We start from the raw sequence: 60,948 nt of genomic DNA on the forward strand, positions 1-60,948 counted from the left end.
CCACTCTCCTTCTTCTCAGAGAAGGGAGGTCCCCAAGGGCTGACAACCCATGCAGGCATCTCAAGTCACAGCAGGACTAAGCATACCCTCTCCATGAATAGGCTTCCTTCTATTCCATGCTTGGATTAAATTCTGTAATACAGCTCAAAACAGCGCCTCATTTCATGCACCGAAAACAAAAAAAGGTTACCTATTTAAATGCACATATTGAGAATTATTTGGATTTTTATCTTCCACTTGGAAACTCTTACAGCTGATAAATTCTTTCAGGAAAGTAGCAAGATACAAAATTAACTCAGAAAAATCAGTAGCCTTCCTATATGCAAATCGCAAATAAATCAGGGAAACAGTAACTTTCACAAGCCTCAAATAATATAAAATATATTGGAGTAACTCTAACCAACCAGGGGAAAGGCACATGATTGAAAAAGTCAAGACATTGAAGAAGGAAACTGAAGATAGCAGAAGATGGAATGATCTCCCATAATCATGGATTGGTAGAACTTTATATAGTAAAAAGGCCATCCTACCAAAAGCAATCTACTGACCAATACAATCCTCCTCAAATTCCAACCCTTTCATTACAGAACTTAAAAGGACAATTTTCAGCTTCATATGAACACACACATACACACATACACACACATACACACACACACACATACACACACACACACACACACACACACACACACACACACACGATAATCCTGAAAAATAAAAGAACAGAAGGAGGTATTTTCATCCCTGATTTCAAATTGTACTAGAGAACAATAATAATAAAAACAGCATCATATTGGCAAAAAAACAAAAAAAAACAAAAAAACAAAAACCAAAAAAACAAAAAAACAAAATAGACACACTGATCAGTGGAATAGAATTGAAGACAGAAACATAAGTCAACATACCTATGAACACCTGACTTTTATAGAAAAGCCAGAAATACACAGTGGAAAAAAAGACAGCATCTTCAACAAATATTGCTGGTCAAAATGGATGGCTGCCTGTAGAAGAAGACAAATAGATCCATACCTATCACCATGCACAAAAAACAAAACCAAACAACAACAAAAAAACTTCAACAGAAGCAAAGACCTCCATAAAAGGCCAAATACACTGCATCAGATAAAAGAGAAAGTGAGAATAGTCTTGAGTTCAATGGCACAGGGAAAGACTTTCTGAAGAGAACACCATTAACACAGACACTAAGGTCACAATTAATAGTGTACCTCATGAAACTGATAAGCTTCTATATGGCAAAAGACATCATCATTTGGACAAAGCAGGTTACAGATTGGCAAAATATTTTACTAAATATATTTGATATACCAAAATATGTCAGAGAGCAAGCTAATATCCAACATATATAAAGAGCTCACAAAATTAGATAGCAAACAAATAAAAAATAAAAACACTTAAAATATAGTATAGACCTAAATAGATGGTCTTAAAAGAGGAAACTCAAGCACTTAAAGAAATGTTCAATATCCATATCCAACAGTGAAATGCAATCAAAACTACTGTGAGACTTCATCACAATCAGAATTGACATCTCATACCGGCAAGGATGTGGAGTAAGGAGAACAACCATCCATTGCTGGTGGGAGTGCAAGCTTGTGCATCTCTATGGAAACCAGCTGTGGCGATGCTTCAGTAGCATGGAAATCAATCTTCCTCTAGATCTAGCTATACCACTGTTGGGTACATAAAGGAAGCTTAATCCTACCACGGAAACACTTGCTAAAACATGTTATAATAGCTGCTTTATTCATAATAGTTAAAAATTGAAAGCAACCTAGATGCCCGTCAATGGATGAATGGATAAAGGACATATGGTACATTTACATGGTGGAATATAACTCATTTGCTAAAAAATGAAATCAGGAAATTCATGGCCAAATGTATAGAAAGAGGGGAAAGATATTAACCTGAGAAGGGTAACGCAAACCCAGAAAGACAGATAGCATATGAATTTGCTTATATGTGGATATTAAGTCATTGGCAAGAAAGCTACAATCCACAAAACCACAGATGTTAATTGGAGAATAAGGGGAGGGTGGATGAAACTTCCTGGGAAGGCTAAATAAAATAAACAATTATGGGTGAACAAGAATGGGGAACACTGGAATTGGAGGATCAAAGAAGGCAGAAGAAGACAGAGGAGAGCAAGGAAGGAAATACAGGGAGGAACAGTGAAGAATAAGGGCCATTTGAGGAGGTGAACAGAAACATAGTACAGTAGGATCCTCCATATATATATATGAATATAATCTAAGTGAAATTGCAATGTGATGGGAGAGACAGAGCTCCAACTGGAGATCACCCACCACCAAAGGGAGCTTCCAATATGGTGAGTCGGCTATATGTAATGGAGTTGCTGGCAAAAGGAACCTCATGGGAATCTCAAAACAGCTGTTATCCCCAAGGCTATTGGTGGGTCCCCAGAAACTGACAGTAGGGTTCTATTGCTGAATAAAACACCTACACACTTCACTGGACATGGAGAAATAGAGATTTGCCTACCTAGATCTTTCACCTCTATGGACTACAAACATTCATGGCACTCTGCCCACACTACCAATGTAAAAAAGTAAACAGCAGCCTAGCTACAAACTGGTCAGTTTACATAAGTGTCTGCCTGCAAGAGATGCCCATGCAGCACTGGCAGAAAGCTTGTGGAAGCTACCAAGCAATATCTTGTTTGAGTTAAGGTCCACTCCATGAGATGGAACCCTTATCCAACTCTGCTTGGGTGGCCAAGAACCAGACACAAGATAGGCCAGAGACCTAGGATAGCACCAAAGGCTACTCCTCTGCTAAAGGAATGCAGCAACAATGTGACTCCTAATGACATTCTCTGCTCACAGCTCAGTTTCTTGCTAACCTGTCACCAGAGAAGTTTCCTTCAGAAGCAGATAGGAACAAATACAGAGGCCCACAGACAGTCAATATGTATGACTGAGAGTCCTTGGAACACCCATCTCTAAACAGACCTGTCTCCATCAAATCTCTCCCAGTGGCTGGTTTGCCACATTTGAAGCTGTCTCCATAAGGAGGTTCATTGATGCTCATCATCTTCTTGAGGTAGGTTGGGTGTTGCCAGAGGTTAACCTGTCTTGTTGTCAAAGAATCTTTAAAGTATTAAAAGTGCCTTTAAATGCCATATTCTGTAGCTCTCTGAGGCTTTGAAGACCTTATCTATTTTACCTTATCTATCTATAGGATCATATCTATCTATTAAACCTAGGAAGTATATTCTTGTGATAAAAATCAACTGGTAGTTGACATGACCATGATTTGATCAACTAACAATTAGTTTGTATTACTTAATTATCCCAACAGCCTGCAATAGCACTTTCAAGGTATTTGTTTCTGCCATAGATAGAATTCTGCCTAGAAATGGGCAAGCTTGGATGCTGGCAGAGTCAACAGACAAACTCTGCCATGACAGGGTAAGCAAGTCTTTAATAGTTCCTGCTTCACAAATATGTCTGATAGATATACTGGGCCAGAAGGCTGAAGATGATGCTCCAACATATAGAAAGTTTTGAGTGACCTTTCAGGTAACAAGGTGCCTCTGTCATTTTTTTTCTCATATTGGAAGCTGCTAACCTCCACTTCCAATTCATTCAAGTAATTAAGTTTCATTCCTTCTTAAGTCTCTGATAAGGTTGAAGAGCAGATAGTTCAGTCTTATAATTAACCTTAGTTGTTTAGGAGTTAGATATTTTTAGGTCTAGATAGATGTTTTAAGTTGACAGAGATGACATATGGTAGATATTGATTCTCATTCAGAATTTTAGAATTACCAAGATAGGAAAGATGTTTTCTACAAGGTTGCTAAATACAATTAGCCAAAACACCATGAATGTAACAGTCATATAATCTCTGATTGTTTTGTAGTTCTTCTTGCTGCATGTAATTTTTATTTAAGTGTAATAATATAAATTTATATGCAAATAAAATAAAATAAAATTTTAGAAGGATAAAAAGTCTTTCCCTTCAGGGCTTAGAGAATCTCCAGAAGAGGAGGTGGAAATAATGGAAGGGCCAGAGCTGATGGAGGACACCAAGAAGACACGGTCTTCTAGATACAAAAGGCCTGTCACATATATGAAGTCACACAGACTGTGGCAGGAGACACTGGGGCTAAAAGGACATGTACCAAATGTGGTCATAGAACTGAAAAAAAAATGTAGACACAAGCTGCATCCCCAACGAGATGCTATCTCCAATTGATAGGCAAATAAAAGAAAATAGTTTTCTCTAAGGGAGAAACAAACTGTTCTTAAAAGTAGTTGGTCCAGAAGTAGATAGCCAACACACACACACACACACACACACACACACACACACACACACACACACAAACCAACAAAATATTTACAGGTTTTGTCTCATAATTTTAAGTCAGAGTTTTTTCTCTTTTGTCTTACACATCCATGTCATAGGTCCCACTGTATATGTTATGGCATCTGGTTTGGGGTCTTTGGGATTCCTGTGTGTGAGAATGTGTATGTGTCAGTGTCCATATGTGTTTCCTTTGCTCTTTCCTTGGCTTTTTTCTTGTCTGATTATTTTACCATATTCCAAGTTATTTGATTATTTATTGTCTTGTATTACATTTTATTTTATTATCATTCCTTAGATGCCTGTTTGTTTTCTGGCTAGAGACAGAAAAGGAATTGATTTGGATCGGTGGGGAGGAGTTGGAGGAGTAGAGGGAGGGGAAGGGTAATCAGAATATATTGTGGGAAAAATCTATTTTACATTTTCAACCTTCATAAAAATATAACAAAATAAAATATAATAAGATAAAACAAAATTTATCAAATTGAAGCTGAACAAGAAAAATCAACAAAAGACAAAGAGTCCATGAGAAAGCATAATAATTCATAGATCCCAAGAGAAAGCATAAGAACTCATGAATTCTATAACAACACTAAACTGGAAACGATAATATATATGCTAAGGACCTGGCACAAACCTGTGCAGGCCCTGTGCATGCTCTAGTATGGAAATATAATACAGTAGAAACTTCATAAAATATATACACATATTAAAGTGATCTAAATGAAATTGCCAAATAATAGAGAGACAGAATCCCAACAAGCCACCTCTTGTCACTCACCAAACCAATCTTCCAGTATGGAGACTTACATACATCTAATTGAGTTGTCAGCCAAAGGGGTCCCATGAGAATCTCCAAGCAACCTAGGCTGTTGCCAGATTTGTTGCTCTCCACAAACTGATAACAAGCCCACTTTGCTGAAGGCAACAGCTACACAATAAATTGAGCATGGAGAAGTAATTCAAACTGATGCCTACATTGAGCCTTCACCCCTACATTCTAGCATCTTTGGCACAGGAAGGCTCTCTTCCAACTGCAAAAAGAGAAACATGGCCACCAAAACAGCCACCAACTCTTTGGTGGTGTCCTGACTGCAAGATATGCTAATGCAACAATGGCACAAAGCTTGTGGAACTTCTAACCAATATCTGATTGGAATAAAAACCATTCCATGAGCTAGAACACTGCTTAGGTGACCAAGAACCAGAGCCTAGATAGCCCATGGGCCTAGAATAATAACAAATATTACTGGTCTTAAATCAAATAGTTAAAAAAAAAGTATTTCCAATTAAAAATTAAAATGATTCAAAATATCATTATTTTTCAGACAACATGAGTCTCTCTTTAAAAGACCTTAAAGACCTCAACAGAAATCTCCTAGAGCTGATATTTTCAGCAAATAGAAGGATACAACGTTAACACACAAAAATCAGTAGAGTTCCTATATAAACATGACAAATATGTCAAAAAATAAAATTAAGCAAATAATCCTACTAAAAATATCCCCCCAAAATACAGTATCTTGGAATGAAAGTAACCAAGGAAGGGAAAGATTTGTACAACAAAGACTTTGAAATAATGGAAGAACTCAGAGAAGACAGAAGGCTTCCCTACCTCACAGATTGACAGCTACGGAGGGCCACAAGAGCTGTATGGAAGAGTGAGAGGATGGAAGGACCCGTAGGGGTCAGGAGCTCCACAGGGGGACCATCAAGGCAGGCTGATCTGGACACAGGCGGGCCTGCTCAAGCTGATGCACCAACCAAGGACAATGCATGCATAGAACCTTGAACCCTGTTCAGATGGATGTAGGGAGCCACATTTTTGCACTGTGACTCAGCGAGTGCAAAAGTGGCCTTCTGCTAGCCTTTGAGTTGCCAGCACCTATTGGGAAAGTCCTTTGTGTTATCTTTGTTGTTGGGAGAGTCTTGTGTGTTGCTGCTGAAGCTGAATGTATGGATTACTTACCACTGGGAGAGACTCTAAGGAACCCTACAGACAGGGGGCTTATCAAGAGAATGCTTTCTTTACTGGCTGCCCAGAGGGCCAGAGCAGGATGGAGTCTGTGCAGGATGCTCTGTGATTCTATCATATGTACCTCACCTTGTGTTTAATAAAGGGGGCCTTGATCGGCTATTCGTCTTGGCCTCGCCTCTGCGTGCCTCCGTCCTATTTCTCTCCATTCACATCCTCTCTTTCAGGTGAAACCCTGGTTTGATATGTTCCGCAGGACGGGACAGATGTAGCCAATGGACAGCTAATTCCCAATGGAGTGGGGGGTGGGGTGGGGGAGGAGGGACTGCCTCTGAACCTCTGACATGCACCCTGGTGCCCCTGATTTGATCACTTCCCCCTGGCAGGAGACCATGAGGGCACACAAAGGAAGGAGATGCAGGCTATCCTGATGAGAACTGCTAGGCAGTGGGCCAGATGGTGGGGGAGGAAGCACACTCCCTGTCAGAGGTCTAGGGAAGAAATTGTTCAGAAGAGGGAGGGAGGGAGGGAGGGAGGGAAGAAGGGGGGTGGGAACTGGATGATGATAGCAAGGGGATAACAATCCGGATGTAATGTGAATAAATTGAAATAAAGACAAACTTTTTTTGAGGGAAAAAAAAACTTCCAAACAGCATCACTTGGAAAACCAGCATTGATGATTTCTATCCAGGCAAATCAATGACCCCTGCCAGATGAGTAATGGCATCCATGGCATATTAATTCTAAAGCTCTCATACTAGCATCCACTCATGGTGTCATTTGTCCCATGTGTCAACATAACAATAGTCCAGACACATTCACTATCTGTCACAGGAAAAAATCAGTCAGGCAATGGTTGTTTTAAGCTCTGAAATTGTCAGACCTTTTCCAAGAGTTTTCAAGGCTTCAACCGCTGTCACTGATAGAGCATGATTTGCTGCTTTTCCCCCTAAAGCTTGCCTATGGCCATTATCTTAATCACTTAAAGAGGACAGTTAAGTTATAGTACAGAGGGCAGTTAGAGCCAAATTACTCTCTGTTTGTCTGAGGTTGGAGTTACATGTTTCCTCTAACACTATGCTCTGGAAAGCTATGTCCTGGGAACCATTAAGAAAAGAATGAATGCTTAAGCCAAAAGTGACTCGTCACAGATAGTTCCCTAGCCAGGAAATAGCAAGCAAGCACAAAGAAAACCAGACTGACAAGTTTGCCTCTGACTTCCTCCAAGAAAAGAAGGGGGTGATTGTTATATTTAAAAATTAAAGGAAGGAAGATATGAGGTGATAATGTACAAGGTACCAGGCAGCAGATATTATGTTGTAGAGGAGTGTATTAAATGAGCATGGGGGGGAGAAGGAAAGGTGGAAGGGGTACTCCAGAGAGAGACAGAGACAGGGACAGTAAGAAGAAGAAAGTAGAAAGAGGGGAGAGAGACAGAGACAGAGAGACAGAGACAGAGACAGAGAGAGACAGAGAGACAGAGAGAGAGACAGAGACAGAGACAGAGAGAGACAGAGACAGAGACAGAGACAGAGAGAGACAGAGAGACAGAGAGAGACACAGAGAGAGAGACAGAGACAGAGAGAGACAGAGAGACAGAGAGAGAGACAGAGACAAAGAGAGAGACAGACACAGAGACAGAGAGACAGAGAGAGAGACAGAGACAGAGACAGACACAGAGACAGACACAGAGAGAGAGAGAGAGGGTAGAGCAGGAGGAGGGAGTAAATTGAGACACCACAAGGAGGGTCTACCTTGTATATGGCCCTGGGCAGGGCCACACCCCTGTGGCAGGTAAGCAATGACATTATAAGTAGGCTGCCTGAAGCAGAATGCAAACAGCGATGACTTTTATCCTTTTATCTCTGCGATTTCAATCACAAAGATTTCAATCTTCATTCGAATGAATGTATGACTCCTAGTGCCCCACGTGTCAGACTGTTGGATATAAAAGACTCAGTGTTGGAATTTATACCTATATATTTGTAAGAAAAATAACTGAGTGAAGTGAGGCTCGGTTTTTGTAGGGCTTTACTTTTTTTCTAGAAGCTACATCAGAAACAGGAAATAAAGAGTTCTATTTTAAGAGCTGGTGAAATCGAAAGCTATGAGCACTGCTGGGAGGAGTCTTATTTCATCACATCTCTCCCCACAGAGACAGGAAGGGGTAAGACATCCAGCACTGCTCAAGTTAGGACCTTACTTTAACCAAGTCCTTTGTCTTCCCTGTTACTTTGTAAACGCTACATTTTCTCAGCATTTAGTGCTATTGCAAGACCCTCCTGCGTACTTTTTGAGAGATTTATCTTCCCGCTCAAAATAGACGAGCCCCACTTCCTGTCTTGCTGAAGAGCTATAATCTGGACAGTACTGAGAAACTTCCAGAAAGGTAAGTCTTGTTACTGTTATATAAAGTGTAGCTAGCGCTTTGAAACACACGAAAACCACAAGTGATCAGAAGTGGTTCTTCCAGTGGAGAAGGTGGGGAAGCAGGGATAGCTCAGCAGCCCTCAGCACAGTGACCCTGCTGCGGCTTGGTCCTTTTGGCTGATTGAGGAAGGTGGCAGACATATTTGTTCCTCCATATCTGGGCCTTCAGCCAGAAAAGATACATTTTATTGTTGCAGATTATAAAATAAGCTTCCTAAGTATAAGTATCAATAAATGGAAAATGAGAGGAAGGTTTTATTTGCTTTGGCTGGAGGGTGCACAGCAACCTCGTGGCTGTGAAGTGAAGGAGAAGTTAGTGATATGAAAAATTACCGTGAAGTAAAATTGAGTGGAAAGTGATCTGGACATGGAGCTGCATTATCTAGTAATATCTTAATAATATACAACATGAGAGCCAGTGAACATGTGTAATAAATTTTTTCTAAGATTCACAAATGCAGTTATTAAATATATCTTGCTTTAATAAGTATATTTACCACTTCCTTTTGCTCACTATCACTAACGGTAGTAAGAATAGATTTTAGTCACTGGGAGAAATTGTCACCTTGAAAGTTATTCGTTTTGGTTGGTTATATTTTATTTGTTATTATTTTTACTTTCTGGTTATGAGATGCAGGGAATATAAAGGAGAGTTAAATAGAAATTTACTGCTGCCCATTTTTAGAATATTTTAAAGGCTTTCTGTGCTCCCTGGCACAGTACTCCATGTGTACTTGAACTTAACGATTTAAATGTCATTTTCAGAGTTGTATCCAAATTAGACTAATCTTGCTAAGTTTATCCTTTACGTTGCTCAACCTTCTAAAAGTTGTCACCTTACTTATTTAGCAATTGACACACTGTTGTATTGAACATAAAACTGTGGGTTCTACTTTTGATTTTTTTCAAATTCAAAGATATGTGTCCTCTTGCAGATATTTCACGTATGTGTGTGTGTGTGTCTGTGCATGTGTATTTTATGAAAATGTATTCTGTGATTTAAAGAGAGCTGTGAAAAATAAACCAAAATAATAATGAATAGCATGCACTACTCTTAGTAGCTAAATCCATAGTTAAAATTATTATCTTCTTCTAGGATGGGAAGGTTTATCATACTGTGGCATATAATATTTGTTTTTACCTTCAGTTCTATAAAAGCTCTTCTAATATGGACAAAAAGGGTTGTCCTAAGCTTCTAATTAATTTTAGAATGTTAGGGAATATTTTATTAAAAACCTTTAGTTATGTTTCTTAAATAACATTTGGCAGAAATTGTCATTGCACTGGTTAGGTCCTTTGTCATAGGCTGGTAACCAGCAGATTTTTTTTGTTTGCTTCAGCATCACCTAAAATGTCTCTGTCTTACATCAACAAACTGTATGTCCTATTTCATCTATTCCTCAACCTTGTCGATGAACTTCCTGTTTCACCTTTCTTTTTTTATGAGATCTTTATTTGTAAGCATAGGTGCACTTAATCGAGTTTGCATTTTTCATTTTAGAAGAACTACATTATCTTTCTTTCTCAGTACAGTTTTTTAGCTATTTGAGAATTTCACACAGTGTATTTGACTCCTATTCACCCCCTTCCAATAAATGCTTCCTTTGCTGCCCACCCAACTTTGTGCCTCCCTTTATTTTTAAAATCCTTCAAGTACAGTTTGTGCTCAACCAAGCAGGTGTCATTGCTTTAATAAGAAAGGTTCTCCCTCTCCCAGCAGCTGCCAGGCATCAAAAGCTCTTTGATGGCATGGGACTTCGTATCAATCACCCTGCACACCCCACACTTCCTGTTGGGATTTTGTCCAAAGTAAACGTGCACAAGTCATAGCAGCCTTGAGTACCAACCAATGTGCTGCTGCTCAGCCGAGTTCATCAAACACTATGTCCCTGTCATCATCCACTACCTCTGGCTCTTACATTTTTTTTTCCCTCCCTCTCTTTGCCAGGGATTCCTGAGTAGTAAAATCGTGTGATTCCATTTCTCTGCTAATAGTATGCACGGCATCTTCCAGTAGTATAGAAGCTGGCCAGTGGGAATGTAGCTTCCAGGTCAGTACCTGCTGATTTCCCCATGTTCTAGTAGGACTAGACTCAAGAATGTGGTGTCTTTATCAGGTTCTTGAATGCTATTAAGAGCATTGGCAATAACTTTTAATGTTTTAGTGATATATATGCATTATATATATATATATACATATATATATGAAGCTTCTACAGTAGTAGATTTTGATATTAATTTTTTGAAATGAAATTGATGTTACTTACTCTGCTCTCTGTTCCTTCCATTACCCTACCCTGCACTCTCCACCCCACTTAACTTTTATGTTTTCAAAGTTTATGAAAGTAGACATAGAAAGAAATGGGCAAGTGGCTTTCCAGGCAATGAAAAAGAAATGAGCTGAATCATCAATCTTGATACTGGAAGGAGTGTTGTGTATTTTGAAGTGCGGGTTCCTTTCTCTGGGAAGCAGGGCTGAGAATCTGGTCACAGAGTTTTCTTCAGCCTTCTGGAGGCTAGCAGAGGAAGGCTCTGTCCAGAGAACCAGTCACAAAGAAGGCCTCCCGGGCGGGGTGGGAGCTTTCTGGCCAGATCCCCTAGGTGGAAGGAATGCAGGGTGACCATGCAGTTAGCCAGGGTTGAGACAATAGGAGTCCTTGTCTCTTCCAGTGGGGGAAGGGAGCCTCAGAATTCTAAAAGGCCAGGTAACCAACCTCACTTGGTTAAAATAAAAACAGTTAAGAGTCAAAGAGCTAGATCTTAATTCATTAAACTTGATGATAAAAGACAAAGACAAGGAGCTACGGAGGGAAAAACTGGGAGTGACTCCCAGCCCCCCAACCTCTGGAGTTTTTTTTGTTTTGTTTTGTTTTTTGTTTTTGTTTTTGATTTCTCAAGAGAGGTTTTCTCTGTTGAGGCCTGGCTGTCCTAGACCCACTTTGTAGACCAGGCTGGCCTCGAACTCACAGTGATCTTCCTGCCTCTGCCTCCAGAGTACTGGGATTAAAGGTGTGCGCCACCACGCCCGGCAACCTCTGGGTTTTTAAACCAAGGGTGTCTGAATTGCAGGTGTCAGGCCCAGGACACCTCCTGGCTTGCCTCCAGGGCAACTTTCATATGTACTTCTTCAAAGAGTATCTTTTGAAACCTTTTGTGCTGTTTGCTTTGGAAGTGTCCCTGCAAGGAACTAAACACCTTTTGGGGTCTGGTGGGTTGTTGCCAGCAGGGTGTATGCTCACCTATTTCTGAGCATAACGCTTACTTGGAAGGAGCATACCCTCCACCTACAGAGAAAGGCCCACATTGTGCTATGCCCAGATCGTGAGACCCCCAAAAAATCACCAGGACTCGATACCGATGCAATGTACATGAGGACCTTTAATCGACTCAGAGCCGGGCTCTGACCGGACACCAACACAGTGATATCCAGAAAGAGCCCTGATCTCTGGGCTGAGGGTAAATTTATAGGTTCCTATCCCTCCCAGCGCCCCAAAGCAGGGGAGCTCCAACCTGGCAAGCAGCTATTGGATGAGTAACATAAAGAGGTCTAATGTCTAAAGTGACAAGCTATAGGAAAAGGCTACAAGATGACCCATGGCTTGGCTTTCTTTGTTCACTACCTTGTCCAGGGAAGTGACAGGTTTCTTATTAACCCTTTCTCGGGTGAGCAGGAAGGAATGTGGCCATAAAACTGGGTGTCTTATCAACTCTATCTCCGGTGGGACCCTTAGGGTCAGTCACTAGGCAATGCTATCTCTGGCCAGATTATCTCCTGTAGGCCTGTTTCTTGCCCCAGTAAGCCTGAAATCCAATTTTAGTTCTTAATGCTATCTCAATTGAAGCATGACCTCACAAATAAAAATAAACACACATGCAGATTGTCAAGGACTTCTAGTATATTTTAGAAGGGAGAATATTTTTAATAAATTAGGAAACAGAGAATTTTGAGAAAATTTAAGCATGACTTGTAGGGAAAATATTGCTTATGAATGAATAAGACTCACTAAGTCAAGCCTGAGAGAATGAAATTAGGAACCTATTGACATAATTTTGTCCAATAAATTCTACGGTGCTACTATGAAAAGAGTGTTGTGAATTTGACAGTAATGTGAACACAAAGGATCCAGAGAGGACAATCCAAGCCTGGGGAGACAGAATTCTAATGAGAGGTGCTTAAGGAACAGCCAAGTGGACAAGGGTCAGTGCTTTAGCATGGGCCATGTCCCTTTAGCCATTGTTCATCTAGGTGCACTGTAATAGGGTGCAGGCCATTTTAAAGGAGATCAGGATAGATGTGGGGACTTCCTATTGGAACTCTAGGTGAAGGAAATATGGGAGAATTGGGAAATAGAAGGATCCAGAGGGTCCTAGAAACCCAAAAGAAGAACGTCATGACGGGCAGATCTGGACCCAGAAGTTCTGCTCAAACTACTACATCAACCAAGGGCAATATATGCAGTAAACATTGGACCCCTACTCGGACCTTGCCAATGGACAGGACATTCTCCACAGTTGTGTGAGAGTGGGGACTGACTCACATGGACTCTGGTGCCCCATATTTGATCGCTTCCCCTTGGTGGGGAGGTCTGGTGGCACTCAGAGAAAGGATAAGCAGGCTACCAGGATGAGACTTGATAGGCTGTGACCATATGGTGGGGAAAGAGGTACCCTCCTGTCACAGACCTAGGGGAGGGGACTAGGGTGAAAGAGGGAAGGAAGGAGGAACGGGAGGATAGAAGAAAAGGGATAACAATTGAGATGTAATCTGAATAATTTAAATAAATGAATGAATAAATAAATAAATAAAAACGGCAACAAAAATGCCATTTTAGAATGGGAAGACTCAGAAACCCAGAGGCAAATATTCAGTGAGAGGCTTCAGCACAAAAAAAGAATGGGACAAGGACTTAGTACTCACAGCCCATACTCAAAACACTGCAGCACTGCTGGTTCAATCCTTTTCTTCCACCACAACTGTCCCTGACCTACTTTGGATAGGGGGGAAGATTTTCCTAGACTTGTTTATAAAAGAGAAGTTCTACATATATGTTATACAGTGGTACATTTTGGATTTAATTGTCTATGTATCACACATATTATGGACAACATCATCAAGTAGGGTCATTTGCTGACAAGAGAATATACTGTTTTTGAAAATGTGTGTGTATGTATGTAGTCCTGTGTCCATTTTTATCTTCTAGGCACCTCCATAATTTGAGAGATGGCAAGTGAATACAAAAAAATTGTCCTTCTAAAAGGATTTCAGAACATGGAAGACTACCAGTTTAGGACAATCAAGTCCTTACTGAGAGCAGAACTAAAGCTAACTAAGAAAATGCAAGATGAGTATGACAGGATTCAGATGGCTGACCTGATGGAGGACAAGTTCCCAAAAGATGCTGGACTGGATAAGCTGATAGACGTGTGCAAAGACATTGAAGAACTTGAAGACCTTGCAGAAAACCTTAAAACAGAGAAGGCAAAAGGTAACAGAGGAGGGAGAACCCTGGACTCTTACCCTTTCTCCATCCTTCCCGGACTTGTTAGCTCACTGCAGTTATCAGAGTGGATATGCCCCTTTTTCCATTGTGTGCCTTAGAAATTATAGGGGTTGAAGCATTTTGGAAATCAACACGTTGATGATTTGGATCATGTCTCCCTGGCAAGATGGCCATGCCAGGCTACAGAGGAAGAGGTTACAGCTAATACACAGATAAGACTTGATAGGCTGATGTCAGATATTAGGGGAAGAGGGCTCCCGTGTCTGAGCACTAACAGAGGGAAGGAGAGGGCATGAGGGAGGGAGGGGGGATCGGGAGGGAATGAGGGGGGGGGCTACAATCAGGATGTGAAGAATTTAAACTGCAGACCAAGCAGGTAATTTATATTGCTAATCCCACCATATGGGACTAGCTCTGAGACTGGCTGAAACATGAATGTCTAGGCATAGATAATGACTCTTGTTAACTAAAGAACACCTATGAGACATCCTTTCTTAGAAAGAAATTTGGTATATTTTAGGGTAGACATCTTTTGTGTTTGAGGTAAATAAAATAAGAAGCAGTTGTTGAGACAGCTTAGATCATCCAACGTGGTAGAAAAACTAAAAAATAAAGTAAAAGTTGAAAATGCTATTTAAAACATCTAAATAGAGTACATGTAATAATTAACTGTCTTATCCATTCATTAAGATCTTTTCTGGTAAAAATATGATCTAATATTTAAGGAGAAGTATGAATCTTAGAGATGTGAAGAGGTTCCTTTTTATAAAGTCACTGAGTTTATTATAATGGATATGTTGGTTTACAACTTTACACCCTGCCAGTTAGCATAAGAATGCTCTACAGGGAGACCTGCATATTGAGAACACCCTAAGTTATACAGAAAAATGTATCCTCAGTACAGAGATAAGAAGGCCAAATCCAATGTTACTACGTTGCTTTTTTTCTTGCATCAAAAAATCAAATCATAATTTCTTTCTTTCTATGATTTAGAATGATTCTCTTTATAAGGTAACCTACTGTTTTTATTTTTAAAAATTTCAGGTTCTCAAAGTAAGTCTGTGGGATAAGAGGGTTGGGACAGGGTTGGACTGATATAAACAGAAGTCCCCAAGATGAAGAATCTGTGTCTACTACACATGGGAAGGGCAAAGACACCCTAAGGCAAGGCCTGTGCCTGACTAGGTACTGTGGGCTGCCTTCCCTGCAGCATAAGAAAGTAATCACATAGACACAGAGAGAGACAAAACAGTTCTTAAAATTGTCTTTCTGGTTGTGAGTCCCTCAGGAACTGTCATAGGAGAGGGGAATAAGGGGAAAATGGGAGGGAGGGAAGAATGGGAGGAGACAAGGGATGGGATAACCATTGAGATGTAACAAGAACAAATTAATAAAATAATATATATCTTGGAAAAAAATTGTCTTTCTGTAAAACCATCAATGAACATGAAATGAACTAGCAATTTCATTTTTAAAGAGAAGGAAAATAATAATTCTGAATGAACTTCAGCCATCTTAACTATATCCTTGGCTTTACTGTGTTTTCTTTATTCCTACAGTGAAAAAGCAAAAGAAAGGAGGAAAACAAGGTGAACCCAACAGTTCCCAATCTATGCCCACCAACAATGAATCAAACAAGAGTAAACCCTCTTCAACGGTAAAGTGACAAATCTCCTACAGAATAGTTGCTACTCAGGTTTTCCCCTTCGTTGGTTCTTTAAGAACATTTAGCACACTATCTGGTCCAAGGCTCTAGTGAGAATGGGGTTCTAAGTCGATAAATGTATAGTGACCTGTCACTCATTTTGTTTCATATTTACTGTGTGCTCTAACTTGAGCCCCAATGATGCAAACATGAAATCACTACATGGCTTAAAGATACTACTGAAAAGTGGTTGCATTGGGATGTGGTGCTTAAAACGACTAAACCTAAGGTAGACTTTGTAAATCTACATCTGATGCTCTTCTGCCACTCCTGGCATAAGTAGAGTGACATGAATGCAGTGTTTCTGCTCCTCTGTGAGGCAATCCTACATGTCTACTATGTCAGGGTTTCTATTGCAGGAAAGAGACACCATGACTAGGGCAACTCTTATAAAAGAAAGCAAATATAATTAAAATCCAATAATAAAACAAAGATTCTTGTAATCTTGAAAATATTGTGCTTTATTTAATATTAAAGACATCACTAAGTGCTGGGGATAAAAACTGTAAAGAAGAGCACAACTTACTGTATATAAGGCCTGGGGTTCAATTTCCAGCACATGAGAGAATCAAGAGTGAAAGCTGAATGATGTTCTTTCAGACGAAGAGAAAACAACCCACAAAAGCTGAAGGTGGGAAGAAAAGGATGCTTACCCAGGAACAGACTGGGCTTCCAGAGCCTTCAAGAACCAACACACAAAATGATGAAAGTTGTCTCCAGACTCCTCATAAGCCTCCACCAACACCATCCACCAGTTCCTCAAAGAAGGTACCACTTTTCCATGCTCAATGCTTACCCTTTCCTAGAACATATCACTGGGCTCACCACAACCTTGGAAAAACTTCTCATCAATCTCTTACTGCACAGATTTTTCTCATATAATTAAATATCTCATTAAATTATGTAATTATGTATGTAAGTATATTATGGTGCATGTTTTTTTCTCCTGGACAAAAGCTCCTGGAATGATGACTCATCAGATTTAACATATATTTACAGATACCTAGACCATAGAGCTAGGCTCTTCTCTGACAAGTCCATAACTTAAAATAATCCACTTATACTAATCTACACTCTGTCACTTGGCTGGCTACCTCTGTTCAGGTACCATGGGTCTGGCCTTCTCATATATTCCTAGGTGAATTTACTGCACTTGGTTCTATCCTAGAGTCATTTCTGCATGTCATATGCCTTGCCTTCTATTTTACCCTTACTTATAGGCCAGAGCATTTTTAATTGACAGGAAATGTATCTATAAAATAAGCAAGATATTCTCTTTACATATATGTATCTATGACATGATTTCTAATGCTGTCAACCAATTCTCTGCTTGGCGTTCAGAAAAATTTATAGGGGAGATAGACAGAGACACAAGAGTATACCAATCTGCCATTCCCTAGTTTCTTCTCAGACCCTTTTCTTTTGCTAGTGACCTAACTTCTAAGGTTATTGTCACCATTCTATGCTCTTCTCAGCAGGTGTTTTGAGGCATGATGATTCCCTGTTTGGGAAAGCTTTATCCCCATCCATTCACTGATCAGATGCTGTATAACTGTAATAGTCACTTTGGCTGAGAGTCAGCTTCAGGGCCCCGCCAGGCATATACCAAACACCCCCAGCTATTCCTCATCAAAGGGAATGGCTTCCTGTTACCATTCTGATGAGTTCTTAATATAATTACAGTGACTAGAACTTCTCATCTGATCTCCTAATAATGCAGTTATTTAATGTTATCATCTTTCCTCAGGTGTATTTTGAGACCCTGACTACAATTTACACCAGTCTCCTTATTCTGCTACATGGCACAATTGTACTGAACACTTTGTGTGACCAACATTTCATCCTTTTAAATAATAGATCCTGTTATTTAGCATGGGAAATCCTTAGGAACATCTAATTATCCATCTTCATGAATGCTGACAGCAATAGGATTGGAAATATATACAATCCTGGAAAACGGGTAACTATCAGTGACACATTTGGCTTGAATGGCATCCATTTCATAGCAATGGTTACATTTGAGAAGACTTGTATCTTGAAGGGTCAAAACCATACAAAGAAACCAGTAAATATGGCCATTACAATTACATGGGAAGTATTTGCATACTAACTTAACTTCATTTTTAATCAAGCTCTACAATTTTAATATCTTATACTTCTTCTAAGATTAAAAAGTGTAGTGAAGACCCTAGCTAAACCTGTTGCCTGAAGTACAAGTGTTTCTCACATACGTAGCAGTTTTATTTAACTTGAATTATTTTCATTTTAAAGATCTAAACAAAGGTTTAAATGACTTTGGATGAGCTTCAGGCATTCTGGTCCAGCACTCTGTCAAATGAGCTACATCTCCTTTCACCAGAATTCATGTATATGAATTATTTTTAGCCTTTTAAAAATTCACTCTACAGCCTAATTGCAGTCCTCTCCCTCCTTTCCTCTCAGTCCCACTCTCAATTTCCCCATTCCCTTATCCTAAGAGAAAGGAAGCCCCACATGGGTACCAGCCACACAGGTAAGTCAAGCTGCATCAGAACTAGGTGCATCCTCTCCCACTGAGGCCAGACAAGGCAGCCCATCTATGTGAAAGGGTTTCTAAGACAAGAAACAGAGTCAGAGAACCTCTGCTCTAATTGTTAGGGGACCCAGATGAAAAACGAAATACACATTTTGCTACATATGTGTGAGGGCTCTAGGTCCAGCTCATGCCTGCTGCATGCTCTTTGGATGGTGGTTCAGTCTCTGGGAGACCCCATGGCCCCAATTAGTTGATTCTGTAGATCTTCTTGTGGTATCTTTGACACTTCTGGCAGCTCCCTCTATCCTTCCTCCCACTCTTCCACAAAACTATCTAGTTTGGCTGTGGGTCTCTGCATCTGTTTCTCTCAGCTGCTAGATTAAGTCTCCTAGAAGAGTCCAGTCTACAAGCATAGATATTATCATTTATAGTGTCCAAGGTTGGCTTTCGTGCATGGAGCGGGTCTCATGGAGTGGGCCAGTCATTGGTTAGCCATTCGCTTGATCATCCCTGAAGTACCTGTAGGCAGAAAAAAAACTTTGCATAGAAAGTGTTGTGGATGGGTGTTGACCCCTCCTTCCCTTGGAAGTCCTTCCTGGCTACAGGAGGTGGCAACTTCAGGCGCCATATCTCATGCTGCTAGGAGTCTCAGTGAGAGTCACCCCCACAGACTTCTGGAAATGCCACCCCCACTGCTTTCTGTTCTCTATTTGAACCATTCTCCCTCTCCATTACTGATCTCTACCCTTATTTCCTTCCCTACCCCTCTACCACCCAGTTCCCTCTCTCCATCTACTTCAGATATCTGTTTTATTTCCCCTTCTGAGTGACATTCAAGCATTCTCTATTGGGCCTTCCTTGGTATTTGGCAGCATTGGGTCTCTGGATAGTAGCCTGATTATCATGTTCTTTAAGGCTAATAGTCACTTATAAGTGAGAACATACCGTGCGTATTTTTCTGGCTATGGGTTATGTCACTCAAGATGATCTTTTTCTAGTTCCATCCAATTGCCTGCAAATTTCAAGATGTCCTTGTTTGTACTATCTGAATAGTATTCTATTGTATAAATGTACCACATTTTCCTTTTATTTTTTTGAAATCTCACTTTTTAAAAACTTTACATCTTGGTCATAGCCCCATCTTTCTTCTCCTCCCAGTCCTACCCTGCATCACTCTCTCCCTCTCCCTTCCTCTGTTCCTCAGAAAAGAGGATACTCCCTTCCCATCCCAGCTCATCAAGTCACATCAGGATTGTACACGTGTTCAGTCCTGCTGGGGTGTAGGTGGGGTGATCAAAAAGCTGGCATCAGAATACATATCAAAGATAGCCCCTGTTCCCCTCAACAAGAGGATCCACACGAAGCCTGAGCTGCTCATTGGCTACATCTGTGTAGGGGCCTGAGGTCCAGTCCACACATGGTCTTCGGTTGGTGCTTCAGTCTCAAGAAGCCCTTCTGGCTCCTGGCAGTTTTTTCTGTTGGTCCTTCTTGTGGCGGCCAGATCCTTTGCTCCTTCCCCCAACTTTGCCATAAGACTTCCTAGACATCGCCCCATGCTTGACTGTGAGTCTCAGGATCTATTTTGTAGTACTGCTGGGTAGAGCCTCTCAGAGGACAGCTCTGCTAGGATCCTTTCTGCAAGCAGAGCAGAGTATCTTTAATAGTGTTAGGGGTTGGCTCTCTTCCATGGGGTTGGGTCTGGGGTTGGGCTAGGCATTGGTTGGACATTCCCTCAATCTCTACTCTGTCTGCTCTATCTTTATCCCTGCACATCTTATAGATAGGGTAAATTTTGAGTCGAGATTTTTGTGGGTTTGTTGGTGTTCTCTTCCCTTACTAGGAGTCTTGTACAGTTAAAGGGTGTCCGCTCCAGACACTATAAATGCTGCTACTAGGAGTCTGTGCCAAAGTCCTCCTCATACTCTTCCAGGGACCTACACTCACTTAGATCTCCAGCTTGTCACAGAGATGCCACCACCCACCGTTTCTTTTCCTTCAGATCTCCAGAATCTGGATATCTCCAGATCTCCAGCCTCATATCTCTTTGCACATCCTCTCCTACCTTGTTCCTCCTCTCCTACCACTAACTCTGTCTTTTCATTTTCCCCTTCTGAGCGATATTTTAGCATCCTCCCTTGGATCCTCCTTGTTACTTATCTTCTTTGGGTCTGTTCATTGTAGTATGTTTATCATGCATTATATGGCAAACGCCCACTTATAAGTGAGTATATACCATGTGTGACTTTCTGGGTCTGGGTTACCTCACTCAGGATGATCTTTTCTAGCTCCATCCATTTGCCTGCAAATTTCATGATTTCTTTGTTTTTAATAGCTGAGTACTATTCCATTATGTAAATGTAGCATAGGTTTTTAAAAATCCATTCTTTGGTTGAGGGGCATCTAAATTATTTCCAGATTCTGGCCATTGCAAATAAAGCTGCTATGAACATAGTTGAGCAAATGTACTTGTACGGTGAGACATCTTTTGGGTATATGCCCAAGTGGTATAGCTGGGTCTTGAGGTCGAACTATTCCTAAATTTCTGAAAAAGCACCAGATTGATTTCAAACTGGTTGTACAAGTTTGCTCTTCTACCAGCAATGGAGGAGTGTTCCCATTTCTCTACATCCTTGCCAGCACGTGCTGTCAGTTGAGTTCTTGATCTTAGTCATCCTGAAAGATGTAAGATGGACTCTCAGAGTCATTTTGATTTGCATTTCCCTGATGACTAAGGACACTGAGCATTTCTTTTTGTGCTTCTTGGAGATTTGAGATTCCTGTTGAGAATTCTCTGTTTAGCTCTGCTCACCATTCTTTAAGTGGATTGTTTGTTTGTTGGTGTTTTAATGGTTTGAGTTCTTTAAATATTTTGGTTATTAGCCCTTTGTTGAATGTAGAATTGTAGTGGATATAAACGTGTTTTTGTTTTGATTCCAAGTGTGGGATGTGAAACAGACTTGTGTGACACTGTGCAGTGTTTTTCCACTGAAAACAAAGTTGTGAGAGAACAGATGATGTTTGTCCACTGGAAGAGGAATCATTTCTTGTGGGGGCATGGTCTTTGCCAACTGATAAAATCCTAGTACGGACTCTGAGAGGAGATATATACATACATACACATACAGATATAATATCCCAAAACAAGAAGCAGGGTTTTTTGGTCTTGGCTGTTCATCATTCCACTGTAAGACACTTCTTTTTTCTTCTTTTTTTTCTTCTTTTTTATTTTTTATTTTTTTAATTTATTCATATTACATCTCAGTTGTTAGCCCATCCCTTGTATCCTCCCATTCCTCCCTCCCTCCCGCTTCCCCTCCTACTCCTCTCCCCTATGTCTGTGTCTGAGGGGGACCTCCTCCCCCTGTATATGCTCATAGGGTATCAAGTCTCTCCTTGGTGACCTATTATCCTTCCTCTGAGTGCCACCAGGCGTCTCCATCCAAGGGACATGGTCAAATATGGGGCGCCAGAGTTTGTGTGAAAGTCAGATCTCCTTCTCCACTCAACAGTGGAGAATGTCCTGTCAATCGGCTAGTCTGGGTAGGGGTTCGAAGTTTACTGCCTATATTTTCCTTGGCTGTTGCCATAGTTTGCGGAGGATCCTAGGGCCCAGACCCGCCTGTAGTTTTCCAGGACCCGCTGGATCCTTCTATTTCCTCATTATCCCAGGCTTCTCACACCTAAAGTCTCAATAGGGTGTCCTCCCCTCTGACCCACTTTCCTGGTAGGTACAGTTTTTCATGGGGACGTACACCTTGGACTAGTGTCTCGATATAAGTGAGTATACACCATTTAGCTCTTTTTGCTTCTGGGTGAACTCACTCATTATGACAATTTCTAGATCAATCCATTTGTCCACAAATAAGAATGGATCCAGTGAAGGCTTCGAGGCTCAGGCTCCAGCTGCTGCTCTGGGTTCCAGCGACTGGGGCTACAATCACCTTTGCCGAATTAATGGTGTGTGTTGCTTTGCTGGTGTGGAATTATTTATTTCCTGTGTTTTCTTGGCTGTAGTTAATCTCCTTGAATTGGAGTTTTTCCTTCTAGTATTTTCTGTAGATCTGGATTTCTGTATCGATATTGTTTAAATTTGGTTTTGTCTTGGAATATCTTGTTTTCTCCATTGATGGTGACTGAGAATTTTGCTCAGTATAGTAGTCAAGATTGGTATCTGTGGTCTCTTAGAGGCCGTAAGACACCTGTTCTCACCCTGCCACCTTTCAGAGTCTCTGTTGAGAAGTTGGGTATAATTCTAATAGGCCTGTCTTTGTATGTTACTTGGCCTTTTTCTTTTGCAGCTTTTAATGTTCTTTCTTTGTTTTGTACATTCAGTGTTTTGTTTTGATTATGATGTTGCAGGAGGGTTGTCTTTTTGGTCCAATCTAATTTTGTAAGTTTCTTGTATGTTTATAGGCACCTCATTCTTTAGGTTGGGAAAATTTTCTTCAATGTTTTTGTTGAAAATATTTTCTGGTCCTTGGAGCACAGACTCTGCATCTTCTTCTATTCCAATTGTCCTTTGTTTTGTTTTGTTTTGTTTTGTTTTTTTGATTTGTTTTGTTTTGTTTTGTTTTGTTTTTTTCATAGTCTCCTAGATTTCCTGGACGTTTTCTGTCAGGAATTTTAACATTTCTTTGACTGATGTATTAATTTTTTCTATCTTCCCTGCCTGAGATTCTTTCTTCTATCTTTTTTACTCTATTGGTGGTGGTTGTGTCTGTTGTTCCTCTTTTTTCCCCTATGGTTTTCAACTCCAGGATTCCCTCAGTTTCTGCTTTCTTTGTTGCTTCTACTTTCATTTTTAGGTCTTGAACAGATTTATCTATTTCCTTCACCTGTTTAATTGTATATTACTTTATTTCTGTACGAAATTTATAACTGTCCTCTTTAAAGGACTCTATCACCTTTATAAGATTGTACTTAAGGTCATTTCCTTGTGTTTTGGTTGTGTTGGGATATCCAGGGTTTATTGTAATAGGATAGCTGTGCTCTGAAAGCTGCCATATTGTCCTGGATCTTGTTGTTGTTTCTTAAGTGAGCCTTTAGCCACCATGCTGTCCCTGATGTTCCTGGTGTAGCAGGCATCAAGAAAGCAGCCTTGGGCTGGACAATGAAATGCAGGGAGCTGTGCAAGTCTTAAAGCAGTTGTGTGTGACCCAAGGGACCCACCCGTGGCACCAGGAAGGGTCTAACCTGGATGTTCCTGGTACAGCAGGCCTGATGATGGCAGGCAGAGGTGTGGCTCTGGGGGTTAGCATCAGCTCAGTGCAGCTGGGCATGTGCCAGAGGACAAGGAGAGCAGGGAGATGGGGGTGGGGGGGAGATGGGTCTAATCAGGACGTTACTAGTGCAGCAGGACTGGTGAATTTCTGGGACCAGAAAATGGAGCTTGGAGGGAGCATGAAAATGACAACACACAGCTCAGAATACCTGGGCATGCCCCAGGGGACCTGGCACACAGGGGGAATGTCCATTTGTGTGTGGGGGTGGGGTCTTATTTTTTGCTTTGTTTGGGAACTTTTTTTGTTTGATTTGGTTTTATTTTTTTATTTTTATTTTATCTTTTGAGAGTGAGAAAAAGAACATAATGTTGAATGAGGAGCGGGGAGGATGTGGGAGGAGTTGAGGGAGGGGAATCGTGATTGGTATATGTTGTATGAAAAACATATTAAATAAAAACAATAGGGAAATGCCAATTCTCGGAGGATAAAAACATAGTGAAGGAAGTTAAAGAATTTGTGGAAGTCTAGGCAGACACCATTCTGCAGAAACTGAGAGTGATAAGAAGTGAGCTGTAATTATTATTATGTGTTTATTTTTCCCTGCTCAAGCTACTTTCACTTTGGATTGTCAAAAGTTTTGCAATATTAAGTATCAGGGTTAGCTTAAAAACATATTTTTATAAGTATGTAGAATTTTTTCTAGTGTAACATCATATAATAGTTATTAGTTTATTGTTTGTTTTATATCAGGCCTATCTTTCTAAGTCCATAATTTAAAATGCATATAATATTCAATAGATACAACAGCATTTATGTTTTTTTTTTACATGATTCATTATACATTATCCACTACCACAAACTAAGTTCCATTTTCAATGAATATCTTTGAAATGGGTACATTATAGTTCATTTTATGTTCTCATAATAGCCCACTAATTGTTTTATGCATATCCTATGTTTTCCTTTGAATCTAGTAATTGCTACTTGTTTACTTATATACTAGTCACCATGAATAACTGTATTGCTTTTTGTTTTTTTATGTAATAGTAATTGATTACACTGATAAAGAATTAGGTCCAAGTGAACGCCGATCATGCGTAGGTGATGACTGTGTGTGACATGATAGATGGTACTATTCACATCCCCTTGGGTCTGTGAAGACAACAACACTATCTTCATATACTTAAAACCTATGAAGTTCACAGCTTTTCATTGCTTTGCATACTGTCTTATAGTTAGGCAATCTCCTCTCCATTGAAATACTCCACTAAAACCCAGTGAGTCCAGACTACTGTGCCGAAAGGGATCAGATATCTATCAATATCTCTCTGATTTTATAAATCTCTGCCTTTGAGGAAAATCTCTATGCGTATTGTTTAGGGACATGGCTCTAACCAAACTAACTCTATTTGAGTCTATTTAAAAAAAGGGGCTGTGAGCTAGCTAGGGCTTTTTTCATAATTTAATCATATCAGACTGTTATCTCCTGTGGAGATACACTGGGATTTGTACCCTCAGAATAACCTGCAGAGAGGCCAGTGGTAACTAAAGACCTTCGACATCTTTATGATATATGACAGTTGTTCTCTATGCTCAACAATATTTAATTTTCCATGTTTATATTCTTTGGCCATAAGAGTAAAGGATATATTTGAATTAATTATATTTTTACTTATATGTCATAAAACTGCTCTCAACAGCTTGTGCTGTAGTTATGCTCAGCATTTTTGTTTGTGTTAGAAAGATTACTCTGGTTTTCAGTGAGAATGTTCAAACATCAGTGGGTGAAGTCCATTGCTCTAATCCATTTGCCTTTTGGCCAGTTAAAGAATTCCTCTTTAGCTTATCTTCAGTTCTACGAATACATAAAAATTGTCAAGAAAAATGTTGACATTGAGATTCATCTTATGTGAAGGTTGATTTGTATTTGCTGCTAAACTTTTATGTTTCTATTTCTGTATTTGTTCAACCCAAAACCAAAAACCACAGACCCCAAATCAGAGCACTGCCAGAGGTGCCGTTCTCCAAAAGGATGTCATGACAGTGATGGTGCTTAAAGCAACAGACCCATTTGAATACGAGTCATCAGAACATAGAATGAAGACCATGTTTCATGCTACAGTGGCTACTGTGAATGAGTATTTCCACGTGAAAGTTTTCAACATCTATCTGAAAGAGAAGTTCACAAAAAATAATGTCATCAAGATCTCCAATTATGTCAAGAGCAAAGGAATCCTGGAGATAAATGAAGATTCCTTTGTGGTTGATGCTGGACCTGACGAAAAGATTGAAGTCCCCAACAGTGTTATCAAAAGAGCAAATGAAACTCCCAAGATCTCTGATATTCGCAAGGGCGTTTCTGGAGCACTGTTTTATGGCTTGTTTACATTACACAAGGTAATGCCTGAAAACTTGTTTTCTCAATTTTTCTCCACCAACATCTAGAATTAAATATGACCCATGTCCAGTCACTGTTTAATGAAAATATTGTAACACAACACTCAGCTTGGGCCTGGGGTAGAAGGAGAAATCATCCCACATATTAGGGAATAACAGTGGGTGATTTTTTAACACTCTACTTCCGAAGATATATCTGAAAGAGCTCTCTGAAAATGATTTATGAAGAAAGTTCATTTTACTAGTTGCAAATACCTACCCTCAGTCACAGTGAGCAGGAATATAGAACAGCACACAGGGTGACGACATGCTAACAGCCTCTGTTTTTTAAACTGTACTACAACTATACAATATTCATTCTTTTCTTTCTGTAAAATTTTTTCTAAAAATTTCCTGAACAAGAGTGAATATTAACTGTGACATGTATTTGGAGTCATAAATAGATTAGTTAGCATTCTCTTGAGCTCAAAATCACTCAGTAGAATGAAGCTATTATCTCTGAAGATAGTAGGTGTAACCATTTAATGTTGATACCTGTATCTTAATTAATTGATTATTTCTGATTAGCTTAGCAACTGAGAACTACTGTGTGGAATGACATACAGTCTAGATTCACTAGATTTCATATATATATATATAGAGAGAGAGAGAGAGAGACAGACAGACAGACAGACAGACAGACAGAGAGACAGAGGGAGACAGAGACAGACACACACACACACACACACACACACACACACACACACACACAGAGAGAGAGAGAGAGAGAGAGAGAGAGAGAGAGAGAGAGAGAGAGAGATCATTGATGCATCAATAGCCAAATTCAAGGTATTAGAATGCAGTTTTTAAAAATTGACAACTTTGTAGGACTCAACAAATGTTTCATAAACTTGGCAGCTTTATGGCTCTTTAGTTTATCTTCTTTTTAAAGATTCTTTATTTTAAATCCAATACTTCATAGCACACTATTTAAAGACTATGCATATGCAATTGAAAAGTGGATGCACAATAGCTTAAGTGAAGGGCAATACAGTATAAACTAGGTAATATTAGCTTACTTGGACATGATACTGGAAAAAAGATATTAAGAGGTTCTAAATGAGTGAATTATTAGAATCTTACCTGATATATAGATTTCCAATAACCTACCAAATGAAGGAATGGTAGGAGCAAACGCGATTTCATCCCTTTATAAGCAGAAGGTACAAGGATGGCTGCCCAAAGTCCTGATTCCTGGATCACAAGTAATTTACAGGGACCTGGGCTGTTGAGGGATGAAAAGCAGTGGAAAACAGGAAGAAGCTTTATTGTCTTGGCACTCCCAGGCAGAAATCTCCAAGTCAAAAGAGTAAATCATTATAGTAATAAAAAATTCTTTGAGATGACTTCGCTGAAGATACCTGTATGCCTGTGTCTGTAACAGGTTTCATATCTTCCTATGATTTTGTCCTGAAAAACATTTCCTTTGAATATGTAGCAATGAGATATATTTTATAAAATGAATGCTAATTTTAATTTTGCAGAAAAACGTGAAGCCAAAGAACACTATCTATGAAATAAAAGATAACACAGGAAATATAGATGTGGTGGGTAACGGAAAGTGGTACAACATCAAATGTGAGGAAGGAGATAAACTCCGACTCTTCTGCTTTCAACTGAAAACAATTGACAAGCAACCAAAGTTAGTGTGTGGAGACCACAGCTTCATTAAGGTAGGAAGTAGACTGGGAATGGATTGGCCAAAGAGGACATTGCCTTTTTTTTTTTTTTTTAAAGATTCTGAATGTAAAATGTTTGGTATGTTACATAGACAATTCTGTATCTGGAAGAGAGAATTCAAATGATATCCTTATACTCATTTCTATGGGGAAGAATTTTTCATGGATAATTAAGAAATTATCCAAAAGTATTGTATATATGTTTTTAAAAAATCAAGATGTGTAAAGACTTTAGAATGGCATGGAAGTACATTTCAGTAGTGATCAAGAGCAAGGATTCTGAGTAAATCTGATGTGATTAGAATGCCAGCTTCAACAATTAAGAGCTGGCTGATACTGAAGACATTTAACTTTCAATCTGGACTCCAAGGGAAGAAATGCCTATATATTTATAAGCTATTACAGTGTGTAGCACATCATGAGAAACGAGTAGGTAGTAGGCATTATTTTCTTAACTGGGTGAAGACACTAGAGAAAGAGAGATATCTAAAATATAGACATGACATGGAAGTATACCACAGTGTGAATTAACACTATTAATTCCACTACCTATGAAAGACAAACTCTCTGATAATGTGGTGCCAAAGGGCTGTTTAAAAGAGTAAGATAAATGTAGCATTTCCAGAAATAAGGAAATGGATCATCATTGTGAAATAGGTAAATGTTGAAAGGTTTTATGAGGGTGAGTACTTAGTCACTTTGACATATTAGTAAAAAGTATTTTTATACCTGTCTTGGTAATTTGTGTTGCAGAGAAACTTGGGAGGCAGAAATATTAGTTAGATACAACTGTGTGTTATTGTATGGTTTTGTATTATATATGTGCATCAAATATTGAGGAAATCTATAAGCTGCTCATGAAATCATTGATAATTTGAAAATCACCATAGATTTGCACCATTAAAATATCCAAAGCCTATGGAACATGACTTTAAAAATGAGGTGGTGACATTACCAAGACATCATAGAACATATTTCATAATTGTAGTAAGCAGAGAAAAAAATAAATGGGGCTTTAGTAAATGAAGAGGACTAATATTTAAGAATAAAGACCCTTATGGTTTTATATCCAGTTTGGTAACAGTGGTGAGAGAGAAAATGGGTTAAAAAACATCCAAAGCAATTCAGAGATAGCATAAAGAAACTTGATAAATGGAGCTGATACTAACACTGAGAATGAAGAACATGGCCTGGGGTGTGGAAGTATGCTCAGGATGATGATGATGTTCAACTGCCTATAGAAAATTTAGTAAATATCTATAAATCTTTATTGGTACATAGAGATATAGACATGCAGATTTGAAATAAAAAATAAAGTTGTATGTATTTTTAAATTTAGAGATAGTTAACAAATCCTGTACTTGGATTATATCTTTAAAAAAGTATGATTGATGTTACATTTATACTAAAGAGACTATTCACCAAATATTGACTATGAGTTGGGACTTTAAACATCAATAGAGACATAGTAATTATTGCCATTAATAATTATACATTCATAAATGTAGCCACAAATGCTCAGGAATAGATAAAGGTAAAGGAACCTAGATCAACCTAGGCTACCCTACACTGAGTACATAGAACAGTCGTGGTAGTTAAGGATCACAAGACAGTAGAGATATAGTTAGAGGTCAGGTATATTACAAATGAAGGTAAACAAATGGAGAGATCAAGATACAATGAAATGCAGATAATAGAACATTTGAAGGAGGAATGAAGTCAACATAGTTCATGACGGACACAGATGAACTCTTGTGGAACAACTACATTAAAATATAAGAGATGGCTCTATTGGAAGACATACCCCAGATACAGCAGTCCAATGACAAAGGCTAATACCTTTTGACACAGGAACATACACATAAGTTGTTCCATTTTCAAGATTGCTTAATGCACGAACCCCGAAGTTTCAACTGAACCTGATAATGCAGAGTAGAAGGACTGAGGAAATACAGGACTTTATGTAATTTTGTCTTGTTTTTCAATTGCAAACCATGCTTCAGACAAGATAAACCAATCCTTTTGGTTTTCTGTTACAATTCCCCTCCCCACATATGGGAAATATCCAACCTACTCAAATAAACCTATGTTGAGTGAGAAGATCTATGTTGAGTGAGAAGATCCATCGCTTTAAGGACCATACAGTTGGAAAGGCGTGTCTTAGACTGAGGCGATGCAGTGAAGAACATGAATCAGAGAAGTCCCACAGCTTTTGAGAAGGCCAAAAGTCATATATGATCCCTGTGGGGGAATAGGCAAGAATGGGCGACTGGAAAGATGGAAACAGTGCTTTATCTCAGTTGCCAGGGTCTTACAGTATTGCTCATTGTCTCTTTCAAGGTCACTAAGCCTGGGAAAAAAAAGGAAACATTCGCTGCCGCCTCAAGCACAACAGATGAAGAAAAATATGTCTACCAACAATATCAATACGGTTTTTTTAAAGTTGAGTCACCGTTCTAATCAACAGCGTTACTACTACATCCAGGCATTTTCTAGATTTTATATCTGATTTATGATAATGTATCTTTTACCAAATTTTTATTGTTCCGATTTTCTATAAAAATGAAATTTGAACTTATTTTCCCTGGTGTAAAAATAATTAAAAATTTTATAAAAACGTCTTTACAAAAGTGCTGTGTTTGATTTGTTTAATTCATGAGTGAACTGGCTGAAGGTAGTGTCTTTGTACTCTGTGGGACAAATAGGGCAGAATACACAGGACTTCATCAGTGTTGCCTTCTATAGTCTGATTAAATTTCCCGACTATAGGATTTTTTAAAGATTTTTCTCTCACTCTGTGGGCTGTTTCTTCTCTCCATTTTTTGTTCCTTTTGCTATAGAGAAACTTCAAGCTTTATGAGGCCTATTAACCAATTGTTGATATATCTATATCTATATCTACTATATCTATATCTGTCCACTTTATATACTTATTGCTGCTACCCCTCCTCTCCTTCCATCCTCCCCCTTGCAAGCGCCTCTCCCATTTCTCCACTCTCCTCAACCTCAGAGAAGGGGGAGGTCTCCTGTGGATACCAACGTGCCCTGGCACATTAATCAGCTGCAAAAACAAGCAGGTCCTCTCCCACTGAGGTCAGATGAGGCAGCCCAGTTAGGGGAACGGGACGCAAAGAGAGGCATCAGGATCAGAGAGAGCACCCTCAGTTGTTGATTTTAATATCTGGATGAATGAGGTCCTGTTCAGATGAACAGAACACCACTAGAACAGGCACTCAGGTCAACAATTAATAAATGGGAACTCTTGATATTGGAAAGCTTTTCATGACGTTGGATGCCATCATTGAGACAGAACAGCACTCTACAGTGTGGGAAAAGATTTTTTTTTTTTACCAACTTCACACCAAATAGAGGACTGATATCCAAAATATAGGAAGAACTCAAAAAACTAGAAAATCCAGAAAAGAAATAACCCAATTAAAAATTGGGGTACATATCTAAACAGAGAATTCTCAAAAGAGGAAGCTGTGAGGTTTGAGAAGAGACACACATGCAATGATGCTCCTGTTAAGGTCAGAGAAAATTTCTGAGATAGTACAGTAGAGCTCTAATGTGAGTAAACCATAATAAAAGATAAATTAATTTTAAGAAGAAAAGGTAGAACTTAACAAGCAGATATAATTTCTGAAGAAAAGCCAAAAAGACATCTCAAAATAAAAAAAAAAAATACAGGAATTTAAGCATAGAATTTGGAGGAAGGCATCACTGATTGACTGGATGACTGGAAGAGAGAATAGGAGGTCTGAAAAACAAGGTAGGGAAATTATATTGTTCAGTACTCAATCGAAGAAAATGTTAAAGCTAAAACAATAAAACCAAACCAAAACAAAACAAAACAAAAAACCCAAAAGCTGTAAATAAAACATATGGAATTGTTGGACATTTAAAAAAATAGGAAATACAAGTAAGGAATATAGAAAGAGGAGAAGAAACCCAGGTCAAACACGCCAAAAATATTGTTAAGAAAATCATAGAAGAAAACATCTACCATCCCTGGAAAGTGGCGTGTACTAAGGCCCAAGAGGCATACAGAACACCAAGTAGATAGAACCATAAAAGGGGCTTCCCATATAATACTCAAAATACTAAATGTACAGAAGAAGACAAACAGCATTAAAAAAAAAAAGCAACAGGGAAAGAGCAGCTCACATTCAAAGGCAGGCCCATTAGAAACAACTGCTAATCTTCAGTAGAGACTACGAAAGCCGGTTGGGCTTGAACAGATGGTTACATGTCATGAAATACCACAGATGCCATCCCCAGATCACTGCATCCACCAAATCTATCAGGTGTAACAATTCCTCAGTAGGATGGAAATCAATCTACCTCTAAATCTAGTTATACCACTCTTGGTACATAAAGGAGGCTTAATCCTATCACAGAGACACTTGGTAAACCATGTTAATTGCTGATTTATTGGTAATAGCAAAAAAATTAGAAACAATCTAGATGTCTATCAATGGATGAATGGATAAAGAAAATGTGGTACATTTACACCATGAAGTAAAACTCAGCTACTAAAAAAAAATGAAATCAGGAAATTCATACTCAAATGGCTGGAAACGGGGAGAAAGATAAATATCATAGGTATATGCTTATATGTGGATGTTAGCTCTTAAGTCATCAGTAAGCAAGCTACCACCCACAAAACCACATATGTTAAATAGAGACTAATGGACTAGGGGAAGGTGGATGAAACTCCCTGTGAAGGCTAAATAAAAGACAATTATGGTTGAACAAGGATGGAGGAACACTGGAATTGGAGGATCAAACAGGGCAGAAGAAGAGAGAGGAGACCAAGGAAGGAAATACAGGGAGGAACAGTGAAGAATAAGGGCCATTTGAGGGGATGTACAAAAACATAGTACAGTAGGAGCTTCCTTCAAAATATACTTACAGGAGTATAATCTAAGTGAAATTGCAATACAATGAGGTAGACAGAGCTCCAACTGGAGACCACCCACCACCAAAGGGAGCTTCCAACGCAGTGAATGGACAATATTTAATTGAGTTTTTGGCAAAAGAGATCTCATGGGAACCTCAAAACAGCTGTTATACCAAAGGCTATTGGTGGATCCCCACAAATTGACAGTGAGGTCTACTGCTGCAGAAAGCATCTACACAATTCATTGCACATGGAGAAATAGAGATTTGCCTAACTAAATCTTTCACCTCTATGGACTGCTAATATTAATGGTTCTCTGCACACACTACCAAAGACAAACAGCAGCCCAGCCCTAAATCCATCAGATTACAAGAGCAACCTGCATGCAACAATGGCACAAAGCTTGTGGAACTTCTAACCATTATCTGATTGGAATAAAGACCACTCCATGAGGTAGAACACTGCTTGGATGACCAAGAACCAGAGACTAGATAGCCCATAGGCCTAGAATAATACCACATACTACTGGTCTTAAATCAAAGTGGTAAAGAAAAATATCTTCAATAAAAAATAAAAGGATTAAAAATATCATTATTTTCAGATAATATGACTCTCTCTTTAAAAGAACTTAAAGACCTCAACAGAAATCTCCTAGAGCTGATATTTTCAGCAAATAGAAGGATGCAACATTAACACACAAAAATCAGTAGAGTTCCTATGTAAAAATGACAAACATGTCAAGAAAAAAAAAATTAAGTAAATAATCCTATTCACAAATCCCAAAAAATACAGTATCTTGGAATGAAAGTAACAAAGGAAGGGAAAGATTTGCACAACAAAAACTCTGAAACAACGAGAGAACTTGGAGAAGATCTCAGAAGACAAAAGGCTTCCCCAGCTCATAGACTGGCAGCTACAGAGGGACACAAGAGCTGTATGGAAGAGTGAAGGGATAGAAGGACCCAGAGGGGTCAGGAGCTCCACAGGGAGACCATCAAGGCAGGCTGATCTGGACACAGGTGGGCCTGCTCAAGCTGATGCACCAACCAAGGACAATGCATGCAGAGAACCTAGAACCCTGTTCAGATGTAGCCAATGGACAGCTCATTCTCTATGGAGGGGCGGCTGCCTCTGAACCTCTGATACGCCCCCTGATGCCCATGATTTGCTCACTTCCCTTTAGCAGGGCAGCCTTGCTGACACACAGTTGAAAGGGATGCAGGCTATCCTGATGAGACCTAATAGGCAGTGCCCATATTTTGGGGGAGGTCTAGAAGAGGAATTGGGCAGAAAAGGGATGGATGGAGGGAGGAGGGAGGAAGGGAGGAAGGGAGGAAACTGGGAGATAAGAGCAAAGGGATGACAATCGTGTTGTAATGTGTAAAATAAATAAAATCTTTTTGAAAAAAAAATCTTGCAAACAGCATCACTTGGAAAACAAACATTGATGATTTCTATCCAGGCAAATCCAAGGACCCTTGCAGATGAATGATGGCATTCAGGCATTGCCCTGTTTACATATTAGCTCTAAAGCTCTCACACTAGCATCAACTCATGGTTCCAAGTGTTGACATAACAATAGTTCAGACACATCCACTATCTGTCACAGGAAAAATCAGCTAGACAAATGGTTGGTTTTTTTTATTAAGTATTTTTTATTTTTCATATACATTTATTTCACACACACACAGATAGATAGATAGATACATACATAGATAGATAGATACATAGATAGATACAATAAATCACCTACAGCCAGAAGAACCATGAAACAATCACGATTTATATAAATGTTATGTTCTTAGTGTTTTGGCTATTTGTATTACCTTGAAGAAAGCATCCTTCCTAATTTGGTGGATCTAAAATTCTGAATGTAAATCAATATCTATCATAGCATCAAAGAAACTCCTTATGGAGATGGCTTCAATGTGGTAAACAAGCCATTGGGCAAAAGGTCCTTGTTTCTACCACAGACTGAATTCTGCCTTAAAAAAGGGTAAGCTTGGATGCAGGTAGAGTCAACAGGCAAACTCTGCCAAGACAGGGCAAGCAAGTTCTCAATAGTTCCTGCCTCAAAAATATGTCTGTCAGATATATAGGACCAGAAGACTGAAGATGATGCTCCAACGTTATAGAGAGTTTTGGGTGACTGCTCAGGTAGCAAACTGTCTCTGTTATCTCATTTGGGAAGCTACCAACCTGCACTCCTTGTATACTCAGGTAATTAATGTTATTCCTTCTCAAGTCTCTGATGGGGTTGAAGACCAGAATGCTTAGTTTTACAATTAAGCTTAGTAGCTTAGGGCTTCCGATGTTTTGGGGACAATGGTTGTTTTAAGCTCAGAAGCTACCAGACCTTTTCCAAGAGTTTTCAAGGCTTCAACCACTGTCACTGATAGAGCATGATTTGCTGCTTTTCCCCCTAAAGCTTGCCTATGGTCATTATCTTAATCACTTAAAGAGGACAGTTAAGCTATAGTACAGAGGGCAGTTAGAGTCAAATTACTCTCTTTCATTTGTCTGAGGTTGGAGTTACATGTTTCTTCTAACACTATGCTCTGGAAAGCTATGGCCTGGGAACCATTAAGTAAAGAATGAATGCTTAAACCAACAGTGACTCATCAGAGATTGTTCCCCAGCCAGGAAATAGCAAGCAAGCACAAGTAGCAAGCAGACTGACAAGTTTGCCTCCGACCTCCTCCAAGAAAAGAAGGGGGGCGATGACTTTTCATCCTTTTATCTCTTTGCGTTTTCATCTTCATTCAAATGAGTGTAAGATTCCTAGTGACACACGTGTCAGACTATTGGATACAAAAGTCTCAGTGTTGGAATTTGTAGCTATTATATTTGTAAGAAAAATAACTTAGTGAAGCTCGGTTTTCATAGGGCTTTTTTTTTTCTGGACGCTATATTAGCAACAGGAAATAAAGAGTTCTGTTTTAAGAGCTGGGGAAATCGAAAGCTATGAACACTGCTAGGAGGAGTCTTATTTCATCACATCTCTCCCCACAGAGACAGGAGGGGGTAAGACATCCAGCACTGCTCAAGTTAGGACCTTACTTTAACCAAGTCCCTTGTCTTCCCTGTTACTTTGTAAATGCTACAGTTTCTCAGCATTTAGTGCTATTGTAAAACCCTCCTGTGTACTTTTTGAGAGATTTACCTTCCCACTCAAAATAGACGAGCCCCACTTCCTGTCTTGCTGAAGAGCTATAATCTGGACAGTACTGAGAAATTTCCAGAAAGGTAAGTCTTACCCCCGTAATATAAAGAGTAGCTAGCTCTGTGAAACCCACAAAAAAAAGCAGGGGATCAGAAGTGGCTCTTCCAGTGTAGAGGGTTGGGGAGCAAGGATGGTTTAGCACTCCTCAGGGCCATGAACCTGCTGCAGCTAGGTTCTGATGACTGATTGAGAAAGGTGGCAGACATCATTATTCCTTCATATCTGGGGCATAAATCAATAAAAGGTAGATTTTTATTATTGCAGATTATAGGATTAGCTTCCTAAGCTTAAGTTTCAATAAATGGAAAATGAGGAGAAGGCTTCACAGGGACCTGGTGGCTGTGGTGAATGACTGAGTAAAAGACAGGCTAGTGGTATGAAAAATTACCATGAATTATGAAGTAATATTGAATAATATCACGAAAATGAAGTAATATTGTGTATAAAATGCATCTGGATATGGAGCTGCATTATCTAGTAGTATCTTAATACTATACAACATGAGAGCCGGTGGACATGTTCAGTAAAAATTTTAATGAGCATATTTAACAGTTCCTTTTTACCTCCTGCACAAAAGAATAATTTTTAATCACTGTGAGGACCCTTCCAACATCTTGAAAGTTATTCTTTTTGATTGGTTATATTTTATTTCTTTTTCTTTTTCTTTTCCGGTCATAAGATACAGGATAGTTAAATAGAGATGTGCTTCTGCTGTTTACTTTTAGAATATTTAAAGAGCTTTCGATGTCCCTTGGCAGAGTACTCCGTGTATACTTGAACTTCATAATCTAAATGTCAATTTCAGACATTCCTTGAATTAGACCCATCTTGCTAAATTTATCCTTTATGTTGCTCAAACCTGCTAGATTTTTACAGAGGTTCTAACCACACTTATTTAGTAATTGCACTGGCCATAAAACTGTGGGCTCTACTTTTGATTTTTTTCAAATTCACAAATACATGTCCTCTCGCAAATATGGAATGTATAGGATGTGTGTGTATGTGCTTGTGTGAAAATATATTCTTTGATTTAACAGAGCTGTGGGAAAAAAAAACAAACTAATAATGAATAAAATGCACTGTGAGCAGAGGATAAATCCATAGTTAAAATTATTATCTTCTTCTAGGATGAGAAGGTTTATTATACTGTGGTATTTAATAGTAGTTTTTTTTCTTCAGTTCAATAAAAGGTCTCCTCGTGTAGATAAACAGGATTGTCTTTAGTTTCTAATCAATTTTAGAATATTAGGGAAAGCTTTCTTAAAACCAATAGGTACATTTCTTAAATAATATTTGGTAGAAGTTGTCATTGGACCTCTTAGGTCCTTCATCATAGGCTGGTAACCAGCAGATTTTTTGTTTGCTTTGGCATCACCTAGACTGTCTTTAACTTACATCAGCAAACTGTATGTCCTATTTCATCCATTCCTCAACCTTGTCAATGTACTTCCTATTTCACCTTTCTTTTTTTTTTTTTTAATCAGATCTTTATTTTTAAGTATAGGTGCACTTACTCAGGTTTGCATTTTTCATTTTAGAAGAACTACATTATCTTTCTTTCTCAGTACTTTTTTTTTTAGTTCTTTGAGAAATTTACACTGTATTTGGCTCATATTCACCCCCTTCCATAATCCCCGCCCCCCATGGAGCGCCCCCCAGGAAGTTACATGCTTCCTTTGCTGCCCACCCAACTTTGTGTCTCCTTTTATTTTTATTTTTTTTTTTTTTTTTTTTTTTTTTTTTAAATTGTTACTAGTATTTTATTTTATTTTTTTTTTGACTTTTTCAAAACATATTATTTTATTTTTTTTTCTTTTTTTTTTTTAATTAATTTATTCATATTACATCTTGATTGTTAGCCCTTCCCCTGTTTCCTCCCATTCCTCCCTCCCTCCCACTTCCCCCCTTCTCCCCTCCCCTATGTCTGTGATTGAGGGAGACTTCTTCCCCCTATGTATGCTCTAAGATTATTGAGTCTCTTCTTGGTAACTTGCTATCCTTCTTCTGAGTGCCACCAGGCCTCCCCATCCAGGGGACATGGTCAGAAAAGGGGCACCAGAGTTCACGTGAGAATCAGATCTCACTCTCCACTCAACAGTGGAGAATATCGTGTTCATCGGCTAGGTCTTGGTAGGGGTTCGAAGTTTACTGCCTATTTCTCCTTGGCTGGTGCTTTAGTTTGAGGAGGACCCCAGGACCCAGATCTGCCTGTCATAAAGTTCTTCTTGTAGGTTTCCAGGACCCTGTGGGTCCTGTTATTTCCCCATTCTTCCATGCTACTCTCGCCTAAAGTCTCAATAGGATGTCCTCTCCTCTGACCCACTTTCTTGGTAAGTAAGGTTTTTCATGGGACGTATCCCTTGGACTAGTGTTTTGATATAAGTGAGTATATACCGTTTGTCTCTTTTTGCTTCTGGGTGAACTCACTCATTATGATAATTTCTAGGTCAATCCATTTGTCCACAAATTTCGGGAATTCCTCGTTTTTAATAGCTGAGTAATACTCCATAGTGTAAATGTACCATAGTTTCTTAGTCCATTCTTCTACTGAGGGACACTTAGGCTGTTTCCATGTTCTGGCTATTGTGTATAAAGCAGCTATGAACATGGTTGAGCATATGTCCCTGTTGTGTGTTCGAGCATTTTCTGGGTATATTCCAAGGAGTGGGATAGCTGGGTCTTGAGGAAGCCCTATTCCCATTTTTCTGAGAAAACGCCAGATAGCTTTCCAAAGTGGTTGTACTAGTTTGCATTCCCACCAGCAGTGAAGGAGTGTTCCTCTCTCTCCACATCCTCGCCAACATGTGGTGTCATTTGAGTTTTTGATCTTAGCCATTCTGATGGGTGTAAGATGGAATCTCAGTGTCGTTTTGATTTGCATTTCTCTGATGCCTAACGAGGATGAGCATTTCTTTAAGTGTTTCTCAGCCATTTGATATTCCTCTGTTGAGAATTCTCTGTTTAGTTCTAAGCCCCATTTTGCAATTGGGTTGTTTGGTTTTGTGGTGTTTAATTTCTTGAGTTCTTTATATATTTTGGATATTAAACCTTTGTCAGATGAAGGGTTGGTGAAGATCTTTTCCCAGTCAGTAGGCTGTCGCTTTGTTCTCTTGACAGTGTCTGCTGCCTTACAGAAGCTTCTCAGCCTCATAAGGTCCCATTTATTAATTGTTGACATTAAGGCCTGGGCTGTGGGTGTACTGTTCAGGAAGTTGTTTCCTGCGCCTATGTGTCCCAGGCTCTTCCCCACTTTTTCCTCTAACTGAGTTAATGTCTCTGGTTTTAAGTTGAGGTCTTTAATCCACTTGGACTTGAGTTTTGTGCATGGTGACAAATAAGGGTCTAATTGCATTTTTCTACATGTAGACATCCAGTTAGACCAGCACCATTTGTTGAAGATGCTATCATTTTTCCATTGAATAGATTTGGCTTCTTTGTCAAAAATCAAGTGAGCAAATGTGTGTGGGTTCATCTCCGGGTCTTCAATTCGATTCCATTGATCCACCAGCCTATTACTTTGCCAGTACCATGCTGTTTTAATTACTGTTGCTCTGTAGTACAGCTTGAGATCAGGTATGGAGATTCCTCCGGAGGATCTTTTATTGTATAGGATTGTTTTTGCTATTCTGGGTTTTTTATTTCTCCATATGAATTTGAGAATTAATCTTTCAATATCTTCAAAATATTTTGTAGGTATTTTGATAGGGATTGCATTGAATTTGTAAATTGCTTTTGGTAAGATGGCCATTTTTACTATGTTAATTCTCCCGATCCATGAACAAGGTAAATCCCTCCATCTTCTGATGTCATTTTCAATCTCTTTCTTCAAAGGTTTGAAGTTTTTTTCAAATAAGTCCTTCACTTGCTTGGTTAAAGTTATTCCTAGATATTTTATATTGTTTGTGGCTATCGTGAAGGGAGTAGTTTTCCTAATTTCTTCCTCTGCCTGTTTGTCATTTGTATACAGAAAGGCTACTGACTTTTTCGAGTTTATTTTGTATCCTGCCAATTTGCTGAAGGTGTTTATCAGCTGCAGGAGTTCTCTGGTGGAATTTTGGGGATCGCTTATGTACACTATCATATCATCTGCAAATAGGGATAATTTGACTTCTTCCTTTCCCATTTGGATCCCCATGATCTCCTTTTGATGTCTTATTGCTCTGGCTAGAACTTCAAGAACTATATTGAAGAGATATGGGGACAGAGGGCAGCCTTGTCTGGTTCCCGATTTTAGAGGGATTTCCTTGAGTATCTCTCCATTTAATTTAATGTTGGCTGTTGGTTTGCTGTAAATAGCCTTTATTATGTTTAGATAAGTGCCTTGTATTCCCGATCTCTCCAGAACTTTAAACATAAATGGGTGTTGGATTTTGTCAAATGCTTTTTCTGCATCAAGAGAGATGATCATGTGGTTTTTCTCTTTCAGTTTGTTTATATGATGGATTACATTGATGGATTTCCGTATGTTAAACCATCCCTGCATGCCTGGAATGAATCCTACCTGGTCATGGTGGATAATGTCTTTGATATGCTGTTGTAATCGCTTTGCGAGTATTTTGTTGAGTATTTTTGCATCAATGTTCATAAGAGAAATTGGTCTGAAATTCTCTTTTTTTGTTGGGTCTTTGTGAGGTTTAGGTATCAATGTAATTGTGGCCTCATAGAAGGAATTTGGTAATGTTCCGTCCATTTCTATCTTTCGGAATAGCTTGACTAGTATCGGTATTAACTCCTCTTTGAAGGACTGGTAGAATTCTGCGCTGAAGCCATCTGGCCCTGGGCTTTTTTTGGTTGGAAGACTATCAATGGTTGCTTCTATTTCTATAGGCGAAATAGGGCTATTTAATTTGTTTATCTGGTCTTGGTTCAATTTTGGCAAATGGAATCGGTCGAGAAATTTGTCCATTTCCCTTAAATTTTCGAATTTTGTGGCATAAATGCCTTTAAAGTAGGTTCTTACGATTCTTTGTATTTCTTCAGTATCTGTTGTTATGTCTCCCTTTTCATTTCTGATTTTGTTAATTTGGATAGTGTTTCTCTGTCTTTTCGTTAGGTTGGCTAACGGTTTGTCTATCTTGTTAATTTTCTCAAAGAACCAGCTCTTGGTTTTGTTGATTCTTTGGATTGTTCTCTTTGTTTCTAATTTATTGATTTCAGCCCTGAGTTTGATTATTTCTAGGCGTCTACTCCTCTTGGGTGTTTCTGCTTCTTTTTTTTCGAGAGCTTCCAGATGTGTTGTTAAGTTGTTTATGTGGGATGATTCCATTTTCTTTTTAAAGGCACTTAGTGCTATGAATTTTCCTCTTAGCACTGCTTTCAGTGTGTCCCACAAATTTGAATATGTTGTTCCATCATTTTCATTGAGTTTCAGGAAGTCTTTAATTTCTTCCCTTATTTCTTCCATGACCCATGTGTCATTAAGTAGAAAGTTGTTTAGTTTCCACGTGTTAGTATGCTTTTTGTTATTTCTGTTGTTGTTGAAGTCCAGCCTTATACCATGGTGATCTGATAAGATACAAGGTATTATTTCAATCTTCTTGTATCTGTTGAGGTTTGCTTCGTGACCAACTATGTGATCAATTTTAGAGAATGTTCCATGGGGTGCTGAGAAAAAGGTATACTCCTTTGCGTTTGGGTGGAAAGTTCTGTAGATATCTGTTAGATCCATTTGATTCATGACATTGGTTAATGAGGTTATTTCCTGGCTTAGTTTTTGAATCAAAGACCTATCCTTGAGTGAAAGTGGGGTATTGAAGTCGCCCACTATTAATGTGTGGGTATCAATAAGTGGGGCAAGCTTAGTTAATAACTCTTTTACAAATGTGGGAGCCCTTGTATTTGGAGCATAGATGTTCAAAATCGTGATGTCTTCTTGGTTGACTTTACCTTTGACGAGTACGAAGTGTCCATCCTCATCCCTTTTGATTAATTTTGGTTGAAAGTCTATTTTATTAGATATTAGAATGGCTACCCCAGCTTGTTTCTTGTGACCATTTGCTTGGAATATTTTCCCCCAACCCTTTACTCTGAGGCAATGTCTGTCCTTGTGGTTGAGATGTGTTTCTTGAATGCAGAAGAATGTTGGGTCGTGTTTATGCAACCACTCCATTAGTCTGTGTCTTTTTATTGGAGAATTGAGACCATTGACATTGAGAGATATTAATGACCAGTGATTGGTAAGTCCCTTCATTTTTGGTATTTGTAAGAGTCAAGATTTTGTGAGGTTGTGATTTTGCAATGGTATAGTTACCCATTTCCTATGTAGTTTTGGTTGTAGACCAGTTGGGGTAGAGTTTTCCTTCTAGTAACTTCTGTAAAGTCGGATTTGTGGCTAGGTACTGTTTGAATTTGTTTTTGTCATGGAATATCTTGTTTTCACCATCAATGGTTATTGATAATTTTGCTGGATATAGTAGTCTTGCCTGGTATCTGTGTTCTCTTAGGGTTTGCAGAACCCCTGTCCAGGCCCTTCTGGCTTTCATGGTCTCTGCTGAGAAGTCAGGAGTAATTCTGATAGGTTTGCCTTCATACGTTACTCGGCCTTTTTCTCTTGCCGCTTTTAATATTTTTTCCTTGTTCTGTATATTTTGCGTTGTTATTATTATGTGACGGGAAGATTTTCTTTTCAAGTCTATTCTGTTTGGTGTTCTGTAGGCCTCTTGTATGCTCGTATGCATCTCCTTCTTCAAATTGGGGAAATTTTCTTCTATTATTCGATTAAAGATATTTTCTGGACTGTGGAGTCGGTTGCCTTCTCTTTCCTCTATCCCTATTATTCTCAAGTTTCGTCTTTTCATGTTATCTTTTATTTCATGAATGCTTTGTGTCAGGAGCTTTTCAGATTTAGCATTTTCCTGGATGGTTGATTCCAGTTCTGCGATTGTATCTTCAAGTCCCGATATTCGTTCTTCCATCTCTTGCAATCTGTTAGATAATGCCACCTCTGAGATCTTTGTTTTCTTCTTTGATGCCTCTTGATCACGTTTTTCTTCTGTGTGTTCCTGTATCATAGCTTCCATTTTTATCTTCATGTCTTGGACTGTTTTAATGATTTCCTTCATCTGGTTATTTATATTTTTCTGAAATTCTTCAAATGCCTCTTTATATGATTCTTTTAACTCTTCAGCCCTCTTGTTTGCCTCCTCCTGCAATTGTTTACAGATTTTAATTGATTCTTCCTTTATCATTGTCTTTACTAGGGCTTTGAGGTCCTTTTCTTGACTATCCATTGCTGTTAGGTTCTCCAGGTTGTTTTCATTGGGAATGCTGGGATCTGGAGATGCCAAACTGTTTTGGTTTTTGTTAGCATTCTTTCGTTGTCCTCTTGTCATTTTGATGTCTCTGGTGTTGGAAGATATTTTGTAGTGACCTTCGCTGGTTGAGAGTGGTTAATTGATGACTGATTATAGGTCAGGTGCTCTTGCCTGTGGGGATCAAGGAGTATTTCCGTGGAACAGGTAGTTGATCTGGTTTCCCTTCTGGTGATTTTCCTCTGCACCGTGGGCTCCCGGCTGAGTCATCCAAAGTAGATTTCTCTTTGGATTTTACTGCTGTGATTCAGATCAGCAGTTTTGGGACCTAGATTAAGGTCCACACACAGACGTTCTGGTTGTGTAGGTTGATCTCTGCTGCCTGTCCTTCCTGTGGCTTTGTAGTCAAGATCCCAGGTAAATCAGATCTTCTGGAGGTGTAGCTGTCTTTTAGGTCTGTCTCTATACCCTGTAGAGGTGTTCACCTTCTCCCAGAACTCTATGCCTGGAGGGACCAAGGTCGCTCCTGGTCCGCAATTAGATACTGCAAGCAAGACCCACGTTTTTTCTCTTGATATTGTGAGATTGCCTGCCTTGTTTGGGCCAAGAGCCCCTGATAAGCTCTCTATTCCAGGGAGTGCAGGACCAGTGCCTTGTGACTGGGTGGGTAGGCACAATAGCAGGAAAGCTGTGCAGAGCTCTGGAGAAAGCCCGCGGGTTGGAACCAGATCTTCCCGCCGAGCTCTGATGCTCCACTAATGCTCTGGGTCAGCAATTAGACACTGCAAACACGACCCACCCAAGTCTCGACTCCCGATAATGTGAGAGTGCCTGCCTTGGTCGGGCCAAGGGCCCCGGATCGGCTCTCTAGTTCAGGGAGTGCAGGGCCAGTGCCTTGTTACTGGCTGGGTAGGCACAATCGCGGTGCAGAGCTCTGGAGGAAACCCGCGGGTTGGAACCAGGTCTTCCCGCCGGGCTCTGATGCTCCACTAATGCTCTGGGTCAGCAATTAGACACTGCAAACACGACCCACCCAAGTCTCGACTCCCGATAATGTGAGAGTGCCTGCCTTGGTCGGGCCAAGGGCCCCGGATCGGCTCTCTAGTTCAGGGAGTGCAGGGCCAGTGCCTTGTTACTGGCTGGGTAGGCACAATCGCGGTGCAGAGCTCTGGAGGAAACCCGCGGGTCGGAACCAGGTCTTCCCGCCGGGCTCTGATGCTCCACTAATGCTCTGGGTCAGCAATTAGACACTGCAAACACGACCCACCCAAGTCTCGACTCCCGATAATGTGAGAGTGCCTGCCTTGGTCGGGCCAAGGGCCCCGGATCGGCTCTCTAGTTCAGGGAGTGCAGGGCCAGTGCCTTGTTACTGGCTGGGTAGGGACAATCGCGGTGCAGAGGTCTGGAGGAAACCCGCGGGTTGGAACCAGGTCTTCCCGCCGGGCTCTGATGCTCAGCTATCGCTCTAGGCAAGACCCACGTCTCCTGATATGTCTGTGGAAGCAGTTCCAAGCTGACTTCTCACTGCCGCTGTTTGCAGGCTCAATCCACTATGATTGGTGTTAGGTTGGGCCCTGGATAGCCAGCGAGCTGCAGTCCCTCCACCTGTTGGGACCCTCCGCCTGCGTTTCCACTCGCCCCAGGCGGGTGATCTCCGCAGTTTGGGGTGGTGTGGAAGGAGGAATCCTAGGGCAGATTTCCCCTCTTCATTGAGACTCCTGGCTAGAGTCTCCGGAAAATCCCTCCCCAAACAGCGAGTCGGTGCTTTCTATGCAGCTGTAGTTTGCATGTGGATTCCGTTCTAGAGTTTGGGGAGTGCGTTTTGCACCTCCGGGATGTTTGTCCCCGGGGAGGGGGGTGGGCCCCCTGTTTGGACTGCAGTCTTTGGGGCCCCACTCACCTACAGTTCTCAAAGTCCAGCAATCTGTTTCTCTATTTATGTCCCTGGTCTTCTCGGAGTAGATCAGATACGCGGCTTATTGGTCGGCGCCATCTTGGAATCCCTCCTTTTATTTTTAAAACCCTTCAAACACAGTTTGTGGTCAACTAAGCAGGGGTCATCACTTTAATAAGAATGGTTCTCCTTCTCCGAGCAGCTACCAGGTTTCAAAAGCCACTTTAATAGTATGGGTCATTGTGTCCAATGCCCCTGCCCCATTTCACGCTGGGATTTTCTCTGGTATAAAGTGGCGCAGTCTTAAGATGTTGTCATAGCTGCTTTGAGTTCATATGTGCAACTATCTAGTGGCGTTTGGCAAACACTGTGTCCCTGCTGTCATCTACCATCTTTGGCTCTTAAGTTTTTTCCTCCCCCTCTTCTCCAGGGACTCCTGAGCAGAATGGTAAGTTTGGTGATTGTATTTCTCTGCTAATAGTGTGCATAGCATCTTCCAGCTCTATAGAAGACAACCAGTGGGAATGTAGCTACTGGGTCAGTACCAGCTTTGTGAATCAAGTATGTGGTATCTTTATCAAGTTCCAAAAGATAGTAGTAACATTGGCAATAGCTTTTAATGTTTTTTGGGGGGCACTATTATATATATATATATTTTTTTACATTTTATATACATATATGTATATTAGGATGCTTCTACAGTATATATTCTCCTGTTCTCCACCCTATTTAACTCTTAGGTTTTTAAATTTTATGAAAATAGACAGAGATAGATATGCAATTATGGCTTTCCAAGTAATGAAAGAAATTAGCCATATCATAAATCTTGAAATTGGAAGGAGTGTTGTGTGTTTTGAAGTATATACCATGTCAAGAATAAAAACAAAGGCAAGTGCAGAGCATTCAAGGACTTCTAGAGCAAGGAACGCGTTTCATAAATGAGGACAATCCAAGCCCAGGGAGACAGCATTCTAATGAGAGGTGTTTGGGAAAAGCCTAGTGGACAAGGGTCCGTGCCTTACTTAGCATGGGCCACGTTCCTTCAGTCATTGTTCAACTAGGTGCACTGTAATAGGATACAGACCATCTCCAGATAAGCCACTTTAGAATGGGAAGACTCAGAAACCCACAGGCAGATATTCAGCGAGAGGCTTTAGAACCAAAAAGAATGGGAGAAGGACTTTAGTGCTCACAGCCCATACTCAAAACACTGCAGCCCCACTGATTCAACCCTTTTCTTCCACAACTGTCCCTGACCTGAGTCATCTACTATGGATAGGGAGAAGAATGTACTTGAATTGTTTATTAATACAGAAGTTCTAGATACATTTTAAACAGTGGTACACCTTGCATTGAGCGCTCTTTATTTATAACACCCAATGATGGACAACATTGCCAAGTAGGGTCATTCACTCCATGAGAATATCCTGTTTTTGAAAATGTGTGTGTGTGTGTGTGTGTGTGTGTGTGTGTGTGTGTGTGTGTGTTTGTAACCTTGTGTCCATTTTTATCTTCTAGGCCCCTCCATAATTTGAGAGATGGCAAGTGAATACAAGAAAATTGTCCTTCTAAAAGGATTTCAGAACATGGAAGACTACCAGTTTAGGACAATCAAGTCCTTACTAAGAAAAGAGCTAAAACTAACTAAAAAAATGCAAGATGAGTACGACAGGATTCAGATGGCTGACCTGATGGAGGACAACTTCCCAAAAGATGCTGGAATAGACAAACTGATAGACATGTGCAAAGATATTGAAGGACTTGAAGACCTTGCAGAAAACCTTAAAACAGAGAAGGCAAAAGGTAACAGGGGAGGAGGCACCCTAGACTTTTACCCCTTCCCCATCCTCCCCAGACTTGCTAGCTCACTGCAGTTATCAGGGCGGATATTGTTCCTTTCCCTTTATAAACCCTCTTATAAACCATAGGGGGTGATGCATTTTGAATATCAACAAATTAATGATTTTGAGAAATCCTTTGTGACCAAAGAAATCTGATGTATTTTAGCGTAGATATCTTTTGTGTTGCACTTTGGAGGTAAATGAAATAAGAAGCAGTTGTTGAGATAGACTCAAACATCTAACATGGTGGGAAAACTAGAAAATAAAATAAAAATAGAAAAAGTCATTTAAGATATTTAAATGGAGTATATATAATGCTCAATTAAGAATTTTGTCCTTTCCCTAATATCTTTTTTTGATAATAAATATGATACAATATTTAATAAGAAGTGTACATCTTAGAAATGTAAAGAAGTTTCTCTTTATAAAGTCATTGGGTTTAAAAAGTAATGTGTAGATTTACTATATTGCTGCGCATCTCTGGACACTAGCAGTTAGCATAGTAATTCTCAAGCAAGAAAACTCACAGTTTGAAAACATTCCAAGTTACACTGAAATATGTATGCCCAAAAGAGGTAAGAAGTCTAAATCCCAAGTCATTAAAGTAGTGACATCAAATATTCAATCATAATTTCTTTCTATTTTTCTATAATTTGGAAAGATTCCCTTTAAAAGGCAATTTACTGTTTCTTATTATAGACAATTCAGGTTCTTAAAATCAGTCTGTGGGATAAGAGGGTTGGACTGATATAAAGAGAAGTCCCCAGGATGGAGGAGCTTTGTCTACCACACATGGGAAGAAAAAAGAGTCCCCGAGGCAGGGTCTGTGTTTGATTTGGTACTATGGGCTACCTTTGGCCAGGCAGAGGCTCTGCAGCCTTCGAAAGTAAACACACAGATACAGGTAGAGATGAAATAGTTCTTGAAGCCATTGTCTTTCTATAAAATCATTAATGAAGATGGAATTTAAAAAAATCAATTTCATTTTTTTAAGTGATTCTCAATGAACATCAGCCATCTTAACCATTTCCTTGGATTTATTGTGTTTTCTTTACCCCTACAGTGAAAAAGCAAAAGAAAGGAGAAGGTAAAACTACAGTGAAAAAAAGAAAGCGAAGGGAACCCAGTAGTTCCCAATCTCTTTCCACCAACAATGAATCAAGCAAGAGTAAACCCTCTTCAACGGTAAAGTGACAAATCTCCTACAGAATAGTTGCTACTCAGGTTTTCCCCTTCGTTGGTTCTTTAAGAACATTTAGCACACTATCTGGTCCAAGGCTCTAGAGAGAATGGAGTTCTAAGTCAATAAATGTATAGTGACCTGTCACTCATTTTGTTTCATATTTATTGTGTGCTCTAACTTGAGCCCCAATGATGCAAACATGAAATCACTACATGGCTTAAAGATACTACTGAAAAGCGGTTGCGTTGGAATGTGGTGCTTAAAACGACTAAACCTAAGGTAGACGTTGTAAATCTACATCTGATGCTCTTCTGCCACTCTGGAATAAGTAGAGTGATATGAATGCAGTGCTTCCGCTCCTCTGTGAGACAGTCCTACATGTCTACTATGTCAGGGTTTCTATTGCTGGGAAGAGACACCATGACTAGGGCAACTCTTACAAAAGAAGGCATTCAGTTGGGCTTTGCTTCATTCAGAGGTTTAGTCCCTTATCATCAGGATGGGAAGCATGGCCACAGGCAGACAGACATGGTGCAGAGAATTCTGTATCTCCACAGGCAGCAGGAACAAGGAGTTGTACTGGTCATGCATGGCTTGAGCATCTGAAACCTCAAAGCCCACTCTTAGTAACACACTTCCTCCAACAAAGCACACCTACTCCAACAAGGCTACACCTCCTAATAGTGCCACTCCCTGGTGACCAAGTGTTCAAGCACATGAGTTTATGGGAGCTAACGTTATTCAAGCCACCATACTAAGAATTAGGTGTGCCCAATAGACAAATATAACTAGAATCCAGTAATAAAACAGGTTCTTGTGGTCTTGAAAATATTGTTCTTTATTTAATATTAAAGATATTACTATGTGCTGGAGATAAAAAAAAACTATGAGGAAAAATACAACCTACTGTGTACAAGACCTGGGGTTCAAGTTCCAACACAAGAGAGAAAGAAAAATGTTTTTATTTCAGAAAAAGAGAAAACAACCCACAAAAGCTGAAGGAGGAAAGAAAAGGATGCTTATCCAGGAACAGACTGGGCTTCCAGAGCCTTCAGGAACCAACATACAAAATGTTGAAAGTTGTCTCCAGACTCCTCATAAGCCTCCACCAACACCATCCAGCAGTTCCTCAAAGAAGGTACCACTTTTCTATTCCTAGTGCTTACACTTTTCAAAGCATACCACTGGGCTCACCACAACCTTGGAAAAACTTCTCACCCATCCCCTACTATGAAGACTTTCCCCATATAATTAAATATCTCATTAAGTTATCTACTCATGTATCATAGCCTCAGTGGAACTGAATATGTAAGTATTTATGAAATGATTTCTAATGCTGTCAACCAACACTCTGCTTAGGGCTCAGAAGAAAGGATCAAGGATCCAAACAGATACACAATATGCAGTCTGTGTCTCTGTCCCTCATTGCCTCATTTCTTCTCAGGCCTTTTTCCTTTGCTGGTGACCTAACTTCTAAGGTTATTGTCACCATTCTATACTCTTCTCAGCAGGTGTTTTGAGGCATGATGATTCTATGTCTGGGAAATCTTTATCCTCATCCATTCACTGATCATATGCTGTATAGCTGTAATAGTCACTTTTGATCAGAGTCAGCTTCAGGCCCCTGCCAGGCATATGCCAAACTCTCCCAACTATTCCTCATCAAAGGGGAATGCTTTCTGTTACCATTCTGATGAGTTCTTAGTATAATTACAATGACTTGAACTTCTCATCTGATCTCTTAATAATGTAGGTATTTAATGTTATCATCATTCATCAGGTATATTTTTGAGACCCTGACTAAAATTTACACCAGTCTCCTTATTTTGTTGCATGGTACAATTGTATTGAATATTCTGGGTGTCCAATGTTTAATTCTTTTAAATGATAGGGTCCTGTTACTTAGCACAGGAAGTCCTTAGTCACATCTAATTATCTGTGTTCATCAATGGTGACAGCAATATAATTGGAAAGGTACACAATCTGGAAAGTAGGTCACAATTAGTGGCAATTTTGGCTTGAGTGGCATCCGTTTCATAGCAACGGTTGTGTTTTAGAAAACTTATACCTTGAAGGATCAAAACCATACAAAGAAACCGTAAATGTGGCCAGTACAGTTACATTGTGGTATTTGAACACTATTACCTTCATTTTTAAAGCCAAATTTATAATCTTTAAAGATTCACACTACTTCTAAGATTAGAAAGTTACAATGAGAGCCCTAGCTAAATCTGTTGCCTGAAGTACAAGTGTTTCTCACATACGTTGCAGTTTTGTTTAACTGGAATTATGGTCATTTAAAAAATCTAAACAAAAGGTTTAAATGAGTGTGGATGGGCTTCAGGCGTGATAGTCCAGCACTCTGTCAACTGAGCTACATATCCTTTCACCAGAATTCATCTATGAGGTCCACTTTTAGGGCACCTGCCACACAATTCTATTCACAGCATTTGAAAGCTGTGTGCTCAGGAGAACTTGCACAGTTAGGATTGGGTATTTAATGGATTGGGAAGTCCAGAAATGTGAGCCAATTTTACTACAAGCTTAACTTTCCACAAAATAGCACTGAGTTGAGCCAGATCAAGCAATTTAGGACATGTTTTGTAAAATACTGTGTGCAAGCATTTTCTCCTAGACCAGTGACAATTCAATATCTGGCTTTTATAAGGGAAGTTGTAATAATGATTAGGAAAAGGGGAGGCTAGGTGTTAGGAATGCCTACATGTGTGCTAAAATACTTTCTTCAGCCCAGAAGAAAACTAACAGGGTAAAAGTCCTCTTTTCAAAGAGGAAAATGAAAATATGTACTTGGTCTGATTTTCAAAAACCATTACGCAGGATTAAAACTATCTCTAACCCATTTCCCTTTAGAAACAAAAAAACACAATCACCAAAAAACATAGTATCACAAAGACAGAGGTTTCCCAGGAAAAGAATCAGTTTCCAGAATTTTCAGCAACCAGCCACACCTCAGCTGTGAGTGAACACCAGACTCTACAAGGGTGTTCAGCAATTGGTTCCAGCAGCCATCAGATGCCTCAGACACCTCTAAAAGCACACTTGGCTTTAAAGATGCCTCAGGGCTCTCCAGCGCCACCTTGCCAGAAATTTTCAGTGTCTCCAACATCAAACTCCAACATCCATCTGAACTCTCAAGCGCCTCCTGCACCATTCAGTATGATCCTGGATCCTCATCAACTTTCAGCAACAGTATCCAATAATGTCTGGGTCCCTCTTGTGTCTTCAGAAACAGTGTCCAGCTCTCTCAGCGCTCATCTGATGTCTTCAGGAACAGCGCCCAGCAGTGTCCAGGAAATTCACCTACCTACAGCAGCAGCGTTCGGTGGCACAAAGGATCCTCACAGTCTACTAACTACGTCCAGAAGTGTCCAAACGACTAGCGTGCCTTCAGCGACCCCGACAAGCAAAGCCCGGCTTGTGAAGATGCCTCCTCCAGCAACAGCATCCAGCTATGCTCAGGTCCCTCATGCTCTTCCCGCTACAGTGTCTAGGAGCATCTCTGCCACTCAGGTGCCTCAAAGAGCAGCATTCAGTATAGTTCCGGCTCTTAAATCTGCTACCGTCAAAGCATCTGGGAATTCCCAGACCCCTCAAGTGTCTTCACCAGCAGTAGCTATTAGTTTCCCGGCTTCGCCAGCATCTCCACCCTCAACATGCAGCAGTCTTTCAGACCCTCGGGTGCCTATGCCAATAGCGACAAGCAGAATCCAGACCACTGAAATGCATCTAGGAATGGCTCCCAGCTGCCTCCAGGCTCTTCACGCTACCCCACCAACCGTGTCCAAAAGTGTGTGCGCCACTCAAGTGCCTCAAGGAGCAGCATCCAGTACCAGGCAGGCCTTTCCCTGTCCTAGAGGAAAAGCATCCAGGAGTGCCCAGGCACCTCGGGTGCCTTCAGCAACAACATCCAGCAGACTGCTGGCTCCGTGTGCATTTCCACCAACATCGTCCGGAAATCTCCTGGCTCCACAGCTGCCCCTAGCAACAGCATTCAGTGCTCTCCAGGCCTCTACAGTGCCTCCAGCAACAGCACGCAGCAGTCCGTCCAGGGTAAGAAACCCCTGTCCTGACAATAGAATGACAGAGATGAGCACAAACTTGGAAGGCATCTTCATTAATCTACATGTACACATAATCTCTAATTCAAATAATCACTAATTTTTATTGTGTATAGCTACTGACCCTTTCATAAATTCTATAGTAAAACCATTGTACACACATTGAGAAAATGTCTGAGGCGGTGGTCACTTGACCATTCAATTGTGTAGGGAGCACAGTGAGAAGCTTGCTTATTTCATTTTACACCTCACAGTTTTTGTCAGGGTGTTGTTTTTCTCACATGCATCACTGTTCCAGTTATACTGGAAATGAGCTTCCTGTTTATAGAGCACATGCATGAGGAAGCAGCCATGGGTGAAGTCTGTACAAGTTTCCTGGGCAGACCACAGAGAGTGCAGCTAGTTCAGAGCTGCCTGCCTGTGCTGGTACCCAGCTGGGCTATGACTGCCAGCACACTTTCTCTCTCAGTTCTGCAGTGTTACCTCCATTTCAAGGTGCTTTCCTGATACACAGAAATGGAGTAGGCTACTGGGAAGGTAGATGAGCAAAATAAAACTCCTTCATGATTTTTTTTTTCTGGTCCCAGATCTCCCCTTCATGCCCACTATTATTATTATTTTTTAAAGCTTCTAGTCTGAATCCTTTCCGCTTAACAACATTTGAGAGGGTCTTCCTGTTGTTGCCTACCTAACCCTTTTGCAAGAAAGCTCTAACTTTATTTTAGAAAAGGCCTTGTGAGAACACAGAAGAGGAAGGTGCAGACTACCCGGATGAGACCCGATGGGCTGTGGTCAGACAGTGGGAGAGGAGGACCCCACCTCCCAAGGTCTAGGGGAAGACAGATCTGAGGGGCCAGAGGGTGAGAACAGGAAGATGAGAACGAGAGGATTACAATCCAGTTGTATTGTGAATAAATTACCATTCAAAGATAAGAAATAGGAAGAGCATTTTGAGGACTCGGTAAAATAAATAAATAAATCTTCAGAATGTTCCCAGATAGAAGATTTGACCAGATTGAGATTGACTAGAGCATTGAAGGCTCTGAGTTCGTTCCCATGAACAATAAGTATAAATTTCTTTTTAATCTACCAGGTATAATTGGAATCACTGGGTTGTGATTTAGGTAAATATTTATCCATTAATATATACATTTTTCCTCTAGAGAGACTGTAGATGGCAATCATTGTTCAGATTTCCTCCATTCTTCTCAGTGGACTTGCTCCTTATATGAACTGTTCCTTATGTGAACTATGTCTGTTTATCTTGTGTATGTTTCATGTAGACGCCAAGGAAAGGGATTGTACCAAAGGAGCCTTCCAGGGAGGAAGGTCACCAAAAAGGACCCAAACAAGTGATGGTGTTGAAAGTAACAGAACCATTTACTTACGATATGAGAGAAGACAAAAGGATGTTCCATGCTACAGTAGCTACTGAGAGCGAATTCTTCAGAGTGAAGGTTTTTGAAACAGCCCTAAAGAGCAAGTTCATCCCCAGAAAGATCATTGCCATATCAGATTATTTTGGGTGTAATGGCTTTCTGGAGATATACAGAGAATCCTGTGTGTCTGATGTGAATGTTAGCCATGTTATGGTTATCTCAAATACACTGAGGCAAAGAGCCAATGCAACTCCAAAAATTTCTCATCTTTTCACACAAGAAAAGGGGACGTTTGTGAATGGAGAGTTTGCAGTAACTAAGGTAAGCCATTATATCATTTGTAAAAATGTCTTCGGCAATCTGAGACTTGAAGTCTTAACTTGGCACTGGAATTTGCTCAATTTTAAACACAAGAAGTCACTGCCTTCCATATCTGAAAGAAACAAGTGAGGTTTCCTAACTTTGGGGATCACGATAGTCTCCTAACATTCTTCTCCCAAAGGTATCACAACGAAAATTTAATGTATATTTTATTTATTATAATTTATTCACATTACATCCTGATTGGTAGCCCCTCCCTCTTATCTTGCCATTAACCTTCCCTCCATCCCTCTTCTGCCTATTCCCCTCCCCTAGACCTCTGATTGAGGGACCCTCCTACCCCAACTGTCTGGTGACAGCCTATTGGAGCTCATCAGGATAGCCTGCATCCCCTTATTTTGTGTGTCTGCTAGGCCATCTTGCCAAGGGGCAGTGACCAAATCCTGGGCACCCAAGTGCACGTCAGAGGTTCAGCAGTAGTTCCACCTCCCTCCTCCATGAGGAGAATCAGCAGTCCATGGGTTACACATGACCAGGGGGGGTCTTTGCTCTCTTCATGCATTGTTCTTCACTGGTACATCAGTTTGTTCAGGCTCCCCTGTGTCCAGATCCTCAGGCCTTGATGGTCTCCCTGTAGAGCACCCTCCCTCCAGGACCTTCCATCACTCCACTCTTTATTACCATTCTCAGTGCTCCACCCAGAGTCCAGTTTTGAGTTCTGATTCCCTACTCAGTGGAGTCTCTCAGGGGACATCTATATTGGGCTAATATCCACTTATAAGTGAGTACATACCATGCATGTATTTCTGAATCTGAGTTACCTCACTTAGGATGATCGTTTCTAGTTTCATGTATTTGCCTGCAAGTTACAAGGTTTCCTTGTTTTTAATAGCTGAATAGTATTCCATAGTGTAAATGTACCACAGCTTCTTTATCTATTCTTCAGTTGAGGGGCATCAGGGTTGTTTCTAGATTCTGGCTACTACAAATAAAGCTGCTGTGAACATAGTTGAGCAAATGCCCTTGTTGTATGGTGGTGCGTCTTTCAGGTATATGCCCAGGAGTGGTATAGCTGGGCTTGAGGTAACACTAGTCCAAATTTTCTGAGAAAGTGCCAGATTGATTTCCAAAGTGGTTATACAAGTTTGCACTCCCACCAGCAAAGGAGGAGTGTTCCCTTTCTCCACATCCTCCCCAGCATATGCTTTCACTTGAGCTTTTTATCTTGGCTATTTGGATAAGTGTAAGATGGAATCTCAGAGTCATTTTGATTTGCATTTCCCTGATGATTAGTGACATTGAGCATTTATTTAAGTGTTCCTTGGCCATTTGATATTCCCGTTTTGAGAATTCTCTGCTTTAGCTCTGTCCTCTGTTTTTAAATTGGATTATTTGGTTTGATGGTGTTTAACTTCTTGAGTTCTTTATATATTTTAAATATTAGCCCTTTGTCGGATGTAGGGGTGATGAAGATCTTGTCACAATCTGTAAGCTGTCACTTTGTTCTGTTGACAGTGTCTTTTGTCTTATAGAAGTTTTTCAGTTTCATGAGGTCTCATTTGTTAATTGTTGCTCTTAGAGCCTGAGTTATTGGTGTTCTGTTCAGGAAGTTGTCTCCTGTGCCAATGAGTTCTAGGCTCTTTCCCACTTTTTCTTCTAACAGATTTAGTGTGTCTGGTTTTATGTGGAGGTCTCTAATCCATTTGGACTTTAGTTTTTGTACAGGGTGATAAATATGGATCTATTTGCACTTTCTACATGTAGACATCCAGTTAGACCAGCACCATTTGCTGAAAATGCTGTCTTTTTTCCATTGTACGGTTTTGGCTTTAGAAAGAGATATATTGATAGCCTTTGGCATTCTCCTGGCTATGGCATCCATGTCTAGCCATCCTACTTCCACTGTTCAGTTTATAGCATGTTTTCCTTTAGATTTTGTTTCTTTGATCGCTTCCTTATCTGTATTATTTGCAACTCGTTCATGAATGAAAAGCCAAACTCCTAGTAGATACATCTTGAGATGATGAGAATAAGAAACCAAATAGACTACTCTTCCTTAGAACAAAGCCATGTCCAACAAGCCATGTGTCTTTAAAGTGTTCTTATTCTTATATTCTTTACTTTTTATCATTTGAGATAATTTGAGGAAGTGAAAATTTTTTTAAATAAGGAGAGAAAGAGGAGTTTGGCAGACTAGCTTAATTTTATAGCATAACTAGGCACAATTGAAAGTGAGGAAATTTAAGACACTGAGGTATTTCTTTAAGTGCCAGCACAGCAATTTATTTGTATGTTTGTTTGATATATGTGACTAGAGTCATGGCTTCCTACTTGTATCATGCTGTTTCTGACTGTGCAGCTACATTTGGTTATAATAAGTAGTAAGTAAACTAGATGGGATACAGACTAAACTACCAGAACTAAATGCTGTAGATTTAACCTTTGAGTGATTTGGCATGGAATGAATCAATGTATGCACTGGATAAATGTAATCCATTTCGAAAGCAGGTGTGTGTGTGTGTGTGTGTGTGTGTGTGTGTGTGTGTGTGTGTGTATCTGTTTCTTGTGCTCTTCCTTTGTTTCTTTTTTGCTTGTTAGTTTTCTCGTTTTGTTTTGTTCTTATTGGTTTGACTTTTTTATTTGCTATTTACTTTCTTAAGAGAGAGAGAAAGAAGGTGTAGGTATGGCAGGGCAGGGAGGTGAGAAATATCTAGGAGGAGGTAGGGGAGGGGAAACCATGATCAGAATATGTTATATGAAAATTACTTTCAGTAACAGTTAAAATAAATTAAAGGGATCTTATAATAGAGTTTCTCAGGCTCACAAGTCACCTTTCTTCTCAGGCCTCTTGGATGTACCTAAGAAATTTGTGATGGTAACCAGATGGGGTTGGTTGTTTATTTTGTTTTGTTTTCATTTTTGATTTCTTACATGGGATCCTTAAGAAATCTCAGGTAGGGGCCAGACGTGGTGGTGCATGCCTTTAATCCCAGCACTGGGGAGGCAGAGGCAGGTGGATCACTGTGAGTTCGAGGCCAACCTGGTCTACAAAGCAAGTCCAGGACAGCCAAAGCTAACACAGAGAAACCCTGTCTCGAAAAACCATGGGGGGGGGGGAAGAAAGAAATCTGAGCTATTCTGATATGTTACCACGTGACCTGGCCAGCAGGTCAGTCAACAGGAGTACCTGGAAGGCGGAGTGGGAATGAATGGGCCAAGAGACGCGAGAAATGGAGACAAGACGGTAGTTGGATCAAATCTCCGTTTATCATGTGGCAGAGCAACAGTATATATAGCCAGCAGAAGGAGGGGCGGAAGGCGGGGGAGGGGGGGGTGCCGAGGCGTGGGGGGCGGAGCGAGGGAAGCAGGTGTTCGGGTTCCGCAAAAACATTGGGTATATCTAAACAGGATATAGGAAAAAATACCAAATGTAACCAGTGTAAAGGTACGCTCCGTACAAACTCTGAGTGCACGGCCTTAAGCGATCTTACGACAAACAACATGCCGGAGCAGGGCTTCCTACAACCACTAGTACTTAGAAAGATACTCATTTTTTCCTAAAGATATCCAGCAGATAAAGACCCCAGAAGTAAAGGGGAGCTAGGATGAAGACTGAAGGAGGATGGGACTGGGAGGAGAAAAAGGATGGAGGTACAATTGGGATGTAAAGTGAATTTAAAAAATAAAAGTTACAGCGGAAAGAAAAAAAAAAGAGTGGTTTCAAAGGCTGAAGAGATAGCTGAGTCATTGAAGGCTAGGCTCACAAATAATTTCCAAGAAAAGGGTTGTTCACTGGAATATCCAAAACTATTCTGTTCCTGTAATTATATTTTTCAGTTATTTATTTTGTTTATAAAGGTTGGGAGAGAACACAAAGGCCATGAAACTAGTGTAGAAGTTGGAAGGCAAGTCTCAGAACTGAGTCCTCTCCTTCTACCATCTGTCTACTCAAATGAGTAATTGAGCCCAAGCCATCAGTCTTGACAACAAAGGCCCACTGTGCCATCTCAGTGGCCCTTGGACTTGTAATTCTAAACCCAAGAGCCATATATGCGTTTTCAGGGACAGGTTTATGATGACACGTTTTGTTTCTCACAGATGTGACAAGCTTTGGCACATTTCCTAGAAGATGAATGTTAATTTGTTTTTCAGAAATATGAGAGGGATCAGTTTGTTTTCTATGGAATTGAAGATGATTCGGGAAAAATGGAAGTAGTGGTGTATGGAAGACTGACCAGTATTAAGTGTGAACCAGGCAATAAACTTAGACTTGTCTGCTTTGAACTGACCCCAAGTGAGGGTGATGTGTGGCAGCTGAGGTCTGCGCGGCACAGTTACATGAAGGTATGTTGCTGAGAAATACCATTCTTCCTATGAATCATGTTTTTTATACTCTAGTAAAACTTGACCGCATCACATAGAAAATCTCACAGGCAGAGGAAAATTAAGCTTAACCCACTTGACATGTGATAAAATGATTAAAAAAAAAACCAAAGAGAGATGATTTGACAGGACTCAGGTTAATTAAGAAGTTTGTTTCAAATTCTGACTCTGATTTTTCAAATTTGCCAAAAGCTAAAACACCAAGAACCTCAGGGGTTTTCATCTATAGTATGCAAATACGTTCTGTTGCAGAGGATCATGGACAAAAGTCCTACGTTCTCAATGGTGCCCCAAGCAAATCGGACTACAAGGTGTTCAAATCCACCTTCCTTGTTGTACTTACACACACACACACACTCACACTCACACACACACATAACTTAAACTAAAGGGATGACCTCTTTATTCACATAGAAATGCTCTTACACTACCATTGTTCTCAGACCACCAGCTAAAATTCCAAACCTTCCCCCATGGCAGCTGCACCAGCAAAGCCTTTTTCTCCTCCCAGCCTCCCTGATCAGAGAGATTTGGTGAGTCAGTCTTTCCCTCAGGCATTTTGGCTGTTTCCTTTAGCTCCGTGACAAATTCTGCACTTCCACCTGTGCTCAAGCCTGTAGGAGTGACTAGTTAATTTCATAATCCTAAGCAAGGGAAGAAAGCTGACTCCAAGGAGAGAGATGCGTTTAGGGAGACATAGGTCAGAGTGAGAAAAGGGGCATATGTGACTCATGGAGAGTGGTCAGTGTGAAGAGAAAAGCATGGGCCCAGCTCCATTTCAACTGATCTGACTTCATTGTTTTCTTCTTTAAGGTCATCAATGCAAGAACAGTGAAGGAAAGCCACTAAACCCTGGTTCAGCTATGGAAACCTCCACAGAACCATACTTCTAAAAACCTGGAGGCCAATGATACTGTTTACAGAGATAAGATCCAAACACAGAAAATGAATGTGTATATGGCCTATTGAAATACCATACCTATTAAAGCCAGCTCTAAATTTTAGGAAGTGGTGCTTTTTAAATAGTCTTTATTCATTTTTGTATGAACTCCATGTCAAATGTTGTTTCTATAACTTTTATAATCATTGATCTATAAGTTTTATACCTAAAACTTAAAAAAAAAAAAAACAAAGCATTTTCTGGAAAGCAGTGTGCTTCCTTGGGTGTATCTTTTAACCATTTGAAAGTTGCTGTAAAATAAAAAATTATTGGCCTGCACATAAAGCTAGAGTTACAGGCTTTGAGCATGGTATTTCAGGACTAAGTATGTTCAGGAACAAATAGATGGTGTCCTGCCCAGAAAAGCCAAGGTCTTAATAAGATGCAGGAGGAGGTTGAATTCACCCTTGCATGCAGTTTTCAAACCTAATGTGCTGAGGTCAGGATCAAGTCTGCATATCCTTTTTGCTGAGTAAATGGGAGTGTATATAGAGTTTATTTATTTGAAAGAAAATCTCCTAAAGTAGGATGCTTCAGGTTGGGCATACTATTTTCAACAGTAAATAATCTCATTTCCAGTTTTAGAGTGAAATAAAGTCACTTTAGAGCAAACTGAGGTTGCCTTATGAAACAGGAAAGCAAAGGAACCCAGAAATTGGTCAGGCTTCCCAGAGAGGCCTTTTCTCGCTGCTGTGAAAATGTACCTGACAAAAGCAACTAACTGAAGGACCAGTAGTTTATTTTTGCTCATGATTTAATGGCAGAGGAGGGTGAGATGGCTGGTCACATTGCAGCTGCAGCAGGAAGCAGGGAGCTGAGTTCAAGAACTGAGAATGCTTTCCCAACCCCCACCTCCGACCCCTTTTTGCATTTTTTTCCAGTTAAGGATCTAAGCTTATTCAATGATACCAGGAACACTTAAGTTGAATCTTTCCAAATTCCTTAACACAGTCTAGAGACCCCTCCATGGATACGCTCAAAGGATTCTCATGGGTTATTACAGATGCTGTCAGGTTTACAATCAATATTGACAGCCACATGGGGCACTGATCTGACATGGAGTTAAAGTACACAGAAAGGGTTGCCATAGCCAAAATAAGGACAAGAAGAGAATAAGATCTGGGTAGAGGTTTGAAGTTTACTGCATGTATTGTCCTTGGCTGGTGCCATAGTTTAAGCAGGACCTGTGGGCCCAGATCTGCCTATCATAATGTTCTTCTTGTAGGTTTCTAGGACCCTCTGGATCCTTCTACTTTGCCATTCTCCCATGCTTCTCTCATCTAGAGTCCCAATAGGATGTCTTCCCCTCTGTCCCAGTTTCCTGGTAAGTGAGGACTTTCATGGGACCTGCCCCTTGGGCTAGTGTGCAGATATAAGTGAGTATATACCATTTGACTCTTTCTGCTTCTGGGTTAACTCACTCATGATCATTTCTTGTTCAATCCATTTGTCCACACATTTCGGGAATTCCTTGTTTTTAATAGCTGAGTAGTATTCCATAGTGTAAACGTACCGCAGTTTCTTTATCCATTCTTCTACTGAGGGACACTTAGACTGTTTCCATGATCTGACTATTATGAATAAGGCTGCTATGAACATGGTTGAGCAAATGTTCTTGTTGGGTATTGACAGAACATTCTCCACAGTTGAGTGGAGAGTGGGGTCTGACTTTCACATGAACTCTGGTGCCCCATATTTGACCACGTCCCCTGGATGGGGAGACTTGGTGGCACTCAGAG

The 60,948-nt window shown here is 40.0% G+C and overlaps 1 protein-coding gene across 2 annotated transcripts; it reads left to right on the forward strand.

Moving 5' to 3' along the window:
* Positions 1 to 8,449: 8,449 nt before the first annotated feature.
* LOC311602870 (interferon-activable protein 204-like) lies at positions 8,450 to 59,273 on the forward strand. Of its 2 annotated transcripts, XM_084791512.1 has the most exons (9): positions 8,450 to 8,714; positions 13,957 to 14,241; positions 15,816 to 15,913; positions 16,562 to 16,729; positions 25,688 to 26,095; positions 27,619 to 27,807; positions 53,470 to 53,886; positions 58,039 to 58,230; positions 59,083 to 59,273. In XM_084791512.1, the coding sequence occupies exons 2-9, from the start codon at positions 13,977 to 13,979 to the stop codon at positions 59,116 to 59,118; spliced, it is 1,773 nt and encodes a 590-aa protein (XP_084647638.1). In that variant the 5' UTR covers positions 8,450 to 8,714; positions 13,957 to 13,976; the 3' UTR covers positions 59,119 to 59,273. The 2 variants fall into 2 exon arrangements, with proteins under 2 accessions (XP_084647638.1, XP_084647637.1); XM_084791511.1 differs by lacking the exons at positions 8,450 to 8,714; positions 13,957 to 14,241; positions 15,816 to 15,913; ... (1 more) ...; positions 25,688 to 26,095; positions 27,619 to 27,807 and adding exons at positions 35,703 to 35,962; positions 46,602 to 46,886; positions 47,988 to 48,109; positions 49,078 to 49,245; positions 50,979 to 52,178.
* The last annotated feature ends 1,675 nt before the right edge of the window (positions 59,274 to 60,948 follow it).

The sequence above is a fragment of the Acomys minous genome (genome assembly GCF_964271855.1).
Source record: "Acomys minous genome assembly, chromosome: 1".
Lineage (NCBI taxonomy): Eukaryota > Metazoa > Chordata > Mammalia > Rodentia > Muridae > Acomys > Acomys minous.

Excerpts from the sequence above, each read along its gene's own strand:
- LOC311602870 (XM_084791511.1), top strand. The coding sequence starts at position 46,622 with ATGGCAAGTGAATACAAGAAAATTGTCCTTCTAAAAGGATTTCAGAAC. Across the intron at positions 48,110-49,077 it reads AGAGTAAACCCTCTTCAACG|AAAAAGAGAAAACAACCCAC; the intron begins GTAAAGTGACAA and ends TTTTTATTTCAG. Across the intron at positions 58,231-59,082 it reads CGCGGCACAGTTACATGAAG|GTCATCAATGCAAGAACAGT; the intron begins GTATGTTGCTGA and ends TTCTTCTTTAAG.